Source organism: Bactrocera tryoni, chromosome 3 (assembly GCF_016617805.1).
Source record: "Bactrocera tryoni isolate S06 chromosome 3, CSIRO_BtryS06_freeze2, whole genome shotgun sequence".
Lineage (NCBI taxonomy): Eukaryota > Metazoa > Arthropoda > Insecta > Diptera > Tephritidae > Bactrocera > Bactrocera tryoni.
Window position 1 is genome coordinate 85,403,018 of NC_052501.1, and position 72,089 is coordinate 85,475,106.

At 39.8% G+C, this 72,089-nt stretch overlaps 4 protein-coding genes across 6 annotated transcripts; 2 read left to right on the forward strand and 2 right to left on the reverse strand.

The window, feature by feature from the left end:
* Positions 1 to 16,967: 16,967 nt before the first annotated feature.
* LOC120770019 (ribose-5-phosphate isomerase) lies at positions 16,968 to 18,063 on the forward strand. The gene has a single exon (XM_040097117.1). The coding sequence runs from the start codon at positions 17,079 to 17,081 to the stop codon at positions 17,913 to 17,915; it is 837 nt and encodes a 278-aa protein (XP_039953051.1). The 5' UTR covers positions 16,968 to 17,078; the 3' UTR covers positions 17,916 to 18,063.
* Positions 18,064 to 18,072: 9 nt separating this feature from the next.
* Positions 18,073 to 19,068, reverse strand: LOC120770021 (protein TEX261). The gene is made up of 4 exons (XM_040097118.1): positions 18,892 to 19,068; positions 18,538 to 18,839; positions 18,369 to 18,474; positions 18,073 to 18,302 (listed from the first exon to the last, which is right to left on the reverse strand). Exons 1-4 carry the CDS (start codon positions 18,959 to 18,961, stop codon positions 18,187 to 18,189), a joined length of 594 nt encoding a protein of 197 aa, XP_039953052.1. The 5' UTR covers positions 18,962 to 19,068; the 3' UTR covers positions 18,073 to 18,186.
* Positions 19,069 to 19,393: 325 nt separating this feature from the next.
* Positions 19,394 to 26,826, forward strand: LOC120770018 (protein mahjong). 3 transcript variants are annotated; one of them, XM_040097116.1, is made up of 13 exons: positions 19,399 to 20,211; positions 20,543 to 20,693; positions 20,761 to 21,624; positions 21,693 to 21,965; positions 22,030 to 22,409; positions 22,469 to 22,691; positions 22,753 to 22,797; positions 22,859 to 24,382; positions 24,461 to 24,581; positions 24,640 to 24,737; positions 24,803 to 25,177; positions 25,950 to 26,007; positions 26,065 to 26,826. In XM_040097116.1, the coding sequence occupies exons 1-13, from the start codon at positions 19,775 to 19,777 to the stop codon at positions 26,328 to 26,330; spliced, it is 4,815 nt and encodes a 1,604-aa protein (XP_039953050.1). In that variant the 5' UTR covers positions 19,399 to 19,774; the 3' UTR covers positions 26,331 to 26,826. The 3 variants fall into 3 exon arrangements, with proteins under 3 accessions (XP_039953049.1, XP_039953050.1, XP_039953048.1); XM_040097114.1 differs by having other exon boundaries at positions 19,775 to 20,211; positions 24,803 to 26,007; positions 26,065 to 26,106; XM_040097115.1 differs by lacking the exon at positions 26,065 to 26,826 and having other exon boundaries at positions 19,394 to 20,211; positions 24,803 to 25,957.
* Positions 26,827 to 28,518: 1,692 nt separating this feature from the next.
* On the reverse strand, positions 28,519 to 49,418 carry LOC120771392 (AF4/FMR2 family member lilli). The gene is made up of 7 exons (XM_040099358.1): positions 48,483 to 49,418; positions 47,467 to 47,643; positions 31,830 to 33,624; positions 30,001 to 31,751; positions 29,131 to 29,301; positions 28,926 to 29,043; positions 28,519 to 28,852 (listed from the first exon to the last, which is right to left on the reverse strand). The coding sequence occupies exons 1-7, from the start codon at positions 49,318 to 49,320 to the stop codon at positions 28,822 to 28,824; spliced, it is 4,881 nt and encodes a 1,626-aa protein (XP_039955292.1). The 5' UTR covers positions 49,321 to 49,418; the 3' UTR covers positions 28,519 to 28,821.
* Positions 49,419 to 72,089: the final 22,671 nt, after the last annotated feature.

Consider the following 72,089-nt stretch of genomic DNA (forward strand, 5'->3'; position numbering starts at 1 on the left):
CAACTCCTCGCCAGCTCGTTATCAATTAGCGCTGGTGGCGCAAAGCTGGTGCTGGCAGTTCGCCAATTGAAATTTGTTCAAACAAACGCCGACCAACAACCAACAGGCCAATAAATAGTAACTGTGCATATGTAAATACTTGCAATGTACACAAACAACACACATGTACCCGTGTGTGCGTGTGTGTGTGTGTGAAGTCAGTAACTATAGTTTACAATCACCACACAATTCATGATTACCCATTTTTCAGGCAGCTCGTAGCCCAGGTGCCCGTCGCTGCGGCTGCAGCAAGCCGCCGTCAAATTGGCCCGACACGCAAACAGGCCGCAACCGTAATCACCTTTAATAAATTATCGATTCCGTGCAATTCGCGCGAAATTCAGCCCTAAGGACTACAAGCAAGACCCAACTTAAGGAAAGAAAAGACCAAGCGACGCATGTGCTGAGCCGAGCGGAGCGGGGGGACGCGGCGCAGAAGGAAGTGAAATAGAGCTGTAAGGTAAGGAGCGCTCGCGTTACGGTAAATAAATTGCACAAGCGGGTATAATGTGGCATTGCATAGGGCTATGTAAATTATATGCGCCCGCGTGTGTGCATGTGTGTGTGTGAGTGTTTGGGTGTGCTCTGCCGCTGCGGCAATTTTTACAAGTTTTGTTAGTAGTAAAATGAGCGCAAATTTATAATGAAATGATTGCCTACAACAACTCTTTCTTCTTCTTCGGCTTCTTCTGCTTTTCAACGTTCGTTCGCGGAATCCTTCAGGCACGCGTGTGTGTGTGCGTACGCTTGTGTGGGCCTTGTGTGGTAACAACATGATTGCGGTGCGCAGCAATTGCCACTACACGGTGCCCTGGGTATGTCAAACCCTAGAAATTGGGTGTGAAAATTTTAAAAGCAAAGACCTTGCAAGGCTTTAAACGGACCGGCTTCCAAGCTATCGGACTTTTGATGTGTAATTGCAGGAATTTCGTGGCGCAAAATAGGAAATGGAGAAGAGGTGCAAATGTAAAAGGTGTGTGAAAAAGAAAGAAAGTCGAAGTCAACTGAAAAAGGTTAAGGCTTTAAGTCATTAAAATGTGCTATATGATTTTAGCTAATTCTTCCGAAGCTAACGAGGAAAATGTGAGTTTTAAACGAAGTGATATCCAAGCCTGTCTATTATATTTCTAAGCAAAGTCATTTAACAAGGTTCATCTGATACTACTTTTACAACTCGGTGACCAATTGTCAGCCATGCAATGAGAGTTGGAAATTTTATGGTCACCAGTTATCGAAGTTATCTAGTACAAGTCGAGGTGGGATTATGTGATTTCTTCAGACATGAGATCAAGCTTGAACCATCCTTGATCTCATACCTTCAGTCATCCACATGAACCGAAATTGTGTAGTCTTTTCGACCGATTTTCGGTGGACTTAAGATGCTTTGTAAATGTACCCATATTTTGAAGGTTCCATCTCTTTATTCATATTCGACCTCAGTAAGTTTCTGTACCAGTGTTTGAGAATCTAATACTAAAATTTCAAAAAAAAAATGTATTTATAGTTAAACTGTTTTCATAAAAACCATATAAACTAAGTAATGGTGGCATCTTCGAAGAATTTTTTCTGATCGAACCACTATATCATATGGCTGTCATACAAACTGAATCATCCGAAACAATTCTACGTATGGAAAACTTAGGTATTTGACGAGATATCTTCACGAAATTTTACAAGAAATATTGCCCATGGCAAGGCTATAATATCTGAAGAAATTTTTCATATCGGACCACTATATCATATAGCTGTCATATAAAGTGAAGGATGGAAATCAAGTGCTTGTATGGGAAACTATTACATTCGACGAGATATCTTCACCAATTTTGGTTAGGATTATTGTCGGAAATAACGGTTTAATATCTGAAGAAATTTTTCATATCGGACCACTATATCGTATAGCTACCATACAAACTGGACTATTAGAATCGAGTGCTTGTATGGAAAACTTTTGTATTTGTATGTGTATCCTCACAAAATTTGGCAAGGATTATTGCCAATAGCAAGGCTACAAAATCTGAAGAAATTTTTCAGATCGAACCACTATATCATATAGCTGCCATACAAACCGAACAATTGGAATCAAGTGTTTGTAGGGAAACATCGTTATTTGTGAAATGAATTCCTGCTACGGTGTTAGTTTTTTTTGCAATACAACAACAAAAATTATCTACTAACTTGAAATTATTTGTTGCATCTAAAATTGCATAACATATCAATAAAAAAAATATGAATCAAACAATTCATTATAATGCAAATGTAACAGCTAATTTCTATTGCTTAAATAACATGAAAAAATATATATACATATATATATATATGTATATGTATATATACACATATGTGGTATGTACAGACATAAATGATTGTGTTTGTACTAGCCGTGTAAACAAAGAAATTGCATTTGCCGCTGTTTGTTGTACGTGGCAAAACACCAAAATTCTCAAATAATTAATTTCCATACAATATTTATGCCATTATTCGGCTTCATAAATTCATTCATTAAAAACATACCCCATATGTACATATACATTTAAAATTTCCATTGTAACAATATGTTGTTGCTGCAAGCGCAAATTTCGTGCGTGACTTTCGGTATTTACTTTCGTGTGCAGGGGATGCCACAGCGCTTGGCGAGAAGTCTCAATTATTTATTAGTTTACATTTACTACATTACGAATTTAGGAATTTTATATTTTCCCATGCTCCATATCGCAACGCTACCCTTTCCTGCCACACTCATTGTCGTTGCCTTTACAGTGGCGCAGCAGTTAATGATGATTGCCGCAAACATTACCGTTACACTTATCGAAGCCAGCATCCAAAAGTCGGCTTGCTTTTTTTAAAGACAGCTTAAAGCTTCTTCTTACTTCTTTCACTGCGGAACAAAAGGCACATGGCCTTTTTTAAGTTTTGTGGGTGAGAGAGAAGGAAATGCCATAAATGCTAAGTATTGTCCACAGAGCTTTAGCATGAGGGCTAGTTTGCAGTAGACACTTGTTCGATTTAACTTTTGAATTTCGTATTGTATAGAACGATGAAAAAAGAGTGTTGGTGGTGTAAAAATAGTCAGCAGCGTTGAAATTATCGGTTATGTAATACTAATATCCTTCGGACTCGAACTCATGAATATTGCATCGCCCACTTTTTCACACTTAAATTGCACTCTCTACGATATGGAGGTTGACACAAAGCATAGAAATTATTGGAATCCGAGATGTGCGCATTCTTCTTCTTTGGTATTACAACCTGGGGTCGGTGTGTGCCGAGAACACGAAACTTCGCTAGTTGCCTCTATCCTTTGCGAGGTCACGCCAACTGCACAACCAAGGTGCAAACAGCTGGCTTGCACTAAGTCCTTCCATTGAATGTGTGGGCACATAGCTTCCATTCGAAGCCTAAGCCAGTGCTTGGGTGACGCTCGCACCGCGATGTGATATGATTTAGCAGTCATAATGTGATTTCGCGGGAAGCTGACTGTTAGCTGGCTCTATATAAGAAAAGCAGGCACCGTGCCTGGCCAGTGCTTAGATGACGCCCGCATTGCGATGTGATGTGATTTGAAAGTTTAGCTGGCCTTCCTCTCATGAGACTCGAATCGAAAGAGTGTTTCGCTAGAGCAGCATCTTCTATCCGAACGATTTGGTCGAACCAACGTATTCTTTGGACTTTTATGCGCTTAATCAATATCCATGTTGCCGTGGAGCACTTACAGTTCGCGGTTCCATCTTCTTCGATATTCATCGCTCACGCCGAAGGCTCCAAAGATCTTGCGATGAATGGTTCTCTCGAGTGCTCCAAGTGCTTTCTCATCTCGGGTCGTCATCATTCAAGTTACTGCGCCGTATAAGAGGCATAATTAGAGACTCTTAGAACGTAATTCTTGTTCTAGTCAATTGCCTTCCGATCCCACCTCTATCACTTCTTTTTCTAAGCTCGAAAAGATTCCGTTGACGGATTTGTTCTTAAAACCTGTGACGTCAATAGCATCTGCGTACCCCAAGAATATTTTACTAGTGACACAGTTTATTTACAACGGGCTTAAGTCTTTTACACAGTACTATCGAAAGAACCTCACATGCAATGTTAAGAAAGCTGATACCGGGATACTTCTGGAACAACCTTATTTTGGACACTTCTGAATACATTCATATTGCCTCATTGGGTGTGTATTTATCCAACCAAATCACGCTTAGCAGCTGGAACATGCGCCTTTCGAGCTCTTCGCCGTCTGCTTTAAAGAGCTCAGCCGGTAACCCATTGGCACCTGTGACATTGTTGTTCTGAAACCGCTTTAGAGCTCACCTCATCTTAGTCGCGTTGCGGTCCGACAATGTTGACGCTATAGACTGTTGGTGCGGCTTCTTCTTCATCCGACGCCGATTAGCAGTGATAGGAATCTAGTTATCTATTAACTCCACAGAATTCGGCTGAGAGAGAATTAATGGAGCATCTATTGTGTACTTGTCCCGTATTGACATGATTACGGTGTAAGCATCTGGGGTCGCCACGGTATGATAAGCTGGAGAAGATATCGATAGTGAGGCCACAGAGTCTGTTAAAACTCGCGTCAAGCGCAGGCATCCTAAAGAATGACTACTCCTCATGGACCCATTAATTGAACTTTAGTATCGTAAAGGATCAAAACTGGTCTATGCGTGGCTCATTGGCCTACCAGACTAACCTAACCTATTTATATTGGAATCTTCTGTCACTTAATGGCTCATTTCGAGCCTGAAAGTTTGCCCACTTTAAGTGTGTTATTTAAGCTTTCCAGGAGTTTTTAAGAAATATTTGCTTTTCATATATTTTATTTTCTGTTCTCTTCCTATACCTTCTCTGTACCTTGTTCAACTTGTATGCAAATCCATACAAATCCTGCACCAAGGAAGGCATAGTGTTTTGAAGAGCTTCCTCAACATTGCATGCTTGCCAACTCCGTGCAACGAAAGTTAAAATTCTTTAATGACTTTGCAATGCAGCAATTGTGGGCGCTTTTTTGCAACACGACAACTGTTGCTTTTACAACTTTCGAATTTCACTTTTCAATCCATTTAGATAAAAATGCAACGCATAAAGTTACAAAGCTGCTGCAAAAAGTGAAGCGAATTTAAAACTTGCGCAAAAAGCGATATTTGTGCGATGTAAATATGTGTGTAAATATGAAATAAAGTGCATTATTTGTGTATTATTTTAAAAATGCAAAGAATCGCAAATAGAAATATTTCGCACATCAATGTCAGACTGCTTTTATTGTTATAGCTTTTTGCACGCCGAGCTTTTTTCGCATTTCAATGCAAATGCTATAAAATAAATGGAAAACGGCAAACAAATATTGGCCTGAAAATCCAGTTGTAGGCGATGAATTTATAAGCGCATATTGAATACATATGTACATATATACATATATGCATGTTTACATTGTATCTGTTTTTATATTGAATTGCGTATATTTTCGTATTGGATTTGCAAATAAGTGCGGTGTTTGAAAATAAAAAGTTTCACTTTAAAATCTATAAAATTTAAAATATTGTATAGGAAGTCAGAATGTGTGCGTAAAAACCGCTGCGCAAACACACACGCACACGTTGCATGCGCCATAACGGTATTAGGGCAATGGAAACGTAAATATTAAACACGGAAATATGAATTAAAGTAATGCAAGCAGAAGCACTTAAATTAATTGCACTCAAAAACTTGCACTTACGAAAATAGAGAAAAAAAACAACAAAAATAGTAGAAAATATAAATAAAAGTAGTAATTAAATACTTCGCAGATTATGGTACACACGTGCTTACATATGCATATACTGCTATTATTACGAGAAATACTTACTTATATCAAAATTCTCTCGAAAAACAAAGAAAAGTGAAAACTACTACTTTTTGGGTAGTTTCGGGTAATAACTAGTTATTTCGTTTATAATTTACATGAAGTAGAAAAAAATCTCTTACTTTTCTTAATACATATTCTCATTAAAAATATTTTCAGCAACGATTTTCAATCATTACTTATAAGTGTTCAAATAGTCTAGTCGAGCGTAATCGAAAAAGTCTTTTCGTTTTCTGTCAATAGATGTTGTTGCAGTCGTATAACTCCAGCGCTACCAGTCACAGTGTCATCATGTGTTGGGTCTCACTTTTCCAAAGCTTCATTTATCAAAAAACAAAAATTGAAATCCGGGAAAGTTGAAAAAAGTTACAGCTGCTCAAAAATGAGTGAAAATAATGAAGAAATTCGCTATATTTAGAAATTTTTGTTTAAAAAGGGGAAGAATGCCACGCAAGCCATCAATGAAATTAGTGAAGTTTACGAAGACGATGATGTATCAGTTCGTGTAGCACAACAACGGTTCGCTCGCTTCCGTACTGGAAATTTCAATGTGAAAGACCTCGCTCTGGTCGACCTATCGTTGAAAAAGTCGATGAAATTGTGGAAAAGATTGATGAAGACCGTCGCATAAGCGGTCACGACATCGCTAAATACCTTAACATTCTTCAACAAACGGTTTTGAGCCATTTAGAAAAGGCTGGCTGCAAAACGAAGCTCGATGTTCGAGTACCACATGAATTTTCTGTGAAAATTTTAATGAACTGAATTAACATCTGCGATTCTTTGCTGAAACTAAAGAAATCGAACCATTTCTGAAGCGAATGGCAACAAGAGACGTAAATTGGATCAAATACGACAATAATGTGCGAAAAATATCATGGTACAAGCGTGATGAAGTTCAACAAATGGTTGCCAGGATTGACGCCTCGAAAGATTATACTGAGTGTTTGGTGGGGTTGGAAAGGAATCATCCACTATGAGCTGCTCCAGTCTGATCCAACGCTTGATTCTACATTCTACTGTCAACAACTGATCAGAGTAAAGCAAGCATTCGGAAAAAAAACAGCCAGAACTGATCAACAGAAAGGGCTTCGTCTTCCATCAGGACAACGCTAGACCACACACATATTTGATGACTTGGCGAAACTGGGAAAGCTTGGCTGGAAAGTTTTGATGCATCTACCAAAAATATGCCCGAATTCGCTCGAAATTTCACTGAAACAGAGAAAAGTGGAAAATATTACTTTTTGGGAGGTTTCGGGTAATATTCAGATATTTCCTTTATAACTTTTATGACGTAGAAAAATTATAGAGTTTGTATTAATATATATATTTCCTCAACGATTTTCAATAACAACTTTTTAAGTGTTCTCATATATAATTATGTATGTACGTAGCTGCTTCATATCCTGCGGCACTTTGTGCCTTCCTTTTTATTTCACAAATACTCGTTATCATTACGCCGCCAATTATCACTACTCCACTTTATTCTTCGCAAACCAAAGCAAGAACACGCTTACGCCAATAATACACACTCCCCTTCTCATACACACACACACTTATGAGCACTGAAAGGCATAAATACTCGTTTTTGAGTGACTTGAGAGCTTGAAGCTCGTTGCGTGCACAGCGTGGCATGGAAAAAACAAGCTCTGGTTGACAGCAATAATTGTCTGAAGTTTTTCTTGGCACTACTTAACATGACAATTTATACTTTCAATTGTTCTACATTCCTTGTTACCTACATACATACATACATAAAATAAAAACATAGAGAGGTTGAGCCGAGTGAAGAGCACTAAAGCTTCGGCATTGTTGACAATCCTACACTGAAAAAAGCTGAGGAAGGCATTAATTACCTTATTCCCGGCATGACTTTAGTCCATACTGTCGGACATGTACAGAGTGCATAGAAGACTCTGAACACGTATACTATAATCGCCCTCGGCTTTTGAGTACCAGAGAAAAGCTTAAAACCACACTTGAAGGTAGCTTTGGAGTTTAAAATTTGATTTGACGCTGTTATGTGTGTGTTTTCTGTTAAATAGAGAGAGGCATTTACAACAGATTAGGCGTCGATCGGTTCGTACAATATAGGAGACTTAACGTATTCTTCCCTCCCATAAAATAATGCTTAGTCCAGTGGTTCCGCGAGATATGAGACAGAAGTAGGTAAAGTTTAGCGGATTAAAGCTGCGCCCAACGACATCCGATGCTTCCTACAAAAAAAAAGGAAAAAGTAGAAAACATCTCTGGTAACCACTATCTTTGTTACTCTTCATCTTACCATCTGATGAAATTTGAACCGGACTGACAAAAAAAACAACATGTTGTCCTCAAACTACGATCCATACAATTTTAAACATATCAACGCTTAATCCAATTTTCCATCCACTCGTTATAACTTCGCTTGGGATGACCTTCAGAGCTTTCAGCGAGTTTTGGCTTTTCTCGGTTGCGGCTCATATTTGAAGCTCCTGTGGCTAGATTGTTGAACAGTTTCGACGTCGTATTCATAAATCTACGTCTCATCACCAGTAATGATGCGTTTGAAGAATGTAGGGTACTCAACTACCTTGTCAACTTTTTTGCGACCTCTACTCGACGTCGGTTTTGCAAAAGATTCAGATTCTGTTCCAGTTCAGAATTGACCGCTTCATACCAAAAATATTAAACAAAATATGTAGAGTCGATCAATAAGAGCTGTTGAGATCTTCTGCTAACTCTCCGATGCCAACACGTTGATCAAGCACTCTCTTTTTTAACTTTTTCGAACTTATCGTCATTGACAGCAAAAAAACCACATTATTAGTGATAAGTTTCCACTTTAGTTTTACCATTATTAAGCTCTTTACTAAGCCACAAAACCTCGAGGATGCTTTCACGAAACAAACTAGCTCGGAAGCGAATTTTCTCAACGCTGAAAATATTGCGTATCAAACGTGATCCGAATAGAGAGCACTTTCATTTTTTCCAATACTATTCACACACTACACACATGTACAGTTATATTTCGTTAAATGCGTTGTCTAGCGCTGCACTAAAAGGCTCGCTAAACAACTTAATAAGTTTTAAAATTCATAGCGTACGCATTGCGGCGCATAGCGCGAGTTCCTGTGCGTGTGTGTATGTGTATGTGGGGCGACGCGGCGAGGCGCATAATATACTCGCAACATATTAAAATTCAGCGCTCATTTACTTCGCTACGTGTACCAATTAAGCGTTTCACGAAGGCCTGGCACCACCCGTGCAGCACAACGGCTTACACTTAGCAGCGGCAAGACAACAGCAACAAAGCAAAAAGCAAAGAAAGGAGAACACAAGAGGCATTAAATCAATTTTGTTGTCATCAAAATGGCATCAGCAAAAAATTGTGAATTAAATGCTTCAATGTTGCCACCGAGGCGCGGCACTACCACTCAGCATACCTGGCAGCACGCAAGCACACAAGCACAACACGGCTACGAGACACAGTTGTGGTCCAGCACATCAGCGGCTTGAGTGCCGAACGCATACCAGCCACATGCAAGAGCGAAGTCCGCACTGCAACGCTGAAAAAGCGGCTGAGGCATTAAAGAAAAATGCAGCGAAATTTAACAGTGAAGGCACACCATAAAATTCCACAACTCCGCACAATTCCATAAAAATGTTTCAATCAATCATGCGTGGCCGACGTGGCGCGCTCGTCCGGCCAGACATTTGTTTGGCTGCTGCGCTGCCGCTGCCGCTGTCGCCGCCGCCTGCCGCTGTTGAGTGAGGGCGCCACGCTTAGTTCAATCTACCGCTGCCGCGCTTAGCGCTTCGTCGGCCGTTCAGTTGGTCAGCAGCATCAGGTGGCACACACAGACAAAAGGTAATCAATTCTTTATACCTTTTCCATGCATTCGCACACGCACATATACACACACACATTTCCCGTCGATTTCTTAACCTTTTCGCTTTGCACACGTCCGCACATCAATGCGTTCATATGTATTGACGACGTCGAGATATTTGGCAGCAACGCGTAGAGCAAGCAAAAAGCGCGTTTCCTTTCATTTGGCGGCAGGCGGCAGGCGGCAGGCGACCGTCAAGTGGCGCAAAGGAGCCAACGCGGCGACACCGGCTTGGCGCAGCGCTCGTCATCATCAACGTTATTACAGTTTGATTTCACTACATTCATTTTCGTACGCGTTTTATTTCTCTGACTCCGCCATTCATTTGTGTTTGCTTATTGGCGAGCGGGGAGCGCTTTGGCGCACAGCATCATTTGCTTTGCAATTCTTTTGGTTTCGTGCGGTTTCTTTTTGTTTTCGTAAATGACCTTCAGGGCGGTCGCTGCCATTACGGTCGAATCATTTAACGTCAACTGCCACACAGGGCCAAACATTGCGCTGTGTCCTGCCAAGGGTTGCATGCCGGCGGTGTGTGTATTGTTGTAAGTGTGCGTTGCCCGGCCACCGGCGCGTTGGTGCCGCATGCGGGACACTCGATGTATTAGAAAAATGGCGGTCATTTACATTTTTCGTATGCTTTGCGTTTGGCGGGTGACGGTCTGCGGTCTGAGGTCGGTCTTCGCAGATTCCCCTAGCGGCATTTGCAGTTTCCAACAAGTGAATTGATGTGCATGAAAAGCTATTCCAGCAGCTGTTTAACGAGATTTTAAGCAGCGGAATCGCCCGAGATTCATAGTTTAGTTATTTCACAGTTGTCGGGAGAGAGCTTAAATCTGCGCGAGTGACTTTAAACGACGAACTGCACGTTGGCAAGTGGCGAAGTTCTTCATTTGCTGCGTGGCATGGTTAACGCTTTGATTTAATGGCGCTTTTTCTAACGTAAATAACGCTTTGCCATTACTTGTCGCTGGCGCCCTATCGCTTCCAGGCGCACACAATACAAATATTTATACGAAAATGCACTCCAACAGGTGACAACCTAATTAGGACACGCTTCGTTTAGCAATAATGCAAACGACAGTCATGAATATGTATGCTTGCGCAGGCAGCTGCTGGCAGTGGCTGGTTGAAGGGGACTTTTCCAACGCCTTTGCTTTTTTTGGTGTTGTTGGCATTTAATGTGAGCTCAGTACAAAGCATAAGGGGACCGAGCTGAGTGTAGGCTGGCTGACAAGCTAAACGGGATGAAGATACGAAATCAAAAGAAAGCTTTCTGTAACAACTAACGCCTTCAAAAATTCTGATCTTAAAAGGTTTCTTATGAATATCCATCAATAATTCCAAGACTAGCCACCAAGATTTGACCATCGTAACAGCGGGAGTTGTTTTTATACTTTGAAAGCTTAATTTAAAACATTAATTACAGATGCGTAGGTGCCATTGTCGTTAAGCATTTAATCTTGGCTTTTTGGTCCTCACAATAGGAGTTCGACGAAATATCTCCTTTCATCAAACAAACAGTCGTCGCACCCGCGTCTAGGCTCCCACGTCACTGTTGACAGCCATAACTTCGAAGTCGTCGAATCTTTGCCTTTCTTGGAACCAGCATTAACACCAACAACAACGTCAGCCTCGAAATCGACAACTTCAGATGAGTCGACGTTACGAGTTTTCGAGAGAAAGGTTCTGCGGAAGATTTATAGTCCCTTGCGCATTGGCAACAGCGAATACCGCAGTCGATGAAACGATGACCTGTACAAGATATACAACGACATTGACATCGTTCAGCGAATTGCAATAAGAGGTACAGAAAGACCTACACTGCGTTGGAAAGACCAGGTGGAGAAGGACCTGGTCGCGCTTGGTATCTCGGATTGGCACCACATTGCAAAAAGAAGAAAAGACTGGCGCGCTGTTGTTAACTCGACTATAACCACGTAAGCGGTTTCTATGCCAGTAAAGAGGAAGAACAAGACGTGTATTCAATTTTTGACTGTTAACTGTTGTTGCGTTATGTTGTTGCGTTATGTTGGTACTTATGTACCTGTTTTGTCTGGACGTATTTTGACTCGTCTTCGATATATGTATGTGCTGAAATTCCTCACTTTCGACCGTGTTGACATGACTCAGGAGATGTTGAACTCAGTCCGCGAAGACCAAGATCTACTCCAGAAGGTGATAACTGGTGCCGGATCATGGATTTATGGTTATAACGTGGAAACCAAAGCTCAATCATGCCAATGGAAGCTGACCAAAGCTGAGTCAAGACTTTCGCCCAAGTTAGGTCAAATGTGGAGGTTTTGTAAAACATTGGTGGTCGCGTCTCCACACTCAAAGTCAAGCTGAGCAGCATATTTCGAGTAAAAAAGCTTTACATATTAAAGATTACTTGAATAACATAATATATTTTTTGAAAAGCCAAAACGGCTCGACTGCAATTTACGCGCTACAAGTGTATTAAGAGAGCAACGAATACCCAAACAACTGCGAAGTAGTTTTCGTGCTGCAAACACAATTACTTTAAAGCAAAAAAGTGCAATGAATGCAATTTAATAAAAGAAGCATCGTAAATTGCTGTGCTTCAACGTAATGCGACAATATGACTGGGCTCATACGCTGCCGCAAACCATTCACTTAAATTCCCGCTTCTGCTTCTCATTGCTTGACACCCTTTTCTTTATTGCTTTTTGACTGGCTACTCCCCTCACTGCTGCGTTTAAGCGCGAATGTAGGTTGAAGTCTAATTTCGATTACTCCCCCTGGGGCCGTGGCAGACGCGGCTGTGGCAACAACACCAAGCAGCCAGCGTCAGCAATATTCGCTTTCCGGCGGATGGAAATTAAAAAGGCGTAGCCAAATTGAACATTTTATTTGACCGTCGTATTGACATTTCATTTTTTGCGATTTCACAACGAAAAAAATATGCTTTTGATCATTTTCCACTTCAAAGCGCCGGCGTGTGATTTGATTTTTATTCCTTTACTTAGCTCCTCTTCTTATGCAAGCTATTTCGGTGCTATCTTCGGTGCACTTCGCCATTTATTATTTAAGTGTGACATTGACATTAAGCGAATGTCCCAAGTGTCATTGTACGCGCACACACAAACATACATACCCTTATATCGCTCACCCACTCGGCGTGCTTATCATTTTTGCAGGTGAAAATGATGTTTGCCATAAAAAAGCTGCCAAGTAGCGGCAAATAAGTGTCGCATTGAAAGCGAAAGCTTGCCTGCTGTTTATCCTAGCGAGAAATTGCCCATTTACATTTATTAATCAAGCGAAAATCGAAAAATCGCAACTCGTGCAACTTTCTTCGGTTCCAGACAGCAGACTTTCAAGTCCTACTGTTCGCCCACTAAAGTTGAATTGAATAATGGGAATTTTAGTGCAAATGTCAGCTATCATGTTGGAGGAGTGCGCTAAATTGCGTTATTTGCTGACATCTTCTTTTAATTTTTCTTTCAACAAATATTTGTTTGTGTTTTCGCAGTAGAGCCGCTTGAAATGCTTTAACTTAAATATACTTATGTATGTATGTATGCATGGAGGTCCTTTGGTTGCTAAAGGGTTAAATAGCTGTTATTCGGCTTACAACGCAATGCCAGCGGCAACGCGACAAGTAATGCGCGTAAGTCGATTTAATGAAGCCTGCAATTGAATTGCGTTGCTGTCATGCAAAGGCTCCTAGTTACAGCGCTTAACATTTCTTTAACAAGTTCGAGTTTTATAGTTTTTTTACATACCGTTTTTTCTGTCATAAAGTCTGTCGCATGTTCCGTCTTTGGAAGTTCTCGAAATTCGCGAAAATGCAGAATTTCTGAAGTCACTTACATGTCAACCAGTAAACTGCAGGTTAACAGAACTACTTACGAAACCACTTACTTTGTACCATTATGCAGGGTTTGTCCGGAAAGTAATAGGTCTGAATTGATTTAAAAAAAATGTTTGAAGCAATCGTTGCAAGTCTTTAAAAACTTTCGAAATATGCTCCTTCTGCGTCGATGCAGCGCTGCCAGCGCGATTTCCAAGCATTGAAGGCGTCACGGAAGGCATTCTCTGGAATAGCCTTGAGAGCTGAAGTGTATGCTGCTTGCCTTTATCAGCCTTTTCAGACAATAAAACAAAAACAAGCCCGGGGGAGCCACATCTGGGCTGTTAGGCGGCTGCGGAAGCGTTGAGATGCCGGCAAGAAAGGCGGTATGAGCCAGGGCGTTGTCGTAGGGCAACTTCCAATCAGCTGCGATGTCTTGTCGGACCCGATTGATCCTTCGTTTGAGACTCTTGAGGACTTCCACGTAAAACTTGGCGTTGACGGTTTTTTCAGAAGGAACAAATTCGTGATGGACGATGCCTTTGATGTCAAAAAAGACAATGAGCATCGTTTTCACTTTGGATTTGCTTATTGCACGGTCTTCATCAACGACCTCTTCCCGGCCTTCCAAAAAGACCTGGTGCCACCGAAACGAACCATTTCTTACTAAAGCAACATCTGGGTAAACCTGCTGGATCATATCTAACGTTTCTGTCGCAGATTTACCGAGTTTCACGAAGAATTTAATCGCGTACCTCTGCTCTAACGAACGCTATATTTTCGGCTCGTTAGCTAGGTACTGAATTCTACCGAATCCAGTCGGTACGCGCACGCTCCGAAGTACAAGGCTTAACTCAGCAACAGGGTACCGATATACTTAGTACAATAGGTCTTAGGTCCCTCCAAGACGAATTCCATGAAGGTTGATGCGCTGGGGAAAAATTCATTCAAGCTTCACAATTGTTAAGCCGTAGCCTTTCATGTCGTTGAACGTCGGACGCCGTTTTAAAAAACCTTTGCTGCCCCATAAGTTGGGTACTGGGTTCACTGGGCTCAGCGCATTCGACAAAATTCGCCTTCAAACGATGGCCGCGTGTGCCGCCTACTTTTGAAGTCTAGTAAGAAATACGCGCTCATAACAATCATACAAGAAAGAGGCACACAAATTTTCAAATGAATTGGAAAATTGCAAATTACAAATGGGGCAAGCAAGTTATATACCATATGTACATACACACTTATGGTATGTACCGATAAGTAGATGAGCATGTAGTATGGGTAAGGGGTTCGCTTGGAAACGCCTTTAATGCACTCTAATCCTGGACTCCCTCTAATCAGCGGCAGTCAAGAGGTAAAGAATTAAGACACAAGAGAGAAGACGGCGCAAAATGCTTCCCTCCTCACAGCCGAACATGACGTAACGGAGAAAGTAAGCACGCCAGCAACAACGCCTACGTCAGCGATAGCGTCTCGGTTAACCGTCACAGAAGTTATAACCGCTGCTTGGCGTCGGCGAACGGGTTGATTGACATTATTGACGAAATGCTTGGGTATGTCAAAATGAGTGGGCGGTTTCGACACAATAAATATACTACCAAAGCACTACTGAGACACAATTGAAGGAGGTGATTCGGTTATTTTCGTGCTTTAGTCTATTTTGATATGCGCGAAAGAGGCGGGAGCTGTTTTGGAATTTTTTTATTTACATTTGCCTATTCGGGAGTCTCATTTTGATGACATCAACGATTTTTGTGGTATCATAGGAGCATCTACATACACATTCTCATCGTCGTACAATAATAACAATATTTTTAGAAAGACATGTAAAGCTTAAGCAAGATTTGCTGCCACGCGACCGGTTGCACTCCAAATTATCTTTGGTGGAGGCAAAATGAGTATGTTGATACAATTTGACCGTGCCTAATCCTCTGCATACTTAATTTTCTTTATTGGGGTCGTAGATGTTGAGTACGACAAAGCCAGAGGAGACTGGATATTTATTTGCGGAGTTTGACGGTATTGCGTCCGCTGGATTGACTTCAAAGCGCCAGACTGAGTTCGAGTGTCGAAAAAGCTCTCAACTGCTTAGATACAACCTATGTAGTAGTAGTAGAAGTTCCAATTCAGAATTTTTATCAATAGGTGAAGATAATTGTCCCTCGTAAGTTTTGGAGAACCGTTAAGATCTTATCTAGTATAAATAAATATAAAGTATTCCCATTTTCATTATATAGCTTCAAAAATTTGGAAGAAAAACTCTAAGCAGCTACTCAAACTGTCCTTGGCTACATCATACCAAAGATTTACACCAATTTTACTCAGACAGAGACAATACCGGATCTTGAATATGACCAGGCATCTTCATCTCACGCTGGATTCCACTCTGCTGTGGAAGCAGCATATTGACCTGAACTTAGACAAAGCTACTAAAGCACTAATGATGTGCAATCGGCTGGCTGGAAAATCCTGGGGCTGCAAGCCGTTAGATGGTTATACACAATGATAATCACGTATATATGTATATGCTTAAGCTCACACCGCTTTATCTAGTGATCGATCAGGTTTCAAGCACACACTTCTACAAATGACAGCAGAAGGATGTGACAGGAGGAAGGCAATCTCCTCCCAGCGGATGAAAGTGTAAAGTGGAATTATACCATTGGTTCTCCTCCCATGGAACAGCGTTACTAAAAGGGTTAACTTCACCAAGAAGATTTCCGAGCATTTTTCAGGCAAAAGTCTTTGCCATAAGTCGGTACATAGAGATAAACCTCCAACGCAACTATCGCAACGAACGTATAACCATACTTAGCAAGAGTCAAGCGCCACTTAAAGCAGTCTCCTACCATGAGAACAAATAGGAGTGTAGAGAACAGCTGAATAGCCTAGCGGAACGTAATCATGTGTAGCTCAACTGGGTGCCCAGTCACAAAGGTATACCCGGGAACGAACTGGTTGATGAGCTCGCCCGCTCCGCAACATCCATTAACATGGTAGGACCTAAACCCGTCACTGGAGTGGTTCCCCATACCATAAATGAAAGCAAAACCTTCATTCTAACGTACACTTTGCTTTCTTCGCTTTGTTGTTTAAGTATGAACTTCAAGCCAAGCGAGGAAAGTTATATGTGAATCGGAAGTTAGAGTGAGGAGATTTTTCGAAACGAACTCAAAATTAATAAAAAGATTATAGCACAAGCTGGAGGGGTGCAAACTAAAGTTTCCTTGGTACTGCGTAGCTACACAAATATTAAAATCTCGAAGTAGAAATTTTTCAAAATAACAGCGAAGTTTGTGAGGCACACTGTACAAAATAAACACAGCCCGGCATACACGTGCGAAGCAGCTGTTCTCTGACGTAAAGCAAGCGAAGAGAAAGTAAAGAGGAATAGAGCAAACTGATAATAATTCCAAGTTCATTCAATAACTTCAGTAAACTGTTTTGGTTACATATATCTAAAGTTTATACTTGTTCTGCTTTTAATAACTAATATTAATTGCATTGCATTTAACGCCAGCACATGACAAGGACGCCAGTGATAAGTTTACTAAAAGTAGTTCACTACAATTGTAGTCACCAAAAATTCACAAGGAAAACACTAAGCAGCTTCTCAAAAACAGTCTTGCAAACGACCGCCTCAAGTTCAAATATGTCATTGAACGAAGCAAAACGCATTGCCGCTCACCGCGCCGTCGACGAGTGGGTAAAGACAAATACCGTCATAGGTATTGGCAGTGGTTCAACCGTGGTATTTGCTGTGGAACGCCTTGCTGAACGAGTGCAAAAAGAAGGTTTGAAGGTGACATGTGTGCCTACCAGCTTTCAAGCACGCCAGCTCATTGTGGAAAATAATTTGGTACTCGGTGATTTAGACCGCAATCCTAAACTTGCAGTAGCAATTGATGGTGCAGATGAAGTGGATCGGAATATGGTACTTATAAAAGGTGGTGGCGGTTGTTTATTGCAGGAAAAAATTGTAGCATCATGCGCGGAAAAGTTGATAATAATAGCAGATTATACAAAAAATTCAGAACATTTGGGTGAACAGTACAAAAAGGGCATACCCATTGAAGTAGTGCCAATGGCGTATGTGCCGATAAAAGAGCGCATTGCTGCTAAATATGGCGGAGAACTCAAACTTCGCATGGCAGTGGCTAAGGCCGGACCTTGCGTAACGGACAATGGCAATTTCATACTCGATTGGCATTTCAAGCAAAATTGCGACTGTGACTGGGCAAAGGTTAACAGCGAATTGCTGCAAATACCGGGAGTAGTCGAAACGGGATTATTTGTGAATATGGCAACAAAAGCTTATTTCGGCATGAATGATGGTAGCGTTAAGACACAGGATAAATAATTTACTTAATGTATGAATGAACAATCTAAACACTCAGGATAAAATTTGCGAATTTAGAAGATATTATGGATGTACTTAGTTTTTAAATTTTTATGTTCCTAAATTTTTTACATTTCTTGACACATAAGCGAAAATAAAATACAAAACGTTTCGGTGTAAATTCTATAATTTATGTTTAATTAATAAATAATGCAATTACCAAGCCTTTTCAACTTAACAAAATATGTTTTGGTAGCAGTCCACATTTTCAAGAATTTACAGACAGAAATTCTCAGAAAGATTTCTTGTTTCTTGTAGGTAATAAACTATCCTTAGCATAGTTAAAAAGCGATAACAGTCCTTGTTTTTTCCCACGGCTGAAATAATTCGTAACCACATCTTGACTTCCTATAATTTAGTAATAATAATATTAAGTCAGCACTTTAAAGCTACAAGTAAATTCACATAACCTACCCATACTGTCATTAACCGTAGTCGGCAGCACATTGTCGTTTGCACTCAGGGAAACGAAGAGTGCAAATGGCACCAGCCAGAGACATATTGTAAAATATGCCAAAATCTAAAATCATAAATATATATTTTTTAATTACTATATATAAGAAACGCAGTAATCGGCGCCTACCTGTAGGAAGGGATAATAATAGCTGGTGAAGTACTGGAAGGCCAACATATGGTTAATAATCAGTAATACTATTGCTCCAATAAAAGGAACTGAGATGAAACGTATGAATGGGAAGTTACTCATGATTATCGCGTGAAACATTTGCGCTGCAAGTCCACACAGTATCATCTTCCATGGTAAATTGTCAAAGAATATAAACATTATATACACAAATACTGTTGCACCGATCATCATTGTAATGATCTTTCGAGCAGTTTGCGTGTACTCTTCCACCAATTCAGCGACATAGTACAGACCCGCCGCTATAATAAATAAACAATTAGCTCCTGCATAAGGTCATAAATTCTTGCATACCAATCGATATTGTGATGAAAACAATATGTATCACCGTGGATACCCAACTCAGTATATATAGAAAAGACATGTTAAACTTAATCCACAATTTGTTTTTCCTATTATTCTATACAGTTGGTGATTTTATACAAATAGGAAATTTGTTTATTAAGAAAACAATACAAAAGTAAAACGTCAGCGGCCGCCTATTGAAGTTTGTGAATCAGCTGTTTCATTCAATCATTCAATCATGGAATCGGGTAAACAAAAATGAAAAAGCTTGAAGCGTGCCATATTCGAAGCTGATAAGAAGTTAAAAATTTCATTTTCTGACATAAAAGTGCATAAAGGCTAGCAAAGGTGGGATAATAAATGTTTGTAATTTTTAAATTTAATTTTATTATGCATACGTAATGATGAATGTCGTGTTTGGTTGCCCGTTTGTACATGAATTTATTTTTTTTATTGCAATAAATAACTTGATATGCTGATGTGGCAGCACTAGCACAGTACCAATTTGACAGCAGCGAAAAAAGCGCGTGCATTTTCCTTCTGCTTAGTTCAGTGGAATTTCTTTTATGTGAAACACAAATTTAAGCATAGTTTTACGATTTTTGTTTCTTTATTTAATTACTAAAAATAAGTGCATATTAACAAAAATATTTGTTTATAAACAAAAGTGAAAAGTTATTCGTCGATTTCCGAATTAGTTTTAACCTTGAATTGTACTGAATACCAATTTCGCAAAAAATTGAAAGGGGTGATTACAACAACAACAACAACAACGTTAACTTGTACACGCGAACTCAAAAGAAGGAAAACTTCCGTTCTTTACCTCGACGTGTGGGAAAGTTTTGTTAGGTTAGGACTAGATTTGTACAAAAAGATAAAGTTGTGGCATTAAATGCCGCCCAACAACGTAGAGCCAGTTGAGCATCAACAAAGTGATGCGGAAATGCGTGATGCAGAAGAAATTCAGCCAACAACCTCGACAGCGCTTGCAACAGGGTCTACGACGCAAAATCAGGATGCGAATAGCAGTGAAGTTGCCAGTGATACACATGATGAGCGAGCACCAGCAGAACCAAATGCAGACGCAGATACGGAGATGAACGCTGCTGAGGAGAATGAAGCTAATGGCCCTAACGAAGCTAATGGGAATGCAGCAGAGGCAGCCGAAAATGAAGAAGCTGGAGCTGGCGCAGCTGCTGAGGCCGATCCATTTTATGGTTTCGAAGATGAAGAACCAAATTTCGATAGCAAAGATATGTCGCAAGTGCTGCAAATTTGGGAAGCACAACATACACGTTCCGGATTCGATCCAGTGCCAGTGTTGAAAAGGTAAATGACTGCACGCATACATATGAACATATCTTTAGGTTTGTTCGTCTAGCTTATGCACGCAAACAGGTTTTTTACTGCTTGCAAAAATAAAAAAGCAGAATAAGCGTGCTTTTATTTGTTGTCTTTCTAGATGGTTGTATGCATGTTTTTGTTATTACTTTTATTTTGTAATTTATTTATTGTTGTGTCGAAATGAGTGATTAAAAAATCTAAAAATAGTTTAGTACTTGAATGAACAAAAGGCAATTTCATTTGAGTAGATAACTATATAATTGAACATTGCCTATTCAAATAGTAATAAAAATAATTATAATGAGTCTTCATTTAGATTGGCCGAAATCTTCGAAAAGGAAAAAGAAATTTATATGCGTAAAGATCACGATCCATTTGAGGATCGACATCCCTATCGTACGGATCCCAAGTGCCAATTTGGTGTACTACTGAAGCAGCTCTTCCGCAAAGATGTGTTCGTTAGTAAGGTAACGTATACAATAAGTTGACTTTTGGCAAAATTTTTTTTAAAATAATTTACTCTTTGTTTTTCAGCTTGTAAGCGACTATCTGCGTGATAATTTCTTTACACGCCAAAATATACAAAAAAGTTCCTTAGAACTCAATATACTATCATGTCGCCTAATATTTATAATTGCGCCTGGTTTGGAGACATCCGCCGTATTCCAAGGCGAATTCGAGCATCTGATTCATAGAATTTTCGGTTGGGCCGAAGATAGTATTGAGCCGTTACAAAGTTATGCCACCGGTCTGCTAGGTGCAGCTATGGAGGTAACCGAAATAGCAGTGTCATTCAAGGAACACAATATTCGCCTCATACCCAAAACGCTGAAGCGTCTACATATGTTACAAGCGATCTACTACTCTGGCAATGAATGTAGCCTTTCTACGCTTACACTACCACCATCCGATTCCAGCTTAGAAGATAATATTTCATTTGAAAAACTACTGCCACCTTGGAGCAATAACGACTCTGCTTTTGTGTCGTCGCCCCAATCAGAGAACGATGCCAAGGCATCAACATCGCAAGCTTCAAAAAGTACATTATTGGACACAAATTGTTCGAATTCGAACATGTCGACTTTGCTGGAGAACAGTCGTGATGCCTTCCCACAAGGCAGTGGCTCGCGTTACTACAAAAAAATGTACATACCCCTGCATCCGCCCACCGTCGAATCGAGCCAAATGCTAATGTTACGGTACTTAACATCACTCGGCAACCATCAAGACTATTTAGGTTTGGTTTTCGAACATCGTGCTATGCATTTAGTGTTCGGCTATTTGGAGGAATTGGACAGGCGTGACACATGTCTGGCATTTGAGGCGCTAAAATATCTAGCTTCTTTGCTTTGCCATAAAAAATTCGCTCTGGAATTCATCGCGCACGGCGGACTGGAGGTAAATGCAACTTTTTTGACTTTATACATATTTACATACATATATTAATTAATTTAAAAAAATTTTAGTTGCTGCTTAAAGTGCCGCGTCCTAGCATTGCAGCTACCGGCGTTTCAATAAATCTCTACTACCTCGCCTACTGCGAAGAGGCCATGGAGCGCATGTGCAGCATGCCACGAACTGTGATAGCCGAATTAGTGCACTATGCGCTGTGGCTAATGGAACGCTCTTATGATTCGGGCGTCTGCCATGCGACCATGTTCTTTGGCCTCAGTTTTCAATTCAAAGTCATTTTGGACGAATTCGATGCGCAGGATGGCCTGAGGAAACTCTACAATGTGGTATGTATTTGCACTATATATGTATGCACTAACGGCATTGTAAGACGAGATTTCGTTTTATTAGATTTCGATACTTAAAATTTTGAATCCGTCAAACAACGATGATGATGAGAACCCTATCAATGATGATTTGGAGTGTGCTTCACGTCAACTCGTGCGCCATGTGTGCGTGGCACTCAAACGCTACATGGAGAGTCATCTCTTCTACAAGTACAACAACTTCATGCGTTCGCAATGCCTGTTTTCCAACGAGTTCTCGCAGCATAATGTCACCAAAGCGGCCAAACTGACCCTGGAGCAGATCAGCGAACAGGTGCGCACCTTACAGGAGAACACATCGGTGCGCGCACATTGGGCGCCCGTGGACAAGCTACTGAAAGTGAGCGGCATAACGCTGCTGCTGAAAATCATAGCGCTCTCATACGACTGGAACAACAGCGTCAGGTATACTTATTGTAAATTCCTTAAGAAAAACTGCAATACTAATGTCCAATTCGTTTTAGATCCGAAATAGTGCGCTCCTCGTTGGATGTGCTGTCCATTTGCTGCGTCATACCGCGCGTATTCCAGGTCTACTGCGAGCGCTTGGATGTGCCCGATAGCGCCGGTGCCTCCGGTATTTACTTCATATTGGCTGCTGCTTCGGGCGATATCACTGCAGACGCGGATGTGCAAAAATCAGCTTTGGCCGTCTTGGTCCATTGCGTCTGCGCACCACTTTCAAGGGTAAGCTAAGCTCTATAAAGTTAAACAAAAATCTTTCATTGTCATCCTTTTTGTTTAACAGAAGGAACCAAATACCGCCATGAAAATGTTCCACTCATCAGCCAAGGTATGCTTAATTACAGCAACAATATAACAGTTACATTTTTAACGCCTCGTTTCTTTTGCAGAAAGAGCCAACTAGCGCCGGGAAAGGGCTAAATTCGTCCAAGCGCAACAGACCAGCAAACCGCTACTGCGAAGAGCTAATCGAAAAGGTTTGGGAGTCGGTGTGCTCCAATAACGGCATTATTATATTACTCTCGTTGATGCAAATCAAGGCGCCCATCACCGATGCGGACTGCATTCGCGGCATGGCCTGTCGCGCTTTGGCCGGCCTGGCACGCTCCGAGCGCGTGGGCCAAATCGTCGGAAAACTAACACTCTTTTCAAACGGTCAGATACAGACGCTGATGCGCGATCCCATACTGCAGGAGAAACGCGCCGAGCATGTCTTATTTCAGAAGTACGCAATCGAGCTGGTCGAACGCGTCTCGGGCAAAACAAAACCCATCTCCAACAAAATGGATCCCTCACTCGCCAACATACACAAAGCCAATGTGATTGCGCAAACGAAAATCCAGTATAACGAGCAACAGCTCTACCAGCTGATACACGACCATCTGGAATCGAAGGGTCTGCTGCAGACGGCGCAAATGCTGCAGAAGGAGGCTGGCCTACCGCAAGTCTCGGCCAACACGACGAAGAGCTTCCACCAATCGCCGTTCGACTACAAAGTGTTGCCTTCATCAACGGTACGCCAGCGTTTGCGCAGCCGCATGCAAGACGTCAACAATGCCATACAGAGCTTAGCGAATTCATCCACCAGCGACCAACAGCAACTGAACAGCAGCCTGACGCTGGACGAGCTGCCGAGCAGCAACAGCGCGGTAACGCCAATTAAATTGGTGAAAAAGTCGGAGAAGATCAACACCAGCGCCAACAGCGCCAGCGCTTTGGCCATTGCGAATGCGAATGCGCAGCGCTCGTTGCAAAAGCAAATCACCTCACTGCCAGAGGATGTACGTTCGGAGAGTGGTTCGCCGCCGCCGCAGCACGGCAACCAGACGGGCATCACGCTGGGCACCATCGTCACCGAGTATCTCACGAATCAGCATGCTTTGTGCAACAACCCGATGACCACATGTCCACAATTCGACCTATTCACGCCACACAAGTGCCCGGACCCCAAGCCCAATCGCTCGGGCGATAATCTGAATTTAACAGCGCGCATCTTCAAAGCGCAAGCCGGTTACAACACAGCACGCCTGGATCGACGCTATGTGCATTCGAACTTTGCGCCGTGGCGTTCGGTGCGCTCCAATGACTTCCCCTCGCTGCAGTTCTCCACGTGTGAGATTGTGTCGCCCTCCAAACTGCTGCTCGTCGGTACGCACCGGGGCGAAGTGAAGGCATTCAATCTCTCCACCGGCACAGAGGTCTTCTCGTCCACCTGCCACGGTTATGTGGTCGATTCCATCATTTCGAACCGCGCTGGCGACCTGGTGCTGACCTCGTGCTCTTGGCGTTCGCCGCTCAGCGTGCTCTGGTCTATACAACATAACGAGTTCGCGACGAAGCTCAGCTTTGGCGACGACTACTATTGCGAATTCAACAACCTGACGCAGGACAAAGTGCTTGGCACGCAAAATGACGTGAGTCCACGACTTTCGATTAAATTTTGATTTTCTTAATTCAACTCATGTCCCTTTTCAATTTATCCACTGCTGCAGTGCGCCATCATTTACGACATAAATACGGGAAATAAGATTTCCACCTTCACACCAACGCTCAGCAACCAGTATGTGAAGAACCGTGCAACCTTCTGTCCCACCGACGAGCTCATTCTGTCAGGTAAGTGCCACGCCGCGCTCTAAGCTTCGTGCTAAGTACTAACGGTCTCGGCTTTCAGATGGCGTGTTGTGGGATGTGCGTTCCGGCAAGGAGATACACAAGTTCGACAAGCTCAATCAATGTCTTTCCGGCGTATTCCACCCGAATGGTTTGGAGGTATTGTGCCGCCTTATTATCCCCATTTCGTGCACATTTAACCAACTAACCGCTTTGAATTGCAGATTATTTCAAACACCGAAGTGTGGGACCTGCGTACATTCCATCTGCTGCAGACGGTGCCGGTGCTGGACCAGTGTTTCCTGAAATTCTCGCCCATGCGTGTCATCTACAGTTACAACGCAGAAGCGTCCGATGAGCGCATCGATGCAATGCTGGAGGAATTGCCCGCCTGTGAGACTAGCTTTAAGGTTCTGGACGCGTACGACTACTCTTCGATATCGACGATAGACGTGCGGCGCGGCATCTACGACATGAGCATAAGCGATAATGGCAGTCTGATTGCGCTGGTGGAGAACCAGCCGGCGTTCGACTCGCGGCCGGAGACGTTCGTGAAGATCTATGCTGTGGGCATGAAGAAGATCGAGAATCAAGATGAGGTGCGTCATGGCGACGCGTCAGGCATGGGCGTCGGCGTCGGCAATGACGCAAGCAATAGCGCCGAACGCGCGGCGGCGCATGCGGACGCTGACGACTATGACGACGACGACAATAACGCCATTATAAATATTGATGTTGACGATGATGATGGTGATGGTGGTGGTGGTGGAGGAGGAGCAGCAGGTGGTGGTGGCGGTGGCGGTAGAGGCGCTGCCCCAGCCCCTGCCCGCAACCAGAACGACGATGACGATAACGCCGACGCAGTTAACCATCGTCGGGCCGGTGATCACATTCGTCGTTTTGGACGCATACGCGAAATCAATATCGACATCGACGCAAGTCGGCGACACAACGGCGGCAGCGGTAGCGGCGGCGGTGGTGAAGAGATCATCGTGAGCTTTCGCGGCTCAGCGTTGCCCGCGGCCGCCAGTGGCAATGGCGGCGTCGGTGTAATGATCGGTCGCGGTAGCAATGGTCATGCTGCGCCACGTCCCAGTGCCGCTGGCGGTGCACGCAGCGCCAGACTAGCACCAGCTGCAGCAGCAGCCTCAGGCAGAGGTGGTGCGGGTAGTAATGCATTCCGCACCAATCGCAACAACCGAGCTGTTGCAGGCCGAGCGATCGGCGGTGGTGCCGGCGGCGGCGGCGGCGTCGGCGGAGCCCTGGCTGTTAATGGCAACACTCTGCGCGCCGGCCTCGGCGCTGGGATTGACGCAGCAGCACAAGACCTCATCGATGCGATTATGAATAATTGGTTATCTCTGCTTTCAGGAAGATGATGAAGAGCCTGAGTCTGATGAGGACGGTTCGGACAGCGATTCAACAGACAGTAAGTGCCACATACACTTAAGCGGCGTTGCGAATAATAACAAATTTTGTTTTGCAGTTTTTGATATGAGCGAAGGTCAGCTTCGTTTTCGGCGACGCAATCGTTCGGACGGCGATGACGACGACGACGACGAAGATATGGACAGCGATGATGACAGCGACAACAACGACGGTGATGACGACGACAATGATGGTTGGGTAGATGTCAACTCACATTCGTCCATGAGCGATGACAACGACGACGGCGATGACAATGAGCAAGCTCAGCGCGAATCGTCCTCGTCCGATGATGAGATTATGGAAATACATTTTCGGCCTTTCTAGAAACTGTCCCACACGTCGCTGTCCTTTGCTCTAGGAGTATACTAAACAAAAATGCTCGCGAAACCAATGCAAAAATGCATGCAAACTTTCCACGATCTGTTGATGCGCCTAAACGCCTAACGTTTGAAGCAAAAGTGAAGCAGTTCTAATCTTAATTTTGTTCTGGAAACAATAGTGATTTATTTATAATTACAACTACAACAACAGATGCTAGAAAATCAACCACAATTGAAAGAGCAAAGCAGAATTTTTGTTAATCCACTTGTACTATAAGTTTTCACTCCATCAGTTGCCGTGTAAAGTAGTTAGCCTCATCGAAATACAGAAACAAAGCAAAGCGAAACACAAATGCATAACGCCGCGCCGAATAGTAAATTGGAAATGCAAAAATTTTAGTTCAAATTTTTCCATATCTAAAAGATTATATTTTTTATAGTTGTAAAGTACCGAAGCGCGCACCAATTCTTGTATTTAATTATTCTTAGAAAGCAATTAATTACAAAGAAAACAAAAAACAAAAATATAAATCCTTCGTTCCTTTCCGCATGTTCAACTACCCAATCGGCTTGAAAGCCGATATTAAAAAAAAACACAAAACACAAAAACAAAAAATGTCGTTTGCAATGTTTCTCTTCTTCGATGTTCTATTATAATTATTAGAATATTTGATTATTACTTTTTTATTATATGTTATACTGTTTGTTTCAAAACATAATTATTATATAAGACGCGTAAATGATATTTCATTGTAACAATTGTAATTGTAATGCGCATGCGCGTCAGTTTATTACTGCATTTCTTTTTTGTAAGAACTTAAAAAAATCAACAAAACAAAAAAATATCGAAATAAAATTATATATTGTATGTAAATAAAAGGAAATTGAAATTATCCATGATTTTCGCATAACTAACGGTCCTTCGGTCGTTGTGAAGTGTTAAAGGAGAGAGAGTGAAAGTTCAATTGAGTTATTTACAACGTTTTAATTTTGTTGACATTTGAAAATCATATCCACAGAAGTTTCTAAAAATTATTGGTTTTAATAAAAATATTTTGTTCATGTATAAAAGCTTTTGCTTAAGCATAAGCATTAAAAAAATATTTTTGCAACTGTTTCTTTTTGTATAACAGCTACATACATATCTATAAGTCCATGACACTTTTAATTTATTTGAAATTATGTAACAATTTCCTTAATTTAGTTCAAAATTTATATGTATTTTCAAATTATTGTAACTTTTTGTTTTTAATAATTTTCTTTTTTATTTAATTTTTCCAATTTTTTTTACTTAATTTTTTTCAATTTTTCTTATTTAATTTTTTAGTTTATTGTAATTGAATTTTATTACTTTTTTTACTTTTTTAATTTATTTTTTTTAATTTTTCTTATTTATAGATTTTTTATTTTTTTAATTTTAATTTTTAGTTTTTTTTTTTTTTTTTTTAATTTTTATTCTTATTTTTTTTTTTATTTTATTTTATTTTATTTTTATTTTATTTTATTTTCTTTTAATTTTTTATATTTATTTTCAATTATTTTTATTTTTCAAAATAATTCAATTCTGTGCTCTTTTAGTTATTTTTTTACGAGTTTTTAAGTAGTTATTCCTTAAGTAAAAAAAATTGTTTTTATTTTGTTATTATTTTTAGTTTTTTACTGACTTTTTTTTAATAAATATTGGTATTGCTTTTTAATTTTTTTAATAATATTTTACCTTTTTAATATTTTTTTATAATATTTTACATTTAATTTTTGTATGCTATATTTTAAAATTGTTTTTTATATTTTTGTTATATTATTTTATTTTATTTATATTTTTTTTATAATCTCTATTTATATAGTTATTTTCAACTTTTTTTATTCTTTTGTTTGTAAATTTTTTAAGTTAAAATGTTTTTTTATAATTTTTATAAATTTTTTATTTTTATTTTTTATAAGATTTTTTTATTATATTTTTTATAATTTTTTTTTATTTTTTTAATGTTTTTTAAAGGTTATTTATTTTATTTTTTTCTTATGTAATTTTTTTTTTTTTTTATTATTATTTTTTGTTTTACGTTTTTATTATTTTTTTGTTTTTTTCTTTTATTTTTTTTTTTTTTTTTTTATTATTTATTTTTGGTTTAAAAATTATTTTTTTTTATATTTTTGACTTAATTTTTTATTTTCAAAAATTTTGACGCCTTTTTTTATTATTCAGAACTTCATTTTTGGCCTATCTTTTTATCCTTCGCATATATCTTAAAAAAAAAATTAAAAACCGCGAATACAATTTAATACTTTATTTCATTGTTTAAAATCAAGCTCGAGCTTATCACTATATAAATTAGACTATATTATGACATTACAAACATTTTTAACACTAACTTACGTAACTGCATACTTTAAATATTTATTTTTACATTTAATTAAATTAAATTAAAATATATTAATATTTAACAAGCGGCCGTGCCTCGTGATAACACTTTACATGCGGTGGTTTCTGGTCCACCTTAAGCGCCCATTGATTTCGCCTTTTGTAACCTTCGATGGAAAAAAGTATGAGATTAATTTTTGTACCGTTAGGTTGTCGCAAAACCGGTAACTGTGAACTTACTTCCTTCTCAACACCTTCAGCACTATTGCACCCTCGCGCACATCCTTGAACAGGCGTATGGTTTCAGCGTGGCTCATGCCCTGCACCGAGGTGCCATTAATTTCGACTATTTCATCGCCTGAGAGTGAGCAAAATGAGGTTATTTTTTCAAATAAAAAAAATTAAATCAAATCAAAAAATATTCAAAGCGCTCAGCTTAACTTACCCGCCTGCAGTGTGCCATCGTCCGCCGCTTGCCCCGAAGGGAATACAGTCTTTACGAAAATACCCATATTGCCTTTTGGCGAGTCGCGTCCGCCAACAATGCTGAATCCCAGCGATTTCATGCCATGCCCCTTGAAGAAAGTGATGGTCTTTGGCGTGGAGCGGCTGGCGCCTGTGAAAATAATAACAAAAAAATGAATGCAATTCAATATTGTAGAAGCCCACTTGAAGCCTTTAATAAAGTAAGATTTATGAAAAAGCAAAAAACTCGCACCCCTGACCCGCCATCGGCTGTGGTTCGGCGTTGCTTGCGGCCTCGCCAGATTTTCAGCTCAAATTTTGGCACACGCCACTCTACCAGGCGAGCAGAAAACGCAGCAAGCAAATGCCGGCGCCAAACAAACGAAAAGTGTTGCCTGCTTTCAGGCGTTATGTGACGCCTGCCTACCACTGGCACAGGGTGATACAGGGAGTGAGATTTTTATTTTTCTTTCAGGCAATTTTATATCATTGGACTGTTTTTATAGTTATTTAGTTAGTGCTTAGTAACCAATTAGGTATTTATTAGTTGCGGAAATTCGAAGAGAATTTAGGCAAAAGTTAAAAAGGATTAATGGCAAGCGATTTAGTGCATTTTTCTTATTGAAATATGTTAAAAAAAAAAATTATTACTTAATATTGTTTTAGATTTTTAAATTGGTAAATAAATATTCTCGCGCGTCTTTTGCTGGCTATAAGAGGTCTAAATTACCATTGTTGGACCCCGATAGGTACAAATCTCAATATTTTCATAATTAATTACAAGAATGGTTCAAAGTCCTAGAAAAATTCTTTACATGCCCCACACTCCCCCCTCCGACTGCCAACTCACCGTCGCTCATCGAAGCGCGAATGACTTCGGCCATTTCTTCGTCGCGGATTGTTAGTTTCGCCGCGGGCAATGAAGGGCGATGATATTGAAGTGAATGTGTTGCCGCAGCTTTTGCACTTGTTGTTGTATTCGAATTCGAACTCGCACTGGTTAATGCTGTGGGCATAGAAGTTGATGGTACGGTTAAATGCTGTTGATATAAAGGTGTAGGCGTTGCGTGATGACGCTGCTGGTGGTGTGGTTGTTGTTCGGTTAAGTTTTGGTGGTGTTGTTGTTGTTGTTGGTAAGAAATGAGGTGAAAAGGATTAACATTTGTATTAGTGTTATTAGTGAGATCAGACGACGCTTGTTGTTGTTGTTGCTGCTGCTGTAGCTGTTGTTGTTGTCTGCGCTGATGACGCACATCATCGTCGGTGGTGTTGCTATCAGTGCTGGCAGCGCCACTTGCAGGCGCTCTGCTGGCCACTGACGTCGCCCTTTGTGTTGTTGTTGTTGTTGTTGGTGTAGTGGTGCTTGTTGTTGTTTGTGTTTTAGTATTATTTGTACTATTAGTGGCTTTGGAGTTTTGGTAATTACTGTTATTGTTGTTAGCGGTAGCTGTTGTTGCTGTTAGTCTGCCGCCCTCGGTGGCGCCACCGGCAGGCGGCTGTATGAATAGACTCAAGCGCGAGGAGCTGAGACGCGAATGCGCGAACCGCAGCGAGCGATAATGCGAGTTGGACAGGTTGATGGAGTTGCGCGTGTAGTGCGTGCGCGACGGAAACGCTGACGCTTGTTGCTGTGACTGGCCGCCGGCACCATCGACAGTATCCAAAAATGCAGCGGCAGCCAGTGGCGCCGACGCACCATAGGTCAGCGACGCACTACGATTGCCCGCTACGCGTCCACAACCTGTCAACAGCTCGTCCTGCGACTGCTGTTGGTGCAGTTGCTGTTGCTGCTGAACGCGCAGCAATGCCGCGCCCTCAGAGCAACGCTTGCGCGCCAACAGCTGCCACTTTTCATCGTCACTGATCGTGTGCGTAGACAGCGATATGCTGGACGCGCGATTCGCATACACCGGCGTATACTCGGCGCTGGCATTGTACAGCGGCGTCAACTCGAGGTTGCGTTGCCCCGAAGAGGAACGCGCGCGACGCCTTATGTGCTCGGCAGCAAACTCACCACCATTTGCCGTTGTATCCATGGAGTGACGCGGTGTGGAGCAGCGCCTATGTTGCATTAGCGGCATTGGCGTGGGCATCGAGCTCAGCGAATGCATTGTCGTTACACTAGCCAGTGAACGCGCGTCATCGTCGACATCCAGCTCACTAGCGTTGGCGTCTATTACCTCCGATGATGGTCTTCGCTTCTGGCGCTCATCCTCACTCTCCAGCGCCATCTGTAGACTTTGCAGATCATAGTTTATGCTGTCCGTGCTCTGCGTGCGCTGCGTATAGCTGAGCCGCTTGCGGGCGCGTGCCAAATACTCACTTTGTGGATTGGCGGTGGGCGGCGCTGAGACGGACGCTGGTTCGTTGCCTCCATGCAAGGATAGCATTGAGTTGTACGCCTGTCCAGCGCTGCCGTCGATTTTTATTTTAGTATAAAAGTCAGTGACGGTGGCGACCTCGTCGTGCGCAATCACCAAGTCGATGCAGTTGTTGACGAATGTCGACAGCAGACGCTGCACGTCGCCAAAGGACTGCATGCCGCGCAAATGCTTACCGTTCACGTTGACAATTTCGTCACCAATGCGCAGGCGGCCATCTCTGTGGGTGAGAGTGAAAGCATTAGTGATTACTTTCCACATACAACAAAAAGTTATAATTTTTTTCAAGTTTACTTACTTTTGCGCCATGCCATACGGATCGATCTCGACTATCAGGTAACGGTATTGCTGCTCATTTGCCGAGGTCATCACAGTCTTCGGCGACAAAACCAATCCAATGCAGTCTTCCTGACACTTACGCTCCAACTTGATTTGGCGGAAACGCCGACGTATGGTCTCCGTCTCATAGTCATAGTTGTAGCCGCCCAGCGACACGGAACCACTTGTCGTGCTGCATATGCTACTGCTGCGCAGTCCGCCACAACCGACGCCACTTTCGGAGGAGGTTAGTGAAATCAGCGAGTTCCGCTTCAACGTACCCGACGCAATAGATTCCGTATCTCCACTGGAGATACCAAGATTATTGCCCAGCAGTTGTGTGTTCGTGTTATTGCCGAGGTAAATAACACTGCCACATGTACTTTCACTGCTTCCAACACTGCTGTTGTTGGCAACCCCTCCACCGCCAACGCCGACGCCGCCGCCGCCACCTCCGTCACTGTCGTAACCCGACTCGTTCGAACTTAGACAACTACTTAATCTTTGGTAAAGTGGTTCCCAGTCCTTGGAGGAGAGGCTGTTGTTGCGCGACACCAGCACCTCGCCGTTCACATACACACCATTGCAAGCGCTTGCACCGACGGCAGCCGACGTCTGCTGTGGCGAGCAATTGCTGATCGCACTGTCGTCCGACGAGTAGCGCTTGATCAGGGCGCCATTCCGATAAATCACCTTTTGCTGGTGATTTGGAGAAGTGCTTGCCAGCGATATGGCGTCCAAAGTGCCATCGGTCAACGTCGTTACATCACTGGGTAGCATTGACGTGGAGTTCCGATGCTGCGGTGTTGGTGAGCGTTGCTGACCCGCTTGCATATACTGCACCGCCGCCTGGTGCAGCGCTTGTAAGCCGCCAGTGTCCATTGTATGCAGACTGCTGAGTGATGGTTGCTTCATCACCGAACCGCCATTTTCTTCCGGTAAAACGGAGAGACGCGAGCGTAGAAATGCGTAGGGGAAAGCGCCGCGCCGGTTGGTTGACTCTTGACCGGCCGCGCCACCCTGACCGGTAGCAGTGGTCTGCGTTTGTGCACTCAGCGTTGCGTCATCGCCATTCGGCGAGTTGCTCGTGCCTACTTTGGCGATGTCATCGCAGCTGCTCGATTTCAGATTTGTCGCGACGTTTGCGGTGCCCTTCTGCACCTTGCTCTGGCGATTGTTGGCCAAGTTTAGACCCTCCGTGGGATCGTCACACTTGATGTACGAAGAGCTGGTCAGCTGACTAGTGGAACTGCTGCGGTATAGATTGCTGGCGGTCGTGCCGCTCGGTTCGGCGGCTTTAATCAGGTTGTGTGACTTGTGGTTGAGCATGCCGGTGGAACCGATGCGATGGAAGAAATTCTTGATCGCCTTCTGTGAGCGCTGTTGGGCGTTCGACTGCGCCGGCGTGCTCGACTGTGCGCCGCTGGCGTGGCTGCTGTGTTCCTTCGCTTTCTCTTGTTTTTGTTGGTTTTTATTGTGTGCCTCGCCATTTTGCAGTTGTTGTTCCTGCGGCTTGTTTTGTTGTTCTCTTTGCTCTTTCTTCTGTTGTTGTTGCTTTTGTTGCTGTTTGATGGTCTCGATGGGTCCGGATTTGCATTTCTTCAGCGTGTGCGTCTGATAGTTGTCCTTGGCATTATCATTGTTGTTGTTATTGTTGTTATGTGTGGATGTGTGAAACAACGAACGCAGGTCTGTGTGTGACTTATGTGTGTTTGTGGTGTCGCTACGCTTCAATATATCCAGCTTGCGGCCCATGCGCTTGCCCCACGTGAAGACTGGAAGTAGAAGAGTAAAAAATATGAGAATTCAAGGAGCAGAATATAGACTATTAACAAACGAGATCAAAATAAATGAGGTCCTTATTATCGCGGTCAAAAAGCCCAGAAAATGTCACGTCAGCAAAATTTCCAACAAAAGCTTCGACAGACAGTCTCCAAACTGTGGAAGTAAGTCCAGAATGCGGAGACGACTTTAAGCTACCGAAATACGTCATTTCTTGAACAAAATTAGTACGCATAGAGAATGAAGGAGGACCAAACCTATACATCATTTTATTTATCCGAGTTTTGTTCAGCCAAAGACGGCAAAGCGATCTTAGCTTCTAAAATGTCCAATTTGATTTACGTTTTTTAGTTCTCACACTTCTTTTCCTGCCATAATTCAAAGCGTATATGGCGTAAGTTGGCGTCGACACCGTTTCCTCGCAGTTTGATGCCAATTGGAGACTCCAAGTGTAACCTGGTCTTTTCAACGGAGTTGAGGCCTTCTTCTGCTTCCGTCGTCAGGTACTGCGTTGAATACTTTCAGAACAGTAGTGCTTTCGTCCATTCGGACGTCATGAACTAGCCAACGTAGCCGCTGTCTCTTAATTCGCTGAACTATGTCAATGGCGTCGAAATGCGATTGAAATATCTCGTTCAGCTCATCGTTCCATCGAATGCGATACTCGCTGTTGTCGACCCATTTAGCTGACCTAATTCGACATCCCGCTAATCATACAGAATTCAAACAAGCCAGGAGACGTTCGACCGCCTACTACTTAACTCCTCCGTTAGCTCAACGTGGCTGCCCCACAAGCTCCTTCACACCTCTCCATTCCAATTTTCCATTCTGATTTTATCTCTGGCATCCAATCTAATTTCGAACGACTACAACAGCGATTAGCCGCTGGTTAGATGTTGAACGGCTTCTGAAAGTACGCCATACTCCGCCCCCGAAGCGCAGAAGGCACAGACAGCGCAGATAAGCAGCAAGTAAGCGTCTATAAAATGTATACAATTTGAATATTCAAAACTCTTTGCGCCGCCAGTAAAGAATCACAAACGTTGCTCAGGTATTGCTGCGCTTTCCTTGCACGGATACATAGCTTTGGTCGCGTGGGTCGCGGTGGGACCATTAATTATGTTGCAGCCGTCATTGCCTAGCAGGCAGCGGCGTACAAAATAATTGACGCTTGTAAATGAAACAATGCGCGGCAATAAAAACAGAGAGAAAACAACGAGAAGAGAGTCTTATAGACAAACAAGCGGCATACGTCCAAGAGCAATAGCTTGACTGTATGCCAGATGGATCGTCCGCCTGCGCGCACCCACTTAGAAATGTTTAATGCCAAAACAATTTGTTGTTGTAAGACTGGGGATGATGCAGCCTAACGAAAACTGAATCAAATCAAATGGTTGAAGCGAAGCGGCGAACTCGTTGCAAAGCGGATGCTACGACGCAGCTGTCGCAGCGTGTTGCTTTGCCGACGCACGGTGGGCATTGATTGGAAAAAAGTGGATATGATATAATGGGTAGTCGAAAAAGTGTTTTCATATTTCTAGTCAAACTTCAACTTATTCTTTTTTATATTTATAATGAACCAAATATGTACCATTTTGGTCGACCACTTTTTGCCATTTTTCCGCTAGAGACATTGTTCCATCAGTGCAAAACTTTTCTGATTTCTCGGCGAAAAACTGCAGCAAGTAGTTTTCACAGGCTTCTCTTGAAGCCAACTTTACTCAATTAAGAGAATTCTGAATTGACCGGAACAAATGGTAGTCTGATGGTATATGCATCAAAACTTCCCAGCCAAACTCTCCCAGTTTTTGACGAGTCATCAAAGATATGTGTGGTCTAGCGTTGTTCTGATGGAAGACGAAGACCTTTCTGTTGATCAGTTCTTGCCGTTTTTTTGTCGATTGCTTGCTTCAATCTCATCAGGTTTTGACAGTAAAATGTAGAATCAATCGTTGGTTCCTTTGCAATCCCACCAAACACTCAGCGTAACCTTTCGAGGCGTCAATCATGGCTGTGTGACCATTTGTTGAGCTCCGCCACGCTTGAACCATGATCTTTTTCGCACATTATTGTCGTATTTGATCCAATTTACGTCTCCTGTTACCATGCGCTTCAGAAAGGGTTTGATTTCATTTTGTTTCAGCAAAGAATCGCTGATGTTAATTCGGTGCATTAAATTTTTCACAGACAATTCATGTGGTACCCAAACATCGAGCTTCTTTTTGTAGCCAGCCTTTTCTAAATGGCTCAAAACCGTTTGATGATGAATGTTAAGTTCCTTAGCGATGGCATGGCTGCTTATGCGACGGTCCTGGTCAATATTTTCTACAATTTCATCGACTTTTTCAACGATAGATCGACCAGGGCGAGGTGCATCTTTCACATCGAATTTTTCATAACGGAAGCGAGCGAACCATTGTTGTGCTACACGAACTACAGGGTCCAACTCGCCTAGCACCTAAATTTTTTTTCCGAAGTCTATAGAAGTATAAAAATGCATGACTTGCCAGCAGCAAGCAATATTTTGAAAGCCGGACATCACTGTGCGCCTTTGGAATTTAGAGCCACGCGACAAAGCAACAAATCATAAATAATAAAATACTCCTTTTTCGCCTGAAAAAAGTAAGGCTATCAAAAGCTGTGCGGCGTTCGCAAACAAAATTGTCGATTATGTTGCATGCGGCTGTATGGCTCTGAGACACAGCTGCGAGCGGCACAAATCCAGTATCCAGAATGGCAAAGACATACTTAGACACATATATAAAGGTGGCAGAGCCGACGCCGCTTGCCATGCCACACAACAAAGTGTTGTTTTGTTAGCGCTGCTCTACATTCTGTTGCGGCTAGTTGTCGGCATTGATAGGCGCGACGCACAGCACACTTCAACTAACACTTTTATATGTTTGTATGTACACAAACGCGTGCAGCGGACGCTTAGCCGCCTGCAGACTTCAAAAACATTGGCTTAGTGGAAGCCGCAACGATGCTGTGCTTAGCGCAACACATTGGCCTGACTGCCTGCCGGCGCGCTGCTTGTTGGCGTGCACTTCGTCCTGCCGCGCTCATTTTGCCGTTAAGCCGCCAACACAATCGCCGCGTCTGCGCGCATTCCTGTTAGTCGGAAGACCATTTTATGCCAATTTTTTATCTCGCTTTTGTGCTCTTCATCAAATCAAAGCCATTTGTTGCTGCCAATTGCATTTACATATAAAGCTTCGATGTGCCGCATAAACATACATACATAAGTATGACGGCGGTCTGCATGCGCGGTTGGCGCCTTGCCGCACCGCATCCTTTGCGGTTACTTGGGCGGCTTCTTACAAGCTCGAAAAGTGCCGCTCATTCTCATTCATCGCCCTGTCCGTCGGCTTGGTTTGTGCGGCTGCAAGACGCTCCGTGGTCTGCCGCACCGTACCGCTCAGCACCGCACCGCCTTTGACCGCATGCGCAGCACGTGTCCGCTTTGATTACTTTTGCCATTGGCGCACATTTAGCATTAGTTGCTTGTTATTATTATTATTATCTATGGATGTTGTTGTTCTTGTTCTTGTCATTCTTGCTGTTGTTATTATTGCTGTATGTTGGCGGCTTGGGCTGTGTGGCGTTCGTGTGGCGCATTGGTGTCATCGTTGCAATTGTCTGTTGGCTTCTAATTTAATACTGATTGCTGTTGATGGCAATGGCGGTGTGATGTTGCCCCATACTAGTTATAGCTGTCGTTTGTCAGTGTTCTACGCGTTGTTGCTGTTGTTGCGATGTTCCTATTATTTGCTTGCGTTACTGCCATTGGCGTCCGCTGGGTGTTGCATTCCAACCACTCAATCGGACTAAACCAATCGTTGAAGTGGAAGTGTAATTGCACAAATTATATTGAAAGTTTTGTTAGCAGCTTTGCTGTTTTGTTGTTGCTCTGCAATATTTACGCTCTTACAAACAAAGCCGAAGAATTTACTACCGTTGTTGGCGTTGAAGTGTGAGCAATTGTTGCTAGTGATTTAAATTATCGTGTTGCAAAGCGGTGGGGAAAAACTAAGCCTTTGAACTGAGAAGAAATCCATTGATGAGAGAGCGAGAGAGAAATCGAGTTATAAATTCAGCGGACAAAGTATTCCCGCCGATCTCTACTAACCAGTATACCACTATCCTCATAACTCGTGGACGGCGCTCGGAAAAACCACACTAGCTAAGCAACTGGAAATTGTTAAAAGAACCGCCCTTATCGGCATCTCAATACCATTCTACACGTAGCACCTGTGGATAAAGCTTGTAGGTGCTTGGGGGATTGCTAGTAGACTTACGGAAGCTGGGTAAAATTCTTCAGCACTTCGATTATATTCCTTACAATTTAGATCACAGCATCGCGCAACCTTCTTCTGGCGGTTCCTTCTCTGTTCGCACATCTGCGAGCAATTTATGCTATTTGTGCTGGATCGAAGTCAAGAGGAAGGCTAAGAGGTGGAGTCTTCTGTCGGCAGCTCTCCATCAAGTCTTGTTTCAGACTACCAGACCACTGTGGCGTCTTTCAAGCGGAGGAAGCTGCCATCAAGGTAGTAGTAGATAAACTGCTCTGAAGTGTAGCTTCCTTCAAAAAGGCCTGCATTCCCTCTGACATTCGCTTTGAACTCGTTAACTGTGCGTTCAAAGCTAATCAAGCAGTGCATGATTTTATTAGCATTAGCTTCAAGCTCTTTCCTTGTGGGTTCCTGATCGCAGCGGTATCGCCGGAAATTGTAAAGCCTATAAGCTTGCAAAGGGTGCCCTTTCCTCAATTTCTTACGATTGGAAGCGAATTGGATTTCCGTTGTTTTCTTCTGTTCTCGCGTTATACTTTTGGTCCGCCAGTGAACTCATCAAGCGCTGATCAACAATCAGAACTTGTAGGACTGAGAGACCCTTCTGATCTAGAGTGAACTGAAAGAGGTAATCCAAACTAAAGTGTTGGGGGTCTGACTTGTTCCAATAGGTTTACACGCAGTGCGGTTAATATTCTGTCGAACATTCTTTGACAAAGCTGTATGGAGGAAGGCGAGGTGGAATCTTTTTTAATTTTTCTCCTCTATTGGCTGGATATTGCCAGACTGAGATTTGTCGGTAGATACACCTTTGTAGAACTTTCACTAGGCTGGCACAAATTGATTCACTGGCTTAAAAAATCTGTTGTAAGCTTCAGAATGTAAATATACGAGTATCTGGTGATCCACATTTAGGAGTTCCAACGATTTTGGATCAACTCTACATTCTAACCTAACCGTGCCATCCTTTTTGAATATTTCTTCAAAATTCTTTTCGGATTCTACTAAAGGAATGGCGAGCGTTTTATATAAAGAAAAAAGTGGCTGAGAGGCAATCAGTAGACGTAATAGGACAAAGCTCATAAGGGTTATAATATTAAGGGTGCAGACAAAAAGTGTGAGTAGCCTAGTTTGTACCAAAGATATGATTAGCTGCTTGCGCTTTGATGATATCTACATCTGTATTGATCAAACAAAACGGGGATGTGGCGCATGGGTTTTAGCTTCCTTACAGTGCTCAGAAAGGAAAAATGGTCAGTATCTGACAAATCGCTTCATATAATAGTAGGAAGTTCTTCCAGGTAGAGAGAGTGGTAAAGGTAGATAGATTGCCTTTCAATTATTGTCGAAACTATAAGGTTATGGAACAGCTGTTGTGTGGAACAAACACCAAAAATGTCGATAAAGGCAGCCTAAAAAATAACCAAAATCTTGTAAAGCTAAGCAAAAAGCTTTGGAAGAGCGAGTACGAACATACTAAAACAGTTCTTTGAACAACTGATACAATGTGCTGGTGTCCTCTTTCCCTGTACATATATACCGTTACATACATTAGTTGGTAGGTTTCATGCTTTAAACTCAATCGACCTTTTTATAAATTGATTATGGAGCATATTTAAAAGCCGCAATTTAATACAATATTCTTACACTCTAAACTTGCGCTCGTTAAAAATCATATTTATTTGCGCTCCTTCAGTATTTATGAGTTAAAACCGCATTTTAGGCACACACATGGCAATATATATAAATGGAATAAATGAGAGGAATGTTACGAATTAAATACTATCCGCTTGAGGGTCAAGCTTTGCATGCCAAATGGACTCCACAAGCAGCGTCCAATAGTCGAAATATTTCGCGGCAATAAAATGCTAAAAGCCCTCGCTTAGCGTTCGGGAGCGGCACACTCAAGCTATCGCGTTACACACTTCCGAAGGCATTGCAGCGAATAAAAATTTCAAAAGTATTATTGTCGTGGCGAAAAATGAAGAGTTGCCCGCTTAAAAGAGTCGTGCAAGAATTCTTCACTTTCCAGCCGTAACTATCCGCCACAACCGAATGCTAAGATGTTCTGATTACACACACAGAAACACATTTGCACTCTTCCCGGCAGGTTAGTAGGTGTGTGGGTGGGCTTGTGCGCGGCGCAGAGCAGTGGAGGTGAAAATCATAATTTGTATATTGACAAAAAGTGGGCTTGACACGCGACACATTCGATCGTAATTTTCCAATTTCATTTGCCACAGTCCGAATTTAATACGTTCTGGTGGGCGTCGGTTATGCCTGCAGCAATTGGGAATGTGTTTCGCGAAATTTTGTATACCACAAACGCGCAAACATGCTTAGAGTTGTATGCATTGATGAAATGTACTATCACCGCGGCAGATATGTATATACTATCTATAAATCTGTATATATCTCTGATAAAAGTGGAGAATTAATGTGCGGCATTAGACATAGTAGCTGTTCAGTTCAGTTACGCCCATTCTTGATACCAGTTCCTTATTTACTATTTGATAACTTTTCGCTAAAATCGAAAAGGATGAAGGATTTATTATTGTAAATATAAAAAAATAAGTTGAAGTTTGATTAGAAATACGAAAAGACTTTTTCGACTACCCAATATATTGGTTAGTTCACTAAGTAATTTCATTTGATGACAACAGCTGATCTTATTCCTTTTTCGCAGCCAACTTCACATTTACACGCTTTACCGTTATATATTTGAACGGCTGATATAGTTAGTCTTGTTTCTCTTTTTTTTTTAATTTTTTGGAATAGTTCTTGTCGCCCTAACGAAGAGGCAAGATCGAAAACAGCATTTTCGGCATATTTTATTGTTTTACTATAAAAAGCGTAAAAATGCAGTTCAAGCAAGGCGAAGATGTGTTGACCGAACGACAATGCTAAAATTGGTTTGCAAAATTTCATTACGGCCATTCCGTTCTTGAGAATGTACCACGTCCTGGAAGAACTCTTGAAGCACATGAAGTAAAAATAAAGTCTTTGGTTGTTGTGACGGCAGAAAGAATTCCTGAAGTAATTTCGAGGCATAGTGCCGAAGTGACAATCTTTGGCCGAATAAAATTACGGGTCCGTTCCGCTTACTTACACCCGACTGTCATGGGAATGAATAAAGGCATTGATTCGATGGAAATCGTCGAATATCAACTTGAGTGATTGCTGAAAGATTAAATGTGTCTAAAGTGATCGTTCAAAAGCACATGAAACGTCTAAGATTAATTACGAAACTTGACAAATGGGTTCCCGTGTTCGTATAGAACGAACGACTGTGATGTGCTCATCAAACGTCAAAGCAGTGATTCATTTTTGAAGTGCATTGTTACTGGCGACGAAAAATGAGTCTAAGTCTATACTGCTGGAGAGGAGCCATTGCCAAAAGTTGGGGTCACTTACTCTACGATACCATAGCCAAGCCCAGACTATGGAGTCTTTATGTGGTGGAGTGCTCAAGAAAAGTCCACACTTGCAAAGAAACTCTAGAACGTTCAACAGGCGGCGCTCATCAGCATGTGTGGTGCACTAAGGTTCACTCCAACCAAGGCACTTAATGCCATCTGGCACATTGTGCCCCTAAACATCGTCGGAAGTTGTATGGCTGCGAAATTTGCTATCAGACTCAGAGAATTTGGGTTCTTAAAAGAACACGTGTCTGAACACTCGGATATCCTCACACCCTTTGACTTCATACCGGATAACTTGGATCATGGAGTCGCCAAACCGAACTCTGGCGACTCCTTTGGTACCCATATACCAACGAGGAAGTTGTGGGTGGGAAGAAACCATTGGGAAAAAGGGGCAGTGACCTGTTTTACGGATGGATCAAAGCTTGCTCATAAATTGAAGACTACGAACAGCAGCCTAATCAACCGACCAGCCTTTAACCACGACACGTGCTTTGCCTCAAGGTCACCACATTTTTTATTGCCACACAGTGCTATTTATTTTGACATCACAACTGTGTTCATATTTATAAAGCGCATATACTTCACAATTTTTTTTTGAAAATATTTTTTTTGATTAAATTTTTCTAATTAAAATTTTTTTAATAAATTTTTTTAATTAATTCTTATTTTTAATTAAACTTTTAAAATTATTTTTAAGCCCACCTTTACTCATCAAATTTTTGTTCTTCTTTTTTAAATCAGATTTTGCATGCCTATCATTTAAAGAGATCTCTGCTTCAGCTGCAACTTTCATATTTTGTTCCTCAATGTCGTGATCCGTTATCATATGCATGTCCATTACTGTTTTCGGCTTCGAACTGTCGTGTTTTGCGCACTTTTGTTGCGCTTGCTTCGGCCAAGGTCGCTTGGCACTTTTGACCTTGAAGCGCAGGCAGGGCGCTATGTGTTTGAGTTTCAAACGCATTTCAATTTCACAATCTCCGTTGAGTTCTTGAGGCTTTCTGTTTTTATAAAGTTTTCGCTTGCAATTTGAATGTTTTTTAGCTGAAACATGTTCAATATTTTCATTTACTTTTCACTTGGTTAGGTCTGCGTGGTTGAGACGAACGCGTACGACTGACGCGCCGCCGCCGCGCAAAGTGGCAAAAAGCCAGTGTGTAGCGGGTGATTTCGGATTTGGCTTTAAAACTATGCAAAAATGAACTTTAAGCAATGAAAATGAAATACGAATTTGAGCACAGCTCAGCGAGCAAACTGGTTCGCCGCCTGATAAATGTTGCATGCGTGCATTGTATGCAAATTTTCGACGTCGCTGTTGGCACTGTGTGGTATACGAGTATGCGCTTACTTAGTATGTGCAGCGCTGACGCGAGTTATTTTAATTTCCATTTAATTTGACTTAATTTCGAACATTCGTAGTCGTCTGCATTTATGTATGCGCAGGCAGACAAAGAAACATTCGTACCTATGTTGTTGTTGCTGTTGCTATGCTTGTAACTAGTATCACTGCGTGTACAGTTTTTTTTAATTTTTACAACAAAAGCTAATATTTTGCGTTTAAAGTAAAATCTGAGGCGCTCAATATCGACTTATCGGCGCTGAATTATTCAAACGCCAGGAAATACAGACACTTTGCTAGTAAAGCCAAATCTGCGCGCTTTTGTTGTCGTGCGATCCCCTGCCCATGGAGATAATTTACTACGCGCTGACGGCCTTAATTTATATAAAATTACTCAGACGTAGCGTCTCGGCCCAAAACCTGCCAAGTTCGCGTGTCTCAATGCAACTTTTATATGCCTTTTTATCATCATCAAGTTCAACGCGCTCATATTTCATTAGGATGTTGTGCTTTTTTCTTTTATCATGTATTTTTTTTTTAATTTTTGCACATTTTTTATTTCCATTATCAACAATTCCATTTTTTCTTCATCTCGCATAGCAGAAATGTTAAGCGCACATTTGGCCCCGGGGCGCTGTCAAACATTGGAAATCAAAATATTTTTTCAATTGTTTTATTTCTCGTTTTGCTTTGGCTACTGTATTATGTAATTACCGTTGATGGTTCTTATTTTTTATTGTAAATGACTGAGGCTTGAAATAATCACGGCTTTGTCAATCACTTCTTACAAATTTACATATTTATGCTTAGTTATGACGGATGCAGCTTTTTTGTAGAGTTCGCGGTCATTACGGACGGAGTATTTATAGCAAGAACATATAGAATAATTCCAGGAGCCTGCTGGACGCGATGCGTGTGATGTGATCCCTGCCCACGTAGAGCGATCCAAAGGCTCTAGACATGTCCAACTCGCCCGCTTTTTCGTTGCCAAAAATGTCTTTTTGACTGGAAACCCTATTTATAGACAAGACGAGTTACCTGCCAGTGAGTCTAAAGACTGCCTACATTTTTTAACCACGTTTGAGTTTATCTTTGGCGACCATTAGGCTAGCAATGCTGCCTGGCTATAAGTGTATATAGCAGCTCTCTGTATATTTTCGTTGTTATCCAGTAGAACTCCAAAGCCTTCTCTATGCCTGTTATGTATTTCCGCTTGAAAAATGCTGGATGAGTTTGGTAGATGGATGGAGGGAGAGATATCAATCACTCCGCAGTCAAATTTGGACCCGTCGGCATCGATTGAGATATCATTCTACACTTTTCTCTATTCACGTCTGGAAGCCGCTATTGTAATTCAAGCTTGAGAGAATATAGTCTGACCTATTTAAACTTATTTAAAGCTAGTTTAGGATGTCTCTATGTCTATTATATAACAGTCGGATATGACTTAAAAGCATCGGTAACCCATGCACATGTTACCTCTGGATACATTTTGATGTTTGCGACTTCTTCGACCTTTTCGAATATGTGTTAAGAGGAATTCATCATAAGTTTATTTAAATCAGATAGAATAAGGAAAAACAATTCCAACAGTCCGGCTCAAATTTGGTAAGAAGATAGGGTGCGCTTCAAAGGACTGAATTCGATTATCGCTTGCCAAGCTGCTGTTGGCCTTAATTAGATCTCACATCTATTTATTTTGATTCATTATAAAATCAAAGTCGAAGCTACAATAAGTATTTGCTAAAATTCCGACTCTTCAAATTGATTGCTTTAATTTGACATGCGAATATATTTTCCACAGTGGAATTTGTTGGTGTACCAATGATGAATTAAGTGGGCTTCGGTAGCTTGATAATTCCATATTTATATTGCCAGATTTGAGTTATGAGTTTTAGTGATTAGCAAGTAGCAATCTCTGTCAACATTGAGTTGAAGACGCGAAAACCAAATTTAATAAGTTATCAAAATAAAAAATAAAGAAGAGAATCTCTTCCGCAATAAAATTAATAATTTTTGGCACCGTTACTGTCGATAAGTCCAAAGATTGTTTAATATATTCATTTTCGGATAACAACGGCTTGATGGCTTATTTTGCTCTGTTGGGCGATATGTGTAATATTCATATTTTTTTATTTATTAACTTTTATCATTCATGCATATATATATTGAGCATATTATTATATAATATTTTTGATTTTTCAAAACAAGAAAAAACACACAAATATAACCAAAGTAACTCTCGACTGCGCTTGCCTCGATTTGTTTGTTTGTATTATTGTGCTAAACACAGAATGATTTCTTTGTCTGCAGATCGCCACAGTTGATTGGCAAGAAAATTAAGGCAATTTGCAGTTAATAAAAGCACATGAGAAAAGAAGGCGCAACGGCGTAAAGAGTAAAAGAGCGAGTTAATCATACAAGAAATCCAATTTAAAAGCATAAAAGTAACAGAATAAAAAATAAACGCATTTCTATGAATTTATGTTAACAGAGCATGGCTGGTGGTGAAATGCGCTCAGCAGCAAGCAGTGATAGTGATGTGAGCCATGAGACCAGTTGCTGCAGCAAAAAGGATTTTGTATAGAAAAGAGTACAGATATAAACTTAGGTTGAAATTCTAATTTATACGAGAAATTTTATACATACGAGAAAGTGAGACCTTTCAGATTGACATGCCTTCAGAGCGTCGGGGTTCAGGCACGAAACAAACAAATGAGTGGCAACTTTTTGATTTGCCACGTTAAAATTTATTGTTTAAGGCATAAATAATACCAGAGAATGCTGGGAATGATTAAATTATATGTGAAAGCGTCACCTATTTTTGGTCGGACTTTTTGTGACCGAATTATATCAATAAATGGGCTTGAGAATTGAGCTCATAAATTAAGCAAAGACTCTGATAGACTAATTTCTTTGAGTAATCGTGAATAACAGACTATATTGAGAAGCTAGCAATGACTGATCCAAAGGAAAACAACATTCGGCGGCTCTCCAATAATGATACAAAGCAGGCTTGGATAGCTTAGGTGGTGTAGGTTAGGTTAATCTGGTGACCAGTTTTGGTTCTTTTCGATACCAGATGGAGTTCAGTCACTAGGTCTATGAGGAGTAGTCATATTTTAGGATGCCTGCGCTTGATGCAAATTTTAACAGACTCAGCGGCCTCACTATCGATACCTCCTCCAATGCTTCATACCATGGGAACGCCAGTTGCTTTTAGCGTAATCTTGCCAATGCGGGACAAGTGCACAAGATATGTTCCATTGTTTCCCTGGTGCCTTGCTCTAGACATATCCTACAGTTTTCTAGATCTGTGGTGTAAATATCATAAGAAATTTGCAATTCAAGCTCCAAAAAATATTGACTATTTCTGAAAATTTCTCTTCCTTATTTCATAAAAAGTTCTATTGCAATATAAACCCAACAATTATACACACAAATTTATAAAACAAAAAATTTGCAGAATTTTTTTTTTTGTGAAAATCACCACTTCCATGCGAGTACCGAATAAAAAGTGCACATCACTATCAACACAAACTGATTTACGCGCATATTTATGCATGTGTGTATGTGCTTATTACCGCTTAATGTGTTTGTATTGGAAAGGAAACGGTAACAGAGCAATAAATGCAAAATAATAATCTTCACACTCGTACGTGATCACAGCAACACAAATAAGTAAATACATGTGTGTATTTCTTAAATTGTAGGGAAATTTCAGATAATTTGTAGCGAGCAGAAATCAAAGAATTTTCGCTGTTGCTTCGTAGTTTTCTTTGTGGTAAGCACATACTTACATACAAACAAGCATGCAAAAATGCAGTTTTCGTAACTTGAGATTACAAACATCCGTTCCAAACTGTGCCTTTATATAAAATACTGCCGAAATTTGGATATTACAATGTACAACAAGAACAACTCTCATTCAAGGCGCGTATACATAAATGTTGCTGAAATGGCGCGTGAGAAACAGTTCTGCGACGAAAGCTGCTGCGGTTGAGCGTCACCATGTGGTAAGCAATTAAATTTTGGTAAATACTTAATAAAATTGAATTTTAAATATTTTACTTTAGTTGAAGTAGTTCTATATAGAAATTGCTCAAATTCGCTGAACTCCTATACCACTCAGCTTTATTTTATACTCTGAGGTGAGAGTTCGCTATATTCGAAGCTCTGCACACTGATATGCGGTGTTGTTTGTTGTTGGTTTTCGGAATTAATTTTTGAGTTTTTCAAATAATTTTCAACTTTTCTGCCCTCCGAATAACTACTATAAGTGTTATTTGAATTATAAAACACAAATACAAAAGTGCCGTTACAAGAACTATGATCGGTGAGTTTGTATGGCATCTATATGCTATAGTGATCCGATTTGAAAACTTTTTTCGGAGATTGTACCATTGCTTTAGATAATAAGACATGCGAAATTTCTTAAAGATATTTTGTCAAATATAGAAGTTTTCCATACAAGCTCCTGTTTCCAATCATTCAGTTTGTTTCATATATGCTATAGTCGACCGATATCGACCGTTCCGACAAATGAGTAACTTCTTGATGCGAAAAGGGCAGATGCAGAATTTCAAATTGATATCTCAAAGACTGAGGTACTAATTCGCATATATACAGACAGATGGCCACGGCTAAACCGACTCAGCTCGTCATGCTGATCATTTATACATAGGGTATATACTTTATAGAGTTTCTTTTTGGGTAATAAAAACATAATAACAAACTTAATATACCCTCTTCAGCGTATAAATATTGAAAAGCACTCACCATTTCTTGTGGCGCTATTGGCAGTTATGCTCGCTGGTGTTGCTGTTGTTGTAGCGGATGTTGTTGAGGTCGTTGCCGCATTTGCAGTTGTCGTGCCGCCGTTTGATGTGGTTTTCTTTTCGTCATCCAATATGACAACAGGCACTGCGGTGACCAATTGATAGTTGGGCAAATGACCTGAGCAGAAAAGAAAGAAGTTTGTGGTTCAAAGAAAGTATTCTACATACATATATATAAATAAAGAAAGTATGTGCATAAAACATAAGAACTATTAAAATTAATTTTTTTTCAGGGCAATTTAAATTTACTTTGGTTTTGAGTTAGTAAAGTATTTTATTTTCACAAATTTTAAAACATAACCGTTAGTATTGGATCGAGATATGTATATACATGTCGTCACCTAAAATGCAAAATAACGTAACCTCACTTTTCACATATTTACAGGCGAAGGAAAAACGATATAATAGAAACCACTAATATTGAAATAAAATTTGAGTTTTGGTTATAAAATGGTTATATAGTGGTTATGTATTGGTTATATATATTGTAAATATATTGGTTATAATTTGGTTATATATTGGTTATATTGGTTAGTCTGACAGCGGAAGCTGAAAATTTTGTGGTCTTTATATGTGATATGATGTAGTGAATCATAAACAATAAAAAACTCAATTTCGATTTTTTTGGTGATACGTTGTTTTGTATTTTAGGTGACGATATACGCATGCGATTCATTGAGTTACGTGTTCGGACAACTATATAACATATCTCCAATACAACCGGCAAAACATCAGGCTTTTCAAACTTCCCCTTAAAGTCGCTGGCTCGAAACTGGTTTTAGACTCATAGTCCCCTAGGCAAAGTTGTTCAGAATGATCCGCAAAATATTTGTCCATCACGCGATTTTATATAAAAAAAAAATTGCTCCACTCTAATCTATATACAAGTATATATTCACGTGGCAACACTTCAAGCTAACCCACATTCAAAATGCGGTCTTTTAAGACACCACTTACCGTTTGACGCCATCAGCGATATTGTTGAACCACTGCAACTCTTCATTGGTGTGACACCGCCACTGCCACCAGCGCCGCCACCTGCCTTGTCGCCATTCGGCATCAATGAAATATTGTGGCAACTCGCATTTCTGCTTTTCTCGTAGATGCAGCTACTCGATGACGAGCTGTTGCGCTGTTGCCCCAAGGTCTGCTGGCCGAGTTTTTGGTAATAATGTTGCGCTGTCGCAATATTATTGCTGCTGCCACCATAATTCACCAACAAAGTGTTACTTTTGCACTTGCTGCCGCCTCCACCGCCTCCAACGCCGCCACTGCCATTTTGAAATAAGTGTGTGGTGCTGTGATGTCCCTGTTGCTGTTGATGATGGTGATGCAATCGCTGCAGCGCAGCATCATTCAATGAAGCCACCGACAGCGCTGACGGCGTTTGACGTCCGCTGCTATTGTGGCTGCTGTAGTTGTGTGTGTAGCTGCCACCACCTGCGCCACCAACTGCGGCAGGTGAGTGCGTTTGTGTGGAGGCGCCGCTATTGCTGGCGCTCAGCACGCCGACGCTGGTGGGTGTGCGCGGTGTGGGCGTGTGGCTAGCGCTCAGATTCGTACAGCTTAGGATCATGACGGGCGAATCATGCAGATCGGGTAGCGACGATGAAATGGCTGTGCTGCCGGCGATGGTTTTGCTGAATTTGACGGCGCATGTTGTGGCGGTCGGTGTGGGCGTGGCGGTTTGTGTGCCGTTGTTATAGTGCTGCTGATATGACGGATGGATGCTGGTGGTGTTGGTGTTAGCGCTGCCAAATGTGTCGATGGACTTGCGTGTCTTGAAGAGGCGCATAATTTAGGCTGCCGGGCGGCGCAAGTAATTAGAGTAAGGCTTCAGTGGTATGAACGACGGAGTTGGTAGCTTTTTTTGTTATTATCTTTGGAGCACTGAAAATGAAGAAGAATCGAAAATGACAATTATTAGTAAAGAATTAAATGGCTGATTAACAATATAAAAGCAAAAATTTGCTGTTGAGAATATAGGTTATATTAACTAAATTTAATACCAGTTATATTACCAGTTAGTTATTTTTTTTGGTAATAAGTGGCATCTGAAAAGTTTGTGAAGACTTTATGATAAACTAAAGTGTCAATTAAGCAAGGCTCTATAGTTCAAGTCTTGCTCCAACACACACTTTTAGTCAACTGCAACTACGCTTGCTGTATTCTTATTTATTTTTCCATCAATGAATACGTAATTTTCTTACAAAACTCTCCGCTTTTAACACGCTTCGTACAACTCCGAATTTATTTCTCAAAATACGAAATTCCTCAACCGCAAAACTGTGCCGTCATGCCTGAGAACAGTTTATTTCCTTTGGCTGCATTTTCACAGCACGCAAATAAACACTCTCACCTTTTTTTCATTGAGCAAAAAAGTAAAAATTGAAAACGAAATTCTCATGAGAAAAAATGTTGCACATGCAACCGGGCGCGCAACCGGTGCGCAGAGTCATTGAACGACCTCAAACTGCAATCCCTCGCCGCTACGTCGGCTGCCAGCGGCACTGAGCCCAGTTTAGTGCCCACCTTTTTTCATTATTAGGTCGATTGCTTTGCACCGCAATTCGGCGGTAATGGTCAGAGACCGCCAGCCGCAAACCGCATTGGTTCGTGCAACAGCATGGCATGCCACACAATTGTGGTAAGAATTTTGCGCTTTAATTTTCATTCTCAGACTACAAAGCGCATTTTGTTTTCTACTTGTTGCATGCCGCAAGCGCCAGTGCACCGCATAGCTCTCCGCCATGCAGCTACAGCACCAGCACGTGCAACAATTCTTCTATGCTGCTGCTGCCGTAACAAGCGTTTACTTGCCGGCAGCTGCTTGGAATGCAACTCCTATTTTATATAGTTGCACTGCAGCGACGGCGACATAAGCATGCAGCATATAGTATGCCACAAATTATATGAACTTACTGCTACACCCCGCTGCCAACTCAACATATCTCGCCTCAACTTCTGTTCCTGCTGCTGACGGCATTTTGGTGCGCTTTTAGCATTTTATTATTTTACTTTTCATGAATGTAAACAAAATGGTGCAAAAAGTCGAGTGGCAACACAAATCATTATGAATTTATTCCATGCCATACCGTTGCCGCATATACTGCGACACACACATATCCGCCATACACATAGGCATGAGGTGATTTTTTCACACCTATTTGCGGCTGCTGGCATTCCCTTTCCGTTTTCCGTTTATTTATTTCTCATATTCATTATCTAGGCACAAATACAACAACAACACCCGTCTATGTACTTATGTGTGCATGTGGTTGCACTATTTGTTTATTTCCTTTTCCTTCAGGTTGGTTAAGTTCGTTTTATTGCTGTGTTGAACTGGCAAGTCCGCATTCTTTCAAAGGTTGCCAACTTCAAAGTGAATTGTCCGTAACCGTGTCTGTATTTATTGCTGTGGTCTATATTATGCATGCTCAGTGTCCCTGTAGGAAATTTTTTCAATAAAAATTCTCAAAATGTTCTATAAGTGTTTATATACTGAAAAAAGTTTGCCATGATGTTTGTAACACCCCAAAAAAAGTCAGAGACCCTTTAAAGTAACCTAAATGATCAGCATGACGACCTGAGCCGATTTAGTCATGTCCGTCTGTCTGTCCGTCCGTCCATCTGAAAATATATACGAACTAGTTTTCGAGATATCGATCTAAAACTTCGGACTCGACCTTTTCTCACGAAAAGCTGCTCATTTGTCGGAATGGCCGATATTAAACTCTATCGTTCAGTTTGTTTGTTTGCTTCAAGTGCTTATATGGAAAACTTTTTCAGTTGAAAATATAATGTATTTTCATGAAATTTGACAAAGGCTTTTATCTAAAGCAACCTTGCAATCTCCGAAGAATTTGCTGAGATCGGTTAACTATATAATATAGCTGTCATACAAACTTGCGGTGCAGCTGAAGTTAAAATTTTTTTGTTTCATAAGTATTCAACTGGATGTAGGGTATTTCTTGTTATTATAGAGATTGGTCAAGCCTTTTCTAGAAAACTTCACAACAAAGTAGATTAAAACTAGCGAATAACTTGTATAATCGGTCGTATTTGCATAAAACTGTTGGCAGTTTAAACTGTTCCTAGTTTAAAAAAAGCTGCTACTGCTCTTCGTAGTTGGCAGTTCTTAATGAAACTTAATTTGGTGTCAGCTATATTAGTTTAATTTAGTTTAAAAAAAATTTAATAAATTTAATAAATTTGTTATGACCAAAAACTGTTCCCAGTTTTAAATTTGTAAATTTCTTTGGCGTGAAGCACTGTTTATATCAGAAAATAATTTTTAATGTTTTTTTTATTACTAAAACAATTTTTAGAACCAAAAAAATCTGTTCCCAGTCTATTTTTGATTGAAAACATACAACTTAATTGAAAACATACAACTTATCCTCTTTCTATTCTTTATCAAAACCTCTTCACTGTTATACAGTTCCTAGTGGCCAGCTCGCGTAGCAAATAATCTTTAATACTTCATCATTTACGTCTACGAACTGCGTTATGCCTTATGCATATGTATATATGTATGTCTACTTTGCGGCAAGTGGCTTGCGGACTTGCCTACTTTGGCTTGCCGCATGCCTGCCTTCGCACATGCAGCGACACAAACTCTCCCTCTCACTACTGTTCTCACCCCATAAATTCCTAGCTTTGCCAAGGCACATATTTTCATATTTTTACTTTTTGATTTTCGCACTTTTGCTTGCCGTTTACCAGCCGTTTTCCTTTTATTTGCTTGTACGTCGCGCCAAGCACACGCATGCGCACATAACGCGTGGAACCACTTGCACGCAAATTGCGTTGCGTTCGTTTTCCTTTGCAACGCGACAGCAAGCCAGCACGCCAGCAATGTGGGCGTGCGCTGCTGCCGGCATTTTGTTGTAGTTCTAACGCAACCAAAGCAGCTAAACGCTTAACTTGCCGGTTTAAATGCGGCAAATGTGGAATTTACAACATTCTTCTCTCTTCTCGACTTCATTATGTATTTTTCTGTATAATTTTACGAACACGTTTTTTTTCTCTTTTTGACTTGGTGTCTTTTGCCTTTGTTGTGTATGGAATTTCGTTTTGGGGACAACGTAACTGCGTCGCCTTCAGAGGTCGTTTGGTGGTGGCTACTGCGCGCTGGTGCTATGCCATGCACTGCTGCTGCTTTATGGCTGCTGCGGTTTGTTTGTTGTTGTGCGTTGTTGCGTCATGGCTTTGGTATGCGATATGCGCTATTGACTTAACCTAGGCGCTAGTTTGTAGTGGTGTGCATCAATGCAGTATAAGGCAACGTAGCTTTGGGCTGGAAATTGAAAGTGCTTACAACCAGCCGGCAACAGGCTTAAAAATATCATGATTTTTAACATTGAATAAGAGCTTGTGGGAAATATGTATCAGTTCCTATGTTTTTAATTAGTCCAAAATGTTATTAAAAACTGTTCCTACTTTATAAAACTATTCCAAAACAACTTCATAGCCGCGTTTCTTTCTCTCTACGTTTTATTTCTAGTAAAGTGCTCCAAAAAGTGAGTTTAATAAAACTGTTCCCACTTTATAAAACTGTTCTCTAACGAAATCTTTGCCAGCATTCTTTCGCTTTACGTTTAAGTAGTTCTAAATATGTCTTCAGCTTCATCCATTGCAAGCTATTACGACTACCATCTCATCTAGCTTGAGTCTAAAATACTCTATTTTATTGCAAACCTGTTGCAGCAAGTGCAGCTAAAAATAAATTTACAGCCAATTATTTTTTCTTAATTAAATATGTAACAATTTGCATTTTAGACGCCACATGACACATTCTATGCTGGCTCCTGCTCTATCTTCCTTACCCTGCTACTTACACTTGGTACATTCGTGTGTACGTGTGTGTGTTATCGCATGAAGTAGCTGTAATTTAAACTTTTTTATAGCAAGCCGCTGCAGCCGTGGGTAACAACAATACAGTAGCTGCAGCAGCGATGACTATGTCGATGGCATGCCAGACAAACGGGCCGGATTACCAGGTTATGACCGGTGAGGCGGCGAAACGGCGAGGACGGTCAGCACGATTCTTGCCGACGTAAGAGCTGGTGCCTGCTGCTGCGGCTTTGGCTGTGGCTGCCGTTGTTATTGATAAAGCTGGCGCTGTTGTTGTCGTTATTGCTGCATTGAAAAGTTGCTGACCTTCAATGTAAGCGGCACCGCGCGCTATGTTGCAAGCCAAAGTTACCATATATCAGAACATATGTATGCATAAATATACACATACATACACATATACATATGTACAAGTGAATATTGGATAACTTGCTTGCTTGGGCAAATGCTTGAGTGCGTGGCTGTGTGCAACAAAGTAAAATAAGTGTCCAAATGTTGTTGTCATTCTGTTGATATTCGGTTTCTTTACGCGCTATTGCATTGCCAGCGACTTTTGATCATTTTTGGTTTTCTTTTTGTTGTTGTTGTTCGTGTTGCTGTTCATCCGTAACGGCTGCAACACCTGTTTGACAAGTTACCGTTGCCAATGCCATCCAACGCCTGGCTGCGCTTTTGCCTTAAATACTTTTGTTGTTCTTCATGCACCGTTTGTTGTTGTTGCAGTTTGTTTGTTTGTTTACTGCTGCTTTTGTCTGTTGTTGGCAGCTGCTGGCAATGTGTGCGGCGTGGCTGCTTTTGCTGTTGCTGCAGCCGTTCGGTCAGGTTAATTAAGAATCTTTAGATTCTTTCTTGTTTTTGTTTTTCTAAATTTATGTCCAATGACTTTCCACCGCTCACTTTCATATGATAATTTATTATGCATGTCGTTGTAGTTGTGTGCGTATTAATTAGCTTTTTTTCGTCTTCGGTTAAGCGCCATACGAATGAGTCATCGGAATCGTTGCATATTAGCTGCGCTGTCAGACCTGAATGTAAGCGGTCAGTTAGAAGTTAGCTTTGGTTTCGTTGAAAAATTTTCTAGATTTTTTTTTTATTAGATTCACCGAGGAGACTTCGACTGTGTAGCTTGCGTGTTTAAGGTGGGTATCAAGCCTAAGATACGGTAACTCCATATCACGACTTGATTTGAACTCTCGCTTTGCTAACAGACTTTTCCAATCTTTGCTTTGCCAGCACTGGAATCTTCAATTTTGTCACATCGCTGAACCCAATAAAGCTTCATCTCTTTAAGCCTTCACACGGATTGGTTTCCCTCTACTCTAATAGATGTGATGGAGAATGGATGTGAGAACGTGGGTCTCAGTGAAACTAGGAAGGAAGTCACCAAATCTCAAAAGTCAACGATGTCGAAATATAGTAACCAAATAGTATTAACATTCGTGGATCAATTGCTGCCGTTCCCAAACAGCTGGCTATACAAGACTAGATCGCAATCAAGTTTTTATCCTCTCTTACTCTCGTAACTCCACTTTATTGGAAATTATTTGCTATCATCTTTTCCCTCTGTCCACGGCTACACTTTAATCACATTTGAAATACTTTATTTCCTTTGACTTCCTCAATCCAGTTTGCAGCCAGGCAGGCACTACACTGCCGTGGTGGTGAGCATGAGCATGAAAATATGTTGTTGTCATTACAGATCAGTGTCGACACCTGGTTAAATGAAGCAACACTAGCGCATGTCGCTTCGGCGATTGCATGTTATCTTGCATTACGCACTACAACAATTGACTTCTGCTTGCTGCAACATGTTGCAACATTGCGTCATATGTTGTTGGTTTGGTGTTACAGGCGGTTATGCTAACACGCTTTGGCAAGGATCTGTTTTGGTCTCCCCCACAACACGTCACACCACACCACGGCAAGGAGTTGCGCTCGCCGTTTACTGCCTCGCTGCCAACTGGTTAGACAAGATTCAACAATAAAATAGCGAAGCGCCAAGTATAAGCATGTAAACGTGTGCATTGCCCTTTTGAAGGGAAAGCGTTTGTTACATCGTCGGGAATGTTAAATTGGAGGGCGCACCTTTTGAGGCAACAATGTCAATGTTAAATGACTACATGTGTTCATTCGAGTTTAGCGCAAAGGAAAGATTGGGCGCCAACGATTAATTTCAAAAGACAAATATGCGAGTGTTGCAAGCAATCTACTAGTGATACTGGAATTGGGAAGAGGTTTGAAGGCATGCAAATGCGCACAAGATTTAGAGCGGAATAGAAGTTAGGTTACATGTATCTAGTTTTTAAACGTTTTTAATTATTTCTTGTGGAATTTGGATATATTAATAAGATAACAGAAATGAAAATATATGTTTCTTTCTGTTAATTTAGAGCATCGAATGCTGTTTTCAACATTTAAATTGTATCTAAATATTCAACAAAAAAGCACAAATAGCATTTAAGAACTATACTTATACATCTATGGTTTTAAAAAACTGTTCCCATTTCTTATTTCGGTCATAATTGTGTTATAGAAACAAAGTTAAGTGCTTAAGTGTGCTTTTGTTTGATTTTGTTGAGAAAAAACTGTCCCCACTTTTTAATTACCCTTACAATTGTATTATCGCACAATTATTAAATGCTTGTGGAATGTTTTGTGTAAATGGGTTAAATAAAAATAATTACTATTTAGATTTTCTTTTACAATTCTATGGAAGAACAAATATTAAATATTTATGAGCGTTTTTGTTCGATTTTATAAAAAAAATTTTACCACTTTTTATTTACTTTCAAGAATGTATTGTATGTCAGTTATTAAATGCTGATAAATTAATTTCTTTCGTTTTGAATTATTAAAAACTGTTCCCATGTTTTTTTTTAATGTATTATAGCACAAATATTAAATGCACACACACAAAAACTCTCTTTGTGTGATTTTATTAAAATAAAAACTGTTCTCACTTTTTATTTTATTTCAAAACTGTATTATAGCACAAATATTAAATGCTTATGGGTGATTTGAGGCGATTTTACTTAACAAAAACTGTTCCCAATTTTTCAACAAACGATTTTTAAATATTACTTTACTCTTACGTACTAAAAATATTTCACAAAAACAATATTTCCACATTTTCATATTTTTTAATAGTAAATTGTAGCTCTTTTTGGTAGCTGAAACTCTTCCCAATTTGTAAATTTTTATTTATTGATTGTTTTCAAATACGTTTTTGTTACAACCACATATGTTGTTAAATCTCAATTTAATAATAATTTCTGAAGCGAAAACTGTTCCTATCTAACCTTTCTATGAAGCTTATTTCATTGAAATCACCAAATAAAAAAAATGTAAAATTTATTGGCTTTCGCATAACTTTTAACGCTTCCGTTTGCTTATTATTTATTCGTTTCTTATTTGCTATTACACTCTTCCTCTTTTTATGCTTACTTGTAAGCAAAATAGCAAAAGCAAACCGTGAACCAAAGCAGTAATTGTTACTTGGTAGAACGCTGCTTGTGCGTGCCAAGAGTGCATATACATACAAATGTATGTACATAAAATTTATGTATAGATACATATGTATGTACATTTTTGCATCTTGTCTTCTCACCTTAATCACACGGCGAGTAAATCGTATCATTAGCGTTTTGCGATTTCGCAACGACCTGGCAATCGACACCGAGCACTCAATGATCTACGGCTAGAAGAGATAAACGATTAGCTACCTACACGCACACATACATACATACATATAGTATAATGCATGTGCGAGTATGCTAGTTGTATCTTCCCAATCACGAAGCGCCGCAGCAAATACTCGTATTTGTTGTAAGCGTATGATATATGTTATTAAACATTTCTGCTTATAACTTCCATAGAACGAGATGCCAAGCAAACGAAGCTATAAAAACACATAATGATGTGTGTGTGTGTGCGCAAAGCTTATGAATGCTGTATAAACCAGATCAGCAGCGAAAATTATTGACCGCCAACAGCAGTGCAAAGCATTGTAGTTGGGACTTTCGTAGACCGTGAATAGGATTTGGTTTGTTGGCTTGAGCGCGCGCTGATGGCATCATCGCCGTCATCAGCACAGGATGAGGAACTTTCAGCGGCAACGGCACACTTTGCCACCAACAAGCAAGTCAAAAAAATAGCCAACTAGCAAGATTGTAATAGCAGTAGCTGTAGCAAGCAGCTAGCGCTGAAGCGTTTGTGTGCGCGTGTGTGAGGGAGCTGAGCGATGAAGATGGCGGCTGACTGATGTGATGGCATTCGAGTGGCGATTCTGTCAATTTTCTATGAAGGCGCGCACGCTTTTGCTGTTATCAGCGGCATTCTCCTGTGTTCCAGTTTGGCGTGGCATTAGTCGCACTGAAATGTTAGTGTGCCACTTATGCCCGACACACACGCACACACACACACATATGAGCGTGCACTAAATCGCATGATGGATGTCGGTCGCATCGGGTATTTATGTAAGCAGGCGCAGGCGTTCGCGTCACGCGGTCATGGTAAATGTTATGGCACGTACATGTAATTTTTTTAATTGTAGCCAACAATTTCTCAATTGATGAGTGCTGCGTAAAAATAAATGTCAACAACGCGCATGCCTAGCAAAAGGCAAAAAATTGTAATGATGACCAAGCGAAAATACAAAAGTGGTATTTCAACTTTTCGAACATTAAGTGGCATGTAGTAATTTTATGGAAATAGTTTATATGCATCCGCGGCAAATAATGGCTGAAAAATACCGATTGACGGGTTTAAAAATAGTTCACGCTGGCAGTTGAAATGCGTGGGAATGGATTTTTGTAAAGTGTTTAACTACATAAACGGGAAGAATGCCTTTGAAGTTTGAAAGCAATTACTTTATGAGTAAAAATAAGCGATAAATATTTTATAATTCGCATACCGAGGAACTGAGAACAGTTAAAAGTTTATGTATGCTGCTGTTATTGTTATTAGTTTTGCTTATAAGACATTTAGCACATACAAAAAACTGTTCCCACTTTTTGGGTGCAGTTGCTTTTGCCGAATTCTTGGTTCTTAAACATAAACTAGTCAAATTTGTTAATCAAACATGCATATTTTTAAACAGTTTAAGTTGGGAACAGTTATTTATTTTTAATTTTTTATTACTAAGCATAATTAAGTGAAATTTATTATCTTAACATGCACATTTTCTATATTCTAATTCAAGGTATTGGGAACAGTTGAATATTTTTACTTTTTTAGCATAGAATAGCAGCATTCGTCATTTAAACATACATATTTTCTGAACAGTTTCAATTTTAATGCTTTGGGAACAGTTTCCAATTTTTAAATTTTTCGTTTAATTATGCATATCTTTCACACAATTAGAATTCAGTGCACTAGGAACAGTTCTCTATTTTTACTTTTTAATCAGTTCAATTACTTGTACAATATACTAAAACACTGAATATGTTGCAAGGAGTGCTTGCATCACATTATGTTGTGGATAATGCATTTCTTTCTATAAAATTTCAAGCGACAATAGTGAGTGCTTATATCACTTTGCAGCCTGCTGGTTGCAAGTGTATTTGTTTTGACTTCCACTTGCCCAGCCAAACATGTCTAATAAGTGTTTAGGCCTTAACTGCAGCCCCTACGTGTGCACCGCTGCCTCATGGGTATAGCAATGTTAGGTGGTGTTGTTGCTTTTCTCTTACACTATTTTCGATAATGCAATTTATTGTTGCTGTTGTCGCTAGACATGTGTTATATTGTGCTCTTCATTAGTTGCAATGCCAAATGAAGTACAGCAGCGAAGAAAAAGTGGCCGCGGTGAGAGGTTTGCAATCACAAATAGCGCTGACAACTACGCGCAAAATAAGTGCGCAGACAACACATGTTGCATGCAACATTAGTGGCAACGGCAATGCGGCAACGACAAAAGCGTGCAAACATTTTCCTTGGAAAATTACGCCAACCAATTGATGTGGCAAGTCATGTGCAGGCAACGGCATTGCCGTTAAGCACGACTGCGCGTGTTTGTGTGTGTGTATGCAATGAAGACACTTTTGGTTGATAACTCCATTTGTGGCGAAAACGTGCGCACGCGCATGCGTCGCGCGTACAGTATACGAAACGTACGGGCATTTCGCGCGAATTTCGCAAACAAGGAGCGACCAGTGCGCTATTGCCACACCAGCAAAAATAAAGCACAACAGCGACAGCAATAAAAAATATCGTCTGCAAGAACAAATGCAATAACATTGCCTAACAACAAGCAGCAGCAGTAGCAGCAGCAAACACAATTGGCATTAGACACAACACTATGCACGTGTTGCAATGCAGACAACAACGGCAGCAGCAGCAGCAACGGCAGCAATTGGCGGCCATTAGCGCGACTAACGCTGGCCAGCCTAGCCCTAAGTGTATTTGATTGTTGTTTGTTGTGTTGCCAGGGGCGCTGTTGCCGCGTTTTAACCAAATGTGGTAAATCGCTTTGCAGCGCGCGCAGGGCTGTCTAAGGAATACGCACATACATACATACGAACCCGCCGTGCACTCTACGCCCCGCGCTGCAGCTGGCTGTGTCGATCGTTGGCCGGCTTGTCAATATTGCCGCTGGCGAGTTCTTTAAGTGATTTACAAATATGGGCTGACAGCGGTGAGAGTTGCATACAAATATTGACAAGTACTTATTGCACAATGGAAAGCAGCAAATGAAAAAAATGGAGAAATGCGGCAAGAAATTGTACTCAAATTGCTACACTAAGAGAAATTGGTCAAGTCTGTGTAAATTTTTAACTGTGGCACTGTGGCACTGTGGCATTAAAATAATAATGATATAGATATAATAAAAGTGAATTACAACACTGTTCTCAAGTATGGGAACAGTACTGCAGGTAAAAATATTTCATTCTTTATACTTGCTTTTTTAAATTGGATCATAATATAATAAATAATACCATTATTTACTGTTCTCAATATATGGGAACAGTTTTAAAAAGGTGTTGGTGGAATTTTTACAATCTACAAATATCAATAAATCGATTTACCGTCTTATACTGAATAAAAATTGGATCATAATTTATCAAATAATACTATTATTTACTGTTCTCAATATATAGGATCAGTTTTAAGAAAGTGTTGGTGAAATTTTTACAATCTACAAATACCAATAAATCGATTTACCATCGTATATTGAATAAAAATACTGTTCCCATATGTGGGAACAGTTTAACGAAGGCTTTGGTGTTTTTTTCCATGACCTTAATATATGATTACATATATAGCTTTTCCATTTAATATTGTCGTACAAAATTGCTCCCATATTTGGAAACAGTAATATAATAATAATAAAATAATGTTGTTTATATTTCTGCATTTCTTTTAAGTCCCGAAAAAATAGTTTAATGGCTTTATACCTTCCACTTTAAATTTGGTCACAATTTTTCACTTTTAAAACAAATAATGCCATAAATTAACTATTCTCAATTTTTGGGAACAGTTTAAAAAAAGGTTTGATGATATTTTCGTGATTTAAAAACATCATGAATAAGTTTCCCATCTAAGAATGAATTTAAAAAACTCTTCTCATGTATGGAAATTATTCATTTGGAATGAAATTTCAATAAAATAGTACTATTTTAGCGAAATTGGGAAAGGCAGTGTAAATTTTGTACTATAAGTAAAAAAATATGTTTGTTTTCGCATTTTGATATGTACATACATACTATGTATGTACATATGTACATACTTACATATGTTCCGAAAAAATTATTTCATGACTTCATACTTCTTCTTCTTCTTTCTTGGCGTAGGCACCGGTTGTAGTCGAGTTGCAGTCTTTAAACTTTAAATTTAATCATGATTTCTACATTTTACAGCAAATAATGCCACTAATTGACTGTTCTTAATTGATGGGAACAGTTTAAAATGGGTTTGGTAGCATATTTATGATATATATTGTAATACAAAACTGTTCTCACATATGGGAACAGTATTGGAAGCAAAAATTTTATTTGTGTTTTTTGGTTTTTTAAGTTGCAAAATGAATAAATAGCCTTTACAACTAATATTAAGCTACAAAACTGTTCTCACATATGGGAACAGTTGATTATGGAAAAAATTCCAATAAATTCTTTCAATTAGGTTATGCCCAAGCAGCTAGAAAATTATTATCTTGTCATAATACTGCCTTTGCAACACAAAAAGACCGTTGTTCACGTTCTTGTTACAACTGCCTTAGCAAAGACACAACTGCCACTAAATACCGCAACAACACCTGCGAGCACAGCAAAAAAACAAAACAGTTACAAACAACTCAATGCTGCACACACTTGAATAAATGCCGATATCGGCACAACAACAGTTACCACATAATAATAGCATTAACAGATGTTCGCGAATGTTTAGGTCAAGCGCTATATGGCGAACAACAGAAACAACAGCAGCAGCGGCAACGGCAACGGCGACAGCTACAATAACCAAACAGCCGTAACAAATGTTGACGACTTGACAACAGAAATGGGCAAAACAAAAAACAAGCTCACTTGTGAAAAATGTAGCGAAAAAATTACGGGAACAACTAAATGAAGCTTAAGAAATGCGCTTACAATAGCAACATCAAAACGAGCAGCGTACCACTTGTGTAACTGCACTGTGAGCAGGCGAACAGTTAAAGAGTGAGTTCACAAAGCGACAACAATTACAGCAACAGTTGTTCAGTTGCTACCGCCAACTGGACGTTAAATGCCAGAAGTAGCAGAAGAACTGTTGAAATTCTTACTCGAATTGCTGCTGGCTGGCATAGGAACAATTGCTGTTTTTTTCTGCGCGCGCCAAATTGTACGCTGTCATTGGCCGTCAGTTCTGTTTTAGATGGGTATATTATTCGTAAAAATTGAGGACTATATGTATTCAACCAGCTATTTAATGGTGGATCGCCGGGATGACCGATGCAGTGAGATGAGATATATTTTCCATGCATATATGAACTTAGGGAGGCAGAGGCTGTGAGCCATTATAGAGACCTGGGACTGACACACACTAAGCTCTACGAGCAGCAATCGAAATTAAGTACAGTTTTCAATAAAATAAGTGTAATGGAAACAGTGTCATATTCGAAAGCTGAAATTTTCAAACTGGCTTTCGGAATGTTTCAAACTTTTTCTTCAACAAATCATAAAGAAAGACCAAACCCTCAAAAGAAGATCCTTGGTGAGTGCTAACGGCAGGAAAACGAAGATATTACATGACACTTCAGTTGCCACACCACTTGGGTAATTAGCTGCAGTGCTGTCGCCGGCTGCTGAGTGTGTGGCATATTTTCCTAAACGCTGCAGTGCAAGAAAAAAACACCAACAACAAGTTAAATGTTATGAAAATGAGACGCACGAAGGTTTAGTGTATATTTATGCACAAAAATATGTGTGCGTCTGTGTGAAAAACAGCTGCATCGCCGCCTCTCTCGACCTGTAAACGTATCCATTGTGTCATAATGATCGATGGTATATAGCCAAGTGATGCTGCTATTCGTAATCACAAGTTGTGTTCGTTGCTGTTAGTGTTGTATGCAGTAACACACAACTAACTACTGGCAAGACAAAACACACACACACACACATGCAAATAACGCACAGACAATCAAATGCCTAAATGCGCTAAAACAACAGGCAACACTTAATTCAACCACGAAGCCAACAACACCTGCAGCATCTATATATACATATGTACATATGTATGTATATGCAACTAGCGTGGCAGCAGCGATAATGTGGCATGCAACAACAAAAAGTTAAATGTTTCTTTTATGTCTGTGTGTTTTTGTTTTTTTTAGCTCGTCGGCGTTGCATGCCACAAAACACTTGTTGCGCACTTATTTTCATTGTTGTTGTTATTATTGCTGCTTTGTGCTAGCTTTATGCAGTCAAAGGCCTCTGAGTTGATTAACTTATAATGTGTCTGCTTTCTTTATTTCTTCGCCTTTGATTTATTTCGCGCCTATTTGTCGCTGTTGTTTTTGTTATTGTTTTTATGTAAAGTTTAAACATTAACTGCGATTGTTATGCAATTAGAAATAACATTATAGCAAATGTTTGTGAGCAATAATTATCATTGATGAGTCGCCCTAAACAGCCGTCAAACCACCCACCGACACAAAAGACTTAAGACACAAACCTGTTGAAGTCAAGTCGCTTGTTTTGCTTCGCCGCTGGGCGTTAGGCATACAGGCAAACATACAAAAAATTTGTAAATTCGATTGCATAAATATTTGTTGTTGTTGTTTATTTTTGTAGTTTTATTGTTAAACAATTAATATATAGACACTAGGGTGGCTATATTTCTGGTCAATTGAAAAAATTCAAAAAAATCTAAAATAACTTTTTGTCATAATTCCATAGTTTAGATATTCAAAATGTCTTCCTAAAAGTATTTTTCAAGATTCAAATTATTTTCAAAATTATAGCCGTTTTAGTGTCGTGACAACTGGAACAATTTGTACTGTGGACGAAACTTAAAACCCGTGTTTCTCGAAACTACTTTTTTCATGTCGTGGCCACAATATCTGAAGTTTAACTTGAAATATGGCAAGAATATTACATAAATATCTCTCTATAACAAGAGGCAAAAAAAATTAAAATTTATAAAAAAAATCGAAAATTAATAAACTGTGAAAAAATCGTTTTTTTGGTTTTGAGTAGTCTCCATTTTATGAAAAATAAAAAAAAAATAAAATTTAAAATTTTTAATATTTTTCAAAAATTCGACAAAGTTGGAAAAATGGAAAAATTACTGAAAAAAGCGACCTTTTTATATGATTAGCCGCTATTTAAACAAAAAAAAAACAAAAAAAACTTATGCACCCACCCTAACTCATGTATTTACATAACTTTTTTAAAAAAATATTTTTTATATTTTTTTTAACTACTTAAAAAACGTTGTTGTTTGCCATGGTGATTGGCATTAAAGTGCTTGTCTGCCAATTATTTTCGGTTTTACTTGCTGTGTAGCTGTTGTTGTCGCTTTGTAAACTCAGAGCAATCATTGTTGTGCGATTTCTTATATTCATAGCGTAGTGTTGTGTTGTTGTTGCCGCCAGTGACATGTTAATTGCATGTTGTTTGCCGGCTGCTGACTTGTTGCACACCTGATTATTTTGCATACCACTTATGAGCCACACACACACACATACGCGCACACATGCAAAAGTGCAAAAAACAAATTAGCTATTTAATATGTAATTTCTTACATTCTTATTTACATACTTGATATTAATATTTTTACGCTAATATTGTTCTTTTACGGCTTGCATCGCCTTCGATGAGAATGAGTGCCATGGCAAAACACATTTCGAATTCAATTACAAATCTTGTACGTGCGCAGCGGCAAAGCGCAAAATTCATAAAAAAAGTAATTGTGAAGACACAAACTTGCTGCTAGACAGCTAGAGTACACCCAGCTGTTTATATAAATATGCTTAATCTTAAGCATGTTACGTTTCCTATATTTGTTGTGTATATGCACTCATAATTCTTGCATTTATCCGCTTCTGTATGCACTTGTTGCAATTGCTGCTGACCAAATTCAAGCTTCAAATGTTAATTAAAGCATCTTGCAAAAAAAAAATATATATGAGAATTCGAAGAAAAAGTGGTAGTCAATGTGTTGTGAACTCAACTTTAATGTGGTGTCTTGAGAAAATATTTTTAAAGCAAAGCATTACCCTCTTTTTGTAATCCAGCGTCCAGCATGAACTGCATTTCGTTTTAGAAAATTAGTTTTCACCGTAAACTTCGGTTATTTGGGGCAAAGTAAGCGATTCTTCACGAATTTATATTTGTGATTTTTATGAGAATTTCAAGGAAATAATTTCAGCATGCAATACCTTTCGCACTGGATATTATACATATCTTGGCTTACATTTTTTATATTTAATTTATTTTATCGCTATATTTTATATAATAATTTACTTGATTATAACTACACAAAATATTCCCATTTTACATTTTTTATACAAAATTTTAAGTTATGTAAAAACTAAAGATATAGAGTATATATCGTCACCAAAAATGCAAAACAACGTATCATGAAAGTAATAAAGATTGAGTTTTTATTGCTTAGCGTTCATTACATCATATCACATATATGTATGTAGCATAAAACTTTCAGCTTCCGCTGCCAGATATAACCAAAATATAACCCTTATATAACCAATACATAACCAGTATATAACTATTTTATAACCAAAACTCCAATTTTGTTTCGATATAAGTGGTTTCTATTATAACGTTTTTACTTCGCCTGTAAGCTTAAAATTTTCAACTTCCGCTGATCGATATAACCAATATATAACCTATTTATAACCAATATATAATCAATGTATGACCATTTTACAACCAAAATTCAAATTTTGTTTCAGTATGATAGGTCCTATTATATCGTTCTTCCTTCGCCTGTAAACTTATGAAAAATGATGTTACATTATTTTGGATCTTAGGTGACGATATTGTATTAATATTAGTTGGGTTTATATTGAAATTAGGGAAACGCGCTGCGCCCCGTGGGCCCTCTCCTTTTATTGCCACACTTCGTTTTACCCAGTCATGTCAAAGATAAAGTCAGCTTTAGTTTAATGGTTTTAATGTGTTCTCTAACCGGATTCAATTGCCCGATTCCTGACTCCTACTTCTTGCGATTACAGGACAATTAAGCAGTACTTGTATGTGGCTTGGTGCTTCTGCTTTTGGTTGCATAAGTGATATGGATACAACGCTCCAGTGACCCATATAAAGTGTTCTCAGTGGCGTTTTTTACCGGCTTTTTACCTCTCTGCGTAACTACCCTCTTAACATGTGTGGACTTACAACGATGCACGGTTCCAGTCCTATCAGACTGGTTGCTGCACCTTCTTTCATCAAGAGTTTGGCAAGCTCATTTCCATTGATTCTTTTACGAAGGGGAAACCATACTAGTAGAGTACTGTTTACAGTGGCAGCCCTGTTAAGCACTTTTATATACTGCAGTACCATTGCTGATTTAATTTCAACGGACGAGATTGCCTGAAGTGCTGCTTGACTATCACTGAGTATGACTAATCGTACTCAATGACAGTTTTTCTCTACCATGATGGAGTAGACTTCAACTCAAAAAATGCTTAGAAACCTACCCATGGACACTGACAGTTTGGTACGTGATCCCACTATAGTACCAGCCTCAATTCCGTCTATCGTTTTCGAGCCGTCTGTATATCATTGCATTATGTTGCAATATATCCCGCAAGGGTGATGTTTTCATATTTCCTTTTGTTGCCCATTGAGACTTCGAATCCCTTTCAAAGTAAATCGTCTTGGTAATATCGTCCCAAGGAAAGAGTGCCAACGGTAGACTTACTCCAAAGGCTCACTGTTTCTGTGCACTTACTACCCTGTTTCAGTCATGATCTGATAACAGCAGGGATAAAATGTACTTGCTTTCAGCCATCTCCACAACGATATTTCGTTGAGTGAGATCAAGATTCAACTCAAGTGCAGTGGTTGGGTACCTGCATTTCTTAATCAGAAAATATTATACTCAAAGACTTAAATTATTTTAAAAATTTCTCAACACAGTTCGAAAATTTAGAGAAATTTATTTTCTTAGTATCATCATCCCTCTACATATTTTCTTTGTATCACCATCCCTCTAGTTAATTAAATAGAATTTTCTCTTGCTTTAAAGTACCAACCAGTGCTGACAAACTCCAATATTAACTCCAGGCTTGAGGACAGCAAAAAACATCTGCCCCAACACAAGCTTACAATCGGTAGCTTGGGTTTCTATTTTCTCAAATTTTTTTACAAAAGATTCATACATCTGCGAATACTTTTAAACTCTGATTTATTTTCCTTTCTAAAACGCACAAAAGCGCTTTTTAAGCCGCGACTATTGACCAAAATTTAACACATCATTTGACAATGTGCGAATACAATGCGACAAAAACTTTCAAAAATTTGTGTAAACAAATTAACGGTAGTAACGTGAATACAATATAATTATTCAATAAGCGATTTAATCACCAGACAATTCACATAATAAACACAACTAGCCAAGAGAGCGCTTAACAAAGGCTTTGAAATGGCAGAAGCGCGCCAGCAGAGCACAAAATCACGAAATTACGAAAAAGAGTAATTATGAGATTTAAAGAAAAATAGTCAAACGAAAAAAAAAACAAAAAATATGATTAATAAAAAAGCAACGCTGTAATAAAATTTGCATATTATTAAGTAGTTCGGGCCTCAAATTGGTCTTTTTAGTGACGAGACTAGCAAAGCCACAAGTATAAACAAACAAAAAGTGCTAACTTTTTTTATTTGCATTTGTTTTTGTAATTTTATATGTAGCTTTAGAATGTGCTGAAAGCATTCTCTGAGCTCATAAGCGATTAATTATGCATGTGGCGATTTTCAATAATGGGCAAAGACTAATGTGGCGATTAAAACAAAGCAGCGCTGCGTGCCCACTTTAAGGGACTGCACATGATAAACAAAACAAAGCGAAGAAATAACTGACTTTGAAAAACAATTTTGAGCTCAAGAATATAATAAAGAATTAAATACAGGGTGTTGCATAATAAAATATGCCAATAAAAAGTAAATAATTATCGTTCGACTTGACTTTACCAGAGAAATAGACGTTAGAATTATTATGAAAGCTATAAATTTCAAAAAATGTAAAAGTCGTTGCTGTAGTTGTTGTTGTAGCGGCATAAAATATTTTCTAAATAATATTTATTGGCATTTCTTACGGCTTTTGGAAGCACGGAGGAAAGTTCGAGTTGGTTTTACCGGAGAAATAGACGGGGTAAGGTAATGAAAAGCTATAAATATTAAAGATATCATAAGTACGTTGTTGTTGTTGTTGTTGTAAATATATAAAATGTCTACTAAATAATGTAAAGTGCAATATTAATATATTTATTATATTTTTTGGAAGCCAAGAGAAAAGTTCGAGTTGGTTCAAGAGTTATATAAACACCGAGTTCTGTTCAAGAAGAAGTGTTACAGTATCAGCGTTCTCAGAAAGTTTACTCACATACATTTTTGTGCCTTAAGGAGCGTACACTGGTAGCTTAACTACCTAGATAACTCAAAATATGAATAAATTGGTTGAAATTGATGGATTTAGCTAGCGGTTTCTGAGTTTTATAATTATAACAACAGAGAGAGAGAGAGAGAGAGAGGAAAAGGAGTGATAAAGAATACATGGAACAAGTTGCAACAAAGCTAACATGCCCTTCGCAAGCCCAAAAAATTCTTTACCAGAACTTCAGTTTGTATGGCAGCTATATTATATAGTGTTCCGATCTAAATAATTTTTTTAGAAATGACACTATTTCTTTAAATAATAACTAGAGCAAAATTTCCTGAAAGTATCTCGTTAAATGAAAAAGTTTTCTATACAAACACTTGATGCCGATCGTTCAATTTATATGACAGCTATATGCTATAGTGGTTCGATCTGAACAATTTCTTCGTCGATTGTAGCGTTAAGTTGAACAATAAACTGGGCCAAATTTCGTAAGGATATATTGTCAAATAGAAAAGTTTTTCATAGAAGCACTTTATTCCGATCGGTCTTCCTTACCATTTTAGATGTATAACAAATCATTTCCTCAACACTTATTACCATTATATAATGTTATATATAACGGCATTTATTATAATGAATAGCATTCCTTCGACAAACATTGACTTTGAGCTGTCAAAATAAATAACATGCTCGCTACGTTTCAAACACTACAGCCTCAGCAATAAGCAAATGAGCCGAGCATGTCAGATGTTATCGCAGAAAATATAATCATATGCCTTATTTAATATGCGTATAAACGGCAGAGCACGGCGAAACGGCGATGCCATAACAGAGTCTGGTTGAAAAACAAAAGGCTTTGGCGGAGACGAACTCAAATGAACTGCTGAATAGTCAAGCGCTTTTTCACACTAATTTATAGCGTCATAGCTAGGCAAATATGTAGTCGACAACAACAACAACAACAGCAACAACAGCTGTGATAAAACTGGAATGCAGCTTAAATTACGTGAAGCTGTTGTTGTAATTTCGATAAATACGTCAATGGCAAAGTGGGGGCCAACAAAAGACTTTAGACGCAAACGCGCAGGCGCACCGTCAGGGTGATTTATTTAAGTTCAATCAAATAATGTGAGTATGCGCTGATTTGTACAGTAAATAAAATGAGTTTGAGTAGAAATCGAAGTACAAAAAAAGTTTACTATAAAAACGAAAGATGAGTTGTTGAAGCAAATGCCGTAAAGTTCTTCCAAGTTATGCTATGAAACAGCAAAAAAATGTGTGTATCATGCCGCAACATAGATTTTGTTCTTTACGTAAGTTCGTTCTTGACGCTGTAAGAATGCCTTCAAAACACTTTAGTCAACTCATTTCATATATACTAATCAAAATTATTTTAGAAAAAAAATCAAAATTTTTTTAGAAAATATAAAATAAAAAATTTTTTAGAAAAAAAAAATTTTTAGGAAATAAATTTAAATTAAAAAAAAATACCAAAATTTTTTTAGAAGAAAAAAATAAAATTTTTTTTAGAAAAAGAGATCTAAATTTAAAAAAAATCAAAGACATTTAGAAAAAAAGATCAATTTTTTTTAGAAAAAAATAAAAAACTTTTTTAGAAAAAAATAAAAAAAAGATTACAAAAAAAATTACAAAAAAAATCACAAAAAAATCAAAATCAAATAAAAATTTTGTTTTTCAAAAAAACTATATATTTTCAAAAAAATATTGCATCTGCGCATGCGCACGCATATTGTGCTGTAACTTTATTCCTATACAAGCACACACACTTGCTTTTGCTTTTTGAAAATTCACCTATTTCTTCGAGGCACTTAACGCGTGAATTCACAGCCTTCCAATCAACAATTTATGAGTGTTCATGCACATTTAATAGCTAACGCTTTTTCACACTGCATTTATACACTATTTGTGGCATGCAACGCATGAAAATGATTTTTATTTTTTTCAAATATTTTTCAAATTTATTTTCTATTACAAGTTATGCGCTAGCAGCACGTAATCAGCCGTCGCCGCATGAGGAAACATGACTGCACAAAGCACTCGAGAAAGAAATTAAAGATTTTCGATTTTCTTTTTCTTCAACCGCGCCGTTGCTACTGTTGCTGCCACTGCCACTGTTGAACACTGATTCGGCGTAATTGTTGATTTTTATTTCATTATAAGTATATTTTTCAAAGCATTTACGGCCTTTTTGAATTGCATTTCTTCTTTCACTCGCCACTCGATGAACGATTTTGTGCGTGTTGCATGCATTTAAAGATTGTTTGTTAAAAATTATAATCATCATCATTGCTCAATTTGACGCATCATATAGTACGAACGCAGGCGGTCCACATGCAGTAGCTAAGTACGCAGCTAGGCGCACACGCACACCTGCTTAAGCTGCCATGTTCGCTTTTTCACACATGCGCATGCGCACACATTCCCCAGCAGTGAATAGCTGCTTGCGCGTTTTTTGGTTCTTTCGCTTATCGCTTCGGCTGTCGGTGTTTAACCGTTCATTTCGCTTAGTCATTGTAAATTATTATGATTACCCATGTTTCTTGTCTCGATATTTCCCTTACTAAACACTTGTTGTTCTCAACGCTCAACAAGTTGGCGGCTATTCTCGCCTGACGTTTACCTCCAGCGGCGCGGCGGCTGCTGTTTCTGCTATTTACTGTCACATCATCGATTCACCACTGTGCCGCTGGTGCATTTTAGCTGCATGCATTCCATATTACATACATCACGTCACGATTTATCGCTTTCGCCACGCCGTCAGCGCGCTCTTTTCAGTTGCTGTGAATATGTGTCGCGCAGCTTTAGCAAATATTTACAATTGCTGACCAACTTCGCAAGCGATTGGCGGCTACTCAAAGCATTCACTGACGTGCTATTTACGATTTTATGCGCATTCTTCGAGTTTACTTATATACATACGGCGTTTTATTTACTATGTATTATTATGTATGTCTACTGACATTTTATTACTATTTTGTGGTAACTTATTGAAGACTTTTAATTTTTTAAAATTTTGAATTTGCATTTACTTGAGCTTTCAATAGCTTATACCCTTAAAAATAACACAGTAAAATGTCAAATAGCTTTCGAGCTACAGCCATTTGAAGGTTAGCGGCTCAGGTGTTTCAGCTGCAAATGTTTATTTTTAAACGCGCTTTTCTCAAAACTACATACATACATGTATTAAATTTGCTTGAGTGGTTTCTCGATTCTGCTTTCTCGAGACTGGATAAGAAAGCGAAGCGTATGGGCCTGGTTGTGAACGACGAAATAGTTCCTGTCATCAAATAAACAATCATCGCATTCGTGATCGCTGAAGTCGTAGATAATTTCGTCTATCTTGGAGCTAGTATTAACAACAACAACAATGTGAGCCTCGAAATCTAGCGCAGAATAACTCTTGCCAACAGGTACTTCGGACTGAATAGGAAATTGAAAAGTAACATCCTCTCCCGACGAACAAAGACCAACCATTCCAAGGCCGTCATCTTTCCCGTTCTGCTACATGGTGTGAAGGCATGGAAAATGACATTATCTGTTGAGTCGATCTTAGGAGTGTTTGAGAAAAAGGTTTTGCGGAAGATTCATGATTTTTTGCGTATTGGCAGTAGCGAGAACCGCAGTCGATGGAGCTGTACGATATATGCG

Bases quoted from the DNA above. Each gene is read 5' to 3' on its own strand.
- LOC120770018 (XM_040097115.1), top strand. From the start codon at position 19,775: ATGCCGCCCAACAACGTAGAGCCAGTTGAGCATCAACAAAGTGATGCG. The intron at 20,212-20,542 runs GTAAATGACTGC...GTCTTCATTTAG, and splicing joins CCAGTGCCAGTGTTGAAAAG to ATTGGCCGAAATCTTCGAAA. The intron at 21,625-21,692 runs GTAAATGCAACT...AAAAAATTTTAG, and splicing joins TCGCGCACGGCGGACTGGAG to TTGCTGCTTAAAGTGCCGCG.
- LOC120770019 (XM_040097117.1), top strand. From the start codon at position 17,079: ATGACAAGGACGCCAGTGATAAGTTTACTAAAAGTAGTTCACTACAAT.
- LOC120770021 (XM_040097118.1), bottom strand. From the start codon at position 18,961: ATGTCTTTTCTATATATACTGAGTTGGGTATCCACGGTGATACATATT. The intron at 18,840-18,891 runs GTATGCAAGAAT...TATTTATTATAG, and splicing joins TTTCATCACAATATCGATTG to CGGCGGGTCTGTACTATGTC. The intron at 18,303-18,368 runs GTAGGTTATGTG...ACTAAATTATAG, and splicing joins TACGGTTAATGACAGTATGG to GAAGTCAAGATGTGGTTACG.
- LOC120771392 (XM_040099358.1), bottom strand. From the start codon at position 49,320: ATGCGCCTCTTCAAGACACGCAAGTCCATCGACACATTTGGCAGCGCT. The intron at 33,625-47,466 runs GTGAGTGCTTTT...TTCTACTTCCAG, and splicing joins CAATAGCGCCACAAGAAATG to TCTTCACGTGGGGCAAGCGC. The intron at 31,752-31,829 runs GTAAGTAAACTT...TCTCACCCACAG, and splicing joins CCGTATGGCATGGCGCAAAA to AGATGGCCGCCTGCGCATTG.